The sequence below is a fragment of the Rosa chinensis genome, chromosome 5, assembly GCF_002994745.2.
Source record: "Rosa chinensis cultivar Old Blush chromosome 5, RchiOBHm-V2, whole genome shotgun sequence".
Lineage (NCBI taxonomy): Eukaryota > Viridiplantae > Streptophyta > Magnoliopsida > Rosales > Rosaceae > Rosa > Rosa chinensis.
Genome location: NC_037092.1, coordinates 24,804,711 through 24,876,604, shown reverse-complemented (window position 1 = coordinate 24,876,604; position 71,894 = coordinate 24,804,711). Strand labels below are relative to the sequence as shown.

Genomic DNA, 71,894 nt, shown 5'->3' with positions numbered 1-71,894 from the left:
GTGCCATTGCAGCTCTGAGACAATAAACCCAACTGTCATATTTTTCTAGGGTTTCTGCAAGTGTGAAACTGACAGCCCTTTTTGGCTCTCTGCACCGCCAGTTTCTTTTTACCACTTCGAAGCTAAGAGTTTGTTACAGAGTTGCCCGAAGTTAAAAACTTTCTGGGTGTGGACATCGGGTTTGTGACGATGTGAACAAAGAAACAAAATTTATAGCTTTAAAAGGAAGGTATGGGACTAAAAACAAACTTTGACTGAGCAGAACATCATAGTAATAGAGAGAGAGAGAGAGAGAGAGAGAGAGGACAAGAAATATATTTAAGACCAATTAAAGAGTGGAAATAGAATAAATTCAACAAATAATAAAGTTGCATTTAGATCATGTCATGTGAGGAACATGGTGGTTCTGACTCCCATGATTAAAGGGTCTGCAAAATTTAATCCCTAAAATTATTTGATGATGTATTCCGTACTCTTACACACACAGAGAGAACGAAGTCCTAGACATTCTAGGTTTGCAGCTCTCTTTCTCTATTCAACTTCATGGCTAATCACATGGATAATTGGCTATACTCGGGACTCTTGGAAATTGGACAAAATTGTGTCTCTCTCTCTCTCCCTCTCTCTCTCTCTCTCTCTCTCTCTATATATATATATATATATATATATATGAAACTCACATATATAGATCGATATGCAAATTGTGTAAATCTTTTTTATATATATAATAATTATGCTGGAGTTCTCTGAGCTATTAGTTTGGAAGATTAAAAAGGGCTGGTTAAGGAATAATCTCTTATGGGTACTTTGAAGAATTCCTCAAAATAAATTTATCTCTTTTTTGTATGTATATGGTTTGCTATATTGGGAACAAATCACTTGTCCTCAATTATTGTATGTGGGTATAATGATGGTAAAGAGCAACTTTTGGGGTTTTATATTAGGAACAGAGGCACTCTTAGTTTTCCAACTAGTTATCTCGACCCTCATGTATGAATATTATTGTGACAACTATAACTTAAATGATCAAGAGTACATATTTAGACATTCAAGATTAGTTAACAGAGTACATATTTAGACATTCAAGATTAGTTAACAGAAAAATAATGAAAGATAAATGAAATATACGTATTAGACACGTTATTGCACTAAGTCTCAAGTGAACTGATATTGTATTTTTTAAGAACTCTTTTTTCTTTTAACAATAACTCATGTTGTACCTAAATTATATATATCTACGTCGCATAGTTTAGCACATTCATTAACTTTCTAATTAATCTTTTTTTGTAGAAGTATTTCTATTGAACTACGACTTTTCAATTAGATCAATAAATTTTTCATAACACGGTTATTTCATTGCCTTGCGCATCCTCTAATTTGGCCAAAAAAGATTAGTGTACTTGGTAGAATATGTGAATCTGATACTAGTGAAGTTGTGATTCTAATTGTACCTTATTGAATTCATACAAGCCTCATTTCAAAAAAAGAATTAAAAAATAAAAAAATATTTTTACAAGCCTAAACATATTTGTTTAATGCGTGATAGGATAATTGAAAATTGATGCTAGCTAGCTGGCTTGGCTTAGCTACAGGGGGAGCCTTTTTGATTTGTGGCTTCTATGTTTGCAATGATATGTTCTGCTCCAAAATCCAGATGTCTTTCTTGTCCTTTCCCACCTTGTTGTGATTGTCACAGGACATGGACAATGCCATGTTGGCTTGGGAAAATGGTGGCAGTCGCAGCAACAGCAGCCCCATCCATCCCAGCTGTAGTCTTTGTAGGATTGTTGCTGACTCGAGCACTTCATCCATACTTCCCTATTATCTGCATATGTCACACCAAGTGACTCATTTCCATGTGCATTGCCGGCATTTCCATCTTCATTTTTTTAAGGAAAAGGAAAATATATAGCATTAGCAACAAAATCGAGAGTTGAAGTCATCATCTTTGATTTACTGGTATAATTCTGTCATTTGTAAGCGGAATATATATAGTTAATTGTTGTGAAATTTTTAATTTTATTTATTTAAAAAAAAATATAATCCCTTTCTTCAACATCAGTTATTTAAAAGCTCTTACAATAATCTAATGTCTGATTCACGTGAAAATGCATGCCTTCGACTATAATGTGTTTGACACGACTGAATTGATGACAGAGACTTTATCTGACACTCAAAAACTAAATACACACAATAAAAACTCTAAAAATCTCGTTGCAGTAAGGTTTGAGTAAAGTGAAAAGTAATCTAGTATGTATTTTCTTATTCATAATTTCTTACTACTCAATCTTGAAGATCCCAAACCTTGGGGAATAAGAGTTGAAAGTCCGTGCTATTAAAATTTTTATGTGTTATTGATATATCTGAAGTGGTTGTAAAGGTCCGCTTCACACCGGCTACCAACACGAGGAAAGGGAGCAAAACTTGCTTCCAACCAACCGTAAGGGAGACATGTAAATAATGTAATGGGTAAATTCCTCCTATGGTACCTGAGGTATTGCTACTTGGACAGTTTGATACCTGATGTATTAAAGGGGACAGTTTGGTACTTGAAGTTAGACTCTGTTTGACACTTTGGTACTTCTGTTAATTTTTCTGTTAAATGTAAGGATAAAATTGACATTTAGAATATATGTATAAAAACATAATAAAAAAACATGAGTTTGTGGGTTGATTTTCTTCATAATTTTATAGGTATGAATTAATGCTTATGGGTTATGTTGAAGGTGAAATATTCGAATTTTATGTTTAAGAAATATAGTAATCATATAGTGAACACTCATGAGAGTACTCCATTGTACAACTAAATTTTTTTAAACATAAAATTCAATTATGTCAACTTTAACATAACCCAAAAACATTAATTCATTTTCATTTTCTCCTAAATGACCAAAAAATGATGAAGACCTAAAATAATACCAAATAATATCATCGCATTGTGTTTATGAAGAGGAGGAAAAATCCAAGTTTTGGAGGAAAAATTAGTGGATTCATAGAGAATAGTACAAAAAAAAAATCTGATTATTATATTTCTTTAACATAAAATTCGAATATTTCACCTTCAACATAAATCATAAACATTAATTCATACCTATAAAATTATGAAGAACGACAATCAACCCACAAACTCATGTTTTTTTATTATGTTTTTATACATATATTCTAAATGTCAATTTTATCCTTATATTTAACAGAAAAATTAACTGAAGTACCAAAGTGTCAAACAGAGTCTAACTTCGATCAGGTACCAAACTGTCCCCTTTAATACATCGGGTATCAAACTGTCCAAGTAGTAATACCTCAGGTACCATAGGAGGAATTTACCCAAATAGATATCTTATTAAGATTCTAATTAGTTAATGTTGCACCCTTTATATTTTTACAAATATTTTCTTGCTTACTTGAATAAATAGAATCTTGGTTGTACTTTTATCCTAGCAATATCATCCTCATTAACAATGAAAGACAAGTAAATGAGTACTCATGATCATAAAATAGCTTTGTCAATTGGGCATCTAAGTTAAATTTTATTTCCCATACTGGAAATTTCAAATCATTACCAATGTATAATACTGGATTTGACATATATTAAAACCTGCAGTGACTTTGTAGCTGCCATACAGTTTAATTTCTAATGGTCAAGATTTAAATAGGACAAATGATTTATGAATGCATATTAACAGTGTATAGAGATGTCGAATACGGAGACGTATATTCAGAGCTAGAATCAGAATGAAGTTGTAACCTTGTAGGTACTGATTGCACATTCATTTGGTCACTAAGAAAAGAGCCTCTCTTTAGTATAAGCATTAAGGGCTGCATTCTGATTAATTTATCAAGTCAAATATAGTGCAAGTTTTGGGAAGATAAAAAAACACATTCAAAATAACTGATGAAATTTGAAGCCGTTAAAAAGACCATACCGGCAAAAGAAATTGGAGTCCCTTTAACGGTATGAGTGATTTTTTTTATTTTTATGGTATAGATAAAGGCCACTGTTACTTAAACTACGACTTCACGAGACTTGGAGCAATCAATCTTATCAACATCAAAGGACTCTTGTATTGCCCAGCCCAACATAAATTGGAAAGCTAATTAAGTAGCTAATGTTTTTCACTATACGTATATTTCAAGTAGTTACCATTCACACTTGTAAAAATAAGCATAAATTTAATCAGTTTTGGAAACTTTACCTTGTGCTCTACTTCTCTCTAGACTCTCTAGCCGCCGTTTCTACCCTAGCGGCATCTCTAGCTTTTCAAGAGCACTCATCCGGCGGTGGCCCAGCGTCACTGCGGGCCTTTGGTCTGGGTGATGTTGCAGTGCTGCCAGACGGGTAGTGGTCTAGTGGTAGTTTCTTGAGTTTCTAGACGGGGATGAAACTAACTTTGGCTCACCGGTGTTTCATCCCTTTTCGATCCTCTTTGGCGGTGTTGTAGTGTTAAGAATATATACATCCCACATGAGAAAAATGGGACCTTGCTAGTGGATTTATAAGGATTTGGGTCACTCCATCAATTGCCAATTGATTTTGGATGTGAACCCCAGATTACTTTATCATGCAGGTCGTGGCAGAGTTCCAGAGATGGTGGTTGGAGGCTGTGGAGGCGTTGTTGGTATCCAGTGAACGACGGGGTGGGGGTGTATTGGGTGTCCCATACCCAATTAGCTCGGGTCTGGTGGGCATCCAGATTCGTTTACTTGGGTGGCGGCGGCGATGGGAGGTGGCTTTCCTGGAAGGGCGGCAAGGGGGGTCGTGGCTGCTGCTCGGGCATACATGCCACAAGAGGTGGAGACGGGTTTGAGCTTCGACCTTGGGCTAGGTTCTCCTTTGGACCATGATTGAGCTACTAGTCCAGCAATCTTTATTTTCTAGTTTCTCAATCTAGTTTAGTTTTTTTTGCCTGTAATTGAATTTGGGTCTTTGTCGGCTTAATTCTTAATTTCTCTAGTTGTACATCAATTGAGGTCTCTAGGCGACTAGATTTACTATAAAAGAGAGTTAGGTTGTGAAGGTTTAGGTCCTTTTGTTTTAAGGCCCGAATAAGTTAGCTCATTTTTTTTGCATTGAGGGTTACCAGTCAATTTGTTTGGCGGTTTGTGTCATCTGTGATTTTGGTATAAGTAACATGTCTTCTAGCCATGAATAAGTATTGAAATTATCTATTCTTCAAAAAAAAAAAAAAAATAGTTACCATTCACACTTATGTATATTGACTGCAGTGGCAAGTATCTTGTGTATCAAAAAAAAAAAAAAGTGTTTTTCATAATTTGTGGTATTCATATTTCTTTTGTTGACTAAGTTTTCCTCTAAATACCTTTTTTTTTTTTTTTTTTTTTTTTACAGAAGTTGGTTCATAGGTAGTAATATTTTTGTCAAAATTTCATATAAATGTCATTTTTGTGTTTTAACAACCCTTATTTTGAGTGGAGTTATCTTTTAGAGATGACACAATGATTTTTATTTTATTAAGATCACAAGGTTCCTCAAAGACTTCCTAAGCCCAGAGACTAATCCGTGCCGGAGGATTATGTCAGAACGCTTCCTTCCTCTTGGCCACCAAGAATAAATTAGGATTTAACTCCAATCAGCGTCGGCAGAATTCGAACCAGGGTATAGGGGTTTCACACTTGAAGGCTCTTACCAACTCGACCACTTGTAGTGGTTGGGATGACACAATGATGATAACTGTAATTGCATAATAGAAGAGATATTTATCTCTCGCTAGCCTCTATGAAAATTAATTTATAAGAACTCAAAAGGTAAACATAATCCTTGACAAAATGCTGGAGACAAAGTATCCTTGTATTTTCTAAAAATAAAAATGACGAGGGCGGGAATTGGAGATTGCAAATAGAAGCGGAGGTGGGGAACGAAGATAAACCTACCCCATTGCCATCCCTATAATCACAAGCGACGGTCTAATTGCCCTAGTAGTAGGGACAGATTGCCCTCCATCTGTTTTCTAACTCTAATAATTAAGACCCCATGAGTCTCCACTATTACTAAATGTAGGAACATGGTCAAGTCGATGACTCTCACTAGCTGGCCGGTTATATAATACAAACCTCTTTGTGTGTACGGAGGGGGATATAGAAGACGACGTTTCTTTACATCCATTTATGTGTTTGGGGACACGCAGAGGAGACATCTACTTAACCACCATAAGCTTCCATGCATGGACCCCTAAAGAGCTCAAAGTCCTCCACTGCCGTATGGTGGGCTACGCTGCTAGCTCAACCCAACCCTTCTAGTCTTTTCTAGAGAGAGAGAGAGAGGAGAGGAGAGAGGAAGAGAGAGAGAGAGAGATCGAGGGAGGGAGAGGTAGGTCATGATCATTATTTTTATGAGTTACCCTTCTAAAATAAGCTCCATCAATCTTATCCGTATGCTATATATAAATAGAAGATGCTTACTTCCCAGCTTAATATATGGACCATTGGACCATATGATTATTGAATTGGGAGAAGCAAAGGGTTCTTAATAAACATATAAATTATGATAATACAATGCCCAATGAGGATGCATCTTTGGTCATTGTTCATGTACTATTTTTTTTTTTTGGTCTGAATTGTTCATGTACTATGAACCTTCCCTAGAAGATATAATGCATAAGAAATTTTTGATTCTGTACTTTGTTGGGAATCTAAGCATAAAGTTATATATAATTATATAACAGCTCCTTTATTCTATAATTGATTTGGAAACAAAAACTAGGTTGCTGGGAAAAATGAAATGTCTTACTTTTTCTTTCTTTTATTTTGACCTGTTCCTAAATTCTCCAACGGAATTTTTTTGTTTTTTGTTTTTGTTTATGACAACGGAATTTGTTGTCACCATGACCTTTTGTAGAAGTATTGAAGTATCAAAGATTCAAAGGTCTACACTCTACACACATTGAAATTAGGGGGGAACAACCATTTCTTTCACAAAAATAATTTGACACGGAGGGTAACCAATGTAATGCAGGCCGTTAGATTAGAGGGGAACTAAGTTACCTGCAGTCGGTGCCGTATTAATTATAACTTTATAATTATATTAGAGGAACTCTATCTTTAGGCCTTGTTTGATTCGCGGAAAGGAAATTAATTTCTTTGTCTTTTCTATGGGAAGAGAAATGAAATTTCTAAAAAACTTTTCATTCAGATGTGTTAACATAAGGAAAGTTATCCTGAAAGTTGTTAAAAAGTTTATAATTAACGCAATAAAATAATGTATTATGAGTAGTAAATGCAATGAAAGAAGGGAAAAAAGTGATTCATTTAGAGTATGGAATGAATCATATTCCCTCAAGTATTTCCTTTCATTTTGCATTCCAAATGCAAGAAATGAACAACTTTCTTTTCCCTATGTTTACTTCTTGTTCCCCGAATTAAACATCTTTAGTAGACTCTTTATTTTGGCTCCTTAGCTATTTTGGAGAGCATGTTTAAATTTTTATCTATTTTAACAGCTACACCAGACTCATAAGTAGCTCTCTATTATAACTTTTAGTTATCTCGCTCCTAAATATAGAGAGCGGGATGAGGCTCTCCATAATTTAAAACATTCATTTTAAGTTATTTTATGTAATTTATAAATACATTTAAACTATTTAATTTTCATTTAAAAAATAATATAAATTCAAAACTAGCTAAAATAGAGAGCATTGATGCAGACGTAATTCTAAAGTGGTTAGCTAAAATAACTTTTTAGATACTTTAGCTAAAATTTGACTCAAAAATAGCTACCATTACTAAAAATGCTCTAAACGATGCCTAATGCCTTAATGTTATTTCATTCTTTTATAATAGTATTGCGAAGATATGATGTTTAAAAATAAAATTCTAGCATGAAGGTTAAACCATCTCATAATAATATTAGATTTGTTTGTGTCATAATTTTTCATATTCATCGGAGTTTAAATCGTGGTGAAGCAACTGTCTAATTTCGAGATCTGGATCATAGCTTTGGGTTTTATGGTCCAAACGGCCAACCCTTGAGCTTTACACCTAACATGTCCCATATCTGACGACCCTTAAACAGCTAATCCTAAGCTTGAGTTTGAATCCTAGCTAGAGCTCATTTGCACGGCGCACAGCCATCGAGCTCTGGTTGAGAGCTCGAATTTCAAAACTAGGTTTGTACATTAACTTTTAACCGGACAATAGAATCAATTCTTTTATCAGTTTCATTCCTAACTTGTACCCAATTATCATTTAATTTCCATTTATCATCCAACCAACTCAAACTTTAGACCATAGCAAGCCATGTGTAACACCGGGCAGAATATTTCAAATTGAGCCTTTTTCTCTTTCTCTTGATGATGCATGCACTACATTTCAACTTTCCTTATTGTTAAGAACTTAAGATGAAGCAATAGCATAGACTACACATCCATTTAGAAATGGAGTGCAACATAAGTCTTTCGGGTCAACAAGGAATCATGACATTGGTCTCTCTATAACAAAACCCGTTGCAACTCTTAACATCCATAAAGAAATATGTTATAAAATCATAAGGATACCTAAGGTAAGCTACAAGTAACAAATATGAACCCCCAATAAATGAGCCTCATTTCCATTTATCTTTTGGCTGTTGACACGCAATGTAGGTTGGGAATTAAAAAGAATTGCTAGATAGTATGAAAATAGTAACCAAAATTTGAAACTAAGGGTCCTAGTTTGAAAAGCATATGAGTCCATGACAATTGCATCGGAAAATAATGCGGAGTTAGTAATTTGTGTACATAGGTTCTAAGGTTGTTGTGTACCTTTCTCAAGTCAAATCACCCTCGCTTAATTCCTTAAATGACTTGGTTGAAAAAAATAAGAAACAAGAAAAAAGAAGAAGAAAAGGGCCCTTCAGGAATAAACTCGAAGCAATTAGTGAGGCATGTGACATTGTGACTTCAAAGACAAAGAGCATTTACCCTCGTAGTTGACCAAGTCGAAAGTTCATACCCCGTGGATACATAAAAAAAAAATAAAAAATAAAAAAACTCAATTTACACAAGTACTACGCCGTGTTCAACTTAAAGTCATGTTTTTTTTTATATATATTTTTTTATAGTTAGTTAATTAAAAGAAATCAACACTGTCAATCGATTTAAGCCGATTAAATTGTCGTCCGGAAACCATATGCCGACCACATTTTCGTCAGCAAACTCTTTTTTTATTTAGATAACTCTGATTGAATAGAATAAGAAAAAACGGCGGAATGACTATCTCTAATAAAGCACTCAATAACAAAAATTTCATGAAGAGATTGAAGCAGGCATAAAATAGATCGATCGATCTCGTTCTCGTTCTTTTCCAGTGCAAAGGCTTTTAGCAACGTGACATTCCTAAAAAGATGACTATGAAAACTCTTCAACAAAAGTAACATTTAGGATGAACATGCATGCGTGTCGCGGAAAAAGATAACCACAAACATATCACTAGAAAAGTCCAAGTTTTATCATGTTAGTTCCTTGGCCGCTTCGTGTGTTGTCGAAGAATTGTTTACACCAGATTTCAGTGATGCATTTTCTGTCATCTCAAATATATCGGGACGACAATCAAGTAGTCAATGCTCTTGCAAGTTTTGGTACCTCATCTTCTAATATAACCTGCTGGGATACTTTTGCAAATTTCGTTCATTCTCTTTATAATAGAGATAGGTTAGGACTTCCTCATTTTTGATTTTGATAATGTTGGTTTTATTATTTTGTTTACTGTTTTGTATTAAAGGTTTTGGTGTTTGCCCTCCTCTCTTCTTTTACCTCTTCAATAAATTAACTCGTTTGAGTTCTGCAGATAACCTTCAATAATTTATTGATAACATTTAATACAAACCTTCAACAAAACGGCCCGAACACAAAATGACGTTTTTGTCACTAACTAAAAAAGTCAATCATATATGTCTGCCGAATATGAAAGATAAATATTCAATTCGTTTTTAGAACACTCAATTTCATTTTTAGAATAGTTTAAATAATAAACAGAAATTCATTTCAATTATTGATAACCTTAGGCTTCTAAAACGAATGGAGTCACAGCATTAATACTCAATTGGGGTGTATGTGTTAAAACCTATTCGAGTAGATATATCACGAGCGTGAGTTGAACTTAACACGACCTAACCCGCCTTACAAATGGAGAGTCCCATCTTCCCCAAATAAGATGAGCAAACATAATAAAAGATTACAGAATACAAACGACGCTACAATCAAACCCCTCACTTGCATTCCCATTTCACAGTGAATAATTTCCCCACATCCCTTAAGTTAGCTAGATGTCCTTTTTAAGCAGCTAACCCTATGACGATAAAAAACAAACCCAGCATTGAAGCTAGTCCCGGTCAAAATTAGGGTTTTGATTAGAAATTAATGCGAAGCTGGGAAAAGCGGTTTTGACCACCATAGGACCACCCCACATACAAATGAACCCTTTACTTCTATTCTGCATTAACTTCGACCACCACCCTTACGCTACATCCTATTAGGAGGCAGCAACTTTGACCGTCCAAAGTAAAACCCTAGTTGATTTGCTCATAAACATTTAGGCTAGGGGTTTTGTCTAGAAAATGATATGGAGCTCGCTCGACCAAAAGTGCGGTTTCGACGGTAACAGGAAGGGGGAGGATTCAGTGCATCGACGTGCACTGCACTTGTCCGACATAAATGAATGGTTAAATTATATTAAATATACTCTTAAGTTATTAATAAAAATATTAATTATAAATATCAAGGATTGAGATCATTTTATAAGTGTTTGATCATTTACACCGTCGGTGCATAGTTCACCCTCTAATGTTGCTCTATATCGATCAACTAGGTGGCAGCACCTTTCACCGTGCAAAGTAGACGGTTTCCTTCTCAAGTTATGCCCTAAACCCAGCTAGTAGGTTCCTTCTTCTTCATCACATTAGTGGATCACAACTCACGAACAGAACAGACGGAGCACGTTCCCTGTTTTTTCTATGATTTCTCACATGACAGCCACGCACCATGTCTGCCCCATTACCCCTCTTTCTTCTTACTTCATACATTCTGGAACGCAACCTCTTTCTTCCTACTCTTCTTACTTCATACATTCTGGAACGCAACCTCTTTCTTCTTACTTCATACATTCTGGAACGCAACCTATTCGATCTTCAACCACTCCCTTCATTATTGCAGTGCTTATAATCATGGTTTCACACCCCTCTCATTAATTCAATTATCGAGAAATAATTGTTTGTAGTTATAAATTTAAAAAGTTGTTATTTGATCATGACTTGAAATATCCTAACGGGTTTTAATTTTCATCTTGACCATTGACTTGATGTTGAGGTTATTACAATGTAATTGCAAAACCTAGAGATCTTCTGGTCAGCACAAGTTTTGACTGAAAACGATGCTATGGTGCATCTTCAATTTTGTTGACAAAGTGGATAAGTTATTACAGTGGAATGAAAACCAAGAGGTCTCCTAGTTAGCAATAATTTTGACTGAAAGTAATAAGTAACACTAAATTTGTTGCTACCATGCTTCTTCAATTTTGATGATTTTCACGCTTAAACACATTGAATTTCGAATTTGTCATTAATATAGGATTAATTCCATTTTTTTGACCAACTATTTTTGGATCATAGCTGGGTTGGAAAATACGCTCCTAATATACCAAAAAAAAAAAAAAAACCAAATAATGAAGATCCACATTTTCAGACCATTAAAAAAAAAAATCCATATTTGAAACCTATTGCAATCCACACGTTTATCTTTTTCACTCTCAAAATTTGATTCACGAAAAAGTTTCTCAAAAAATAGTTGTCCCATTTGGTCATTTTGATGTAATCTTCAAATGTAATGATCAATTCTTTTATAGTTTAATTGTCAAAATGCTCCTTAAATTTGGTTATAATTGTCAATTTACACCTCGAACTTGCAATTGCTAAATTAGCCTATTGAACTTGACGAAAATTGTCAATTTACACCTCTATGTTAATTCTAACGTTTTCCATCTAACTATGAGGCATGTGCCCTGCACATGAGGGGTAACATAGCCGTTTCATAATAATAACTTCTTTTTTTTATTTAATTTTTTCTAATTAAGAACAAATATACATAAAAATGAAAAATATTTCTTTAGAGTGGAGAATGAAAGCTTCCACATTTTCATTAATAAAATTACATTATTTGATCCCAATAAAAATAAGAGTTAAAAATTATCAAATTGATATTGTCATTCATCAAGAGACTACTAATTTAATTTAAAAAAAGGAGTTGAGATATTGTCCAACATTAATCCGACTAAGTGCTAATTTTTAATATAACTATTTTATTGGGATAATATAATGTAATTTAATTGCAAAGTGTGTTGGTTAATAGGTGGAAGTAGGGCTGTCAATAGGTCGTGTCGGGTTGGGTTCGTGTCGGATTAAGGTATTTGTTGTGTCGCAAGATATAAATCTAAACCCAACCCATTTAATAATCGTGTCAAAAATTTAAATCCAAACCCAACCTATTTATTAAACGGGTTACCCATTTAATAAATAGGTCGTGTCATGTTAGATAAAATGATCCATTTCAGGGCTAATAATGCGACCCATTTAACTAAAAAAATTACATAAATTGATTAAATTCACTAAAAACTCCACAAGACGAAGAATATAAATAATTTTATATATTCATAAATTATTAAATCCAATAATTATAAAGCAAAATATTTCAAATTACCTAATCCTATGATCAAATACTCCCAACGTCCAAAATTTCAAGAATAAGTATAGCATAATCGGGTTATACGGGTTCACTTCGTGTTGGCGGGTTGACTCGTGACCGACCCATTTATTAAATGGGTCATGGTGGGTTGACCCACGGCCGACCCGCTTTTTAATCGTGCGGGTTCAACCCGCTTTATTTCGTGCGGGTTTTGAGTCGTGTTATCGGGTCGTGTTGGAATTGACAGCCCTAGGTGGAAGGCCATAAATCGCCACATTAAAATTGTTTAATGTTTATTTGTTATTAGTTAAAATAAAAATATTACCCCTTATGTGTAGGGACACATCCCTCACATTTGAATGGAAAATGTTAGAATTAGATTAGAATTAACGGAGGCAGTGTAAATTGGCAATTTTTGCTAAGTTCATGAGGTTTAATTTTCGCAATTGTAAGTTCAGGGTGTAGATTTACAATTATAACCAACTTTAGGGGGTATTTTGGTAATTACACCTTTTATTTTTTAAAAGAGCGGTAGAACCAATTTTTTCTAGGGAAAATGATCATTTACCCAATTTTGGGGTTAATTAACTCCACTTACCCAAACACTCTAAGAGATTGTCCACTTACACAATATTTTATATATATTTTTCCCTAATACCCAATTAAGTAGGGCTGGATTCGGTACTAAACCGACCCAATTTTGCCCAAACTGTCTGCCGAACAGATGGGGGTCGGTATAGCAAATCTGATACCGTTACCGATCCGATATAATCGGTATACCGACTAGTCGGTAACCGAGAACTTGGTATAGCATCGGTCGGTAACCGCCAGCCAATCCCCCATGAAAGTTGGTGGTTCAAAGGTTGATCTCCAGATATAGTTGCAAATATGGAGGAGAATAAAGAAGATGAAAAACAAGGAAAAGAGAAGAAATCGTCGATGTCTGCAAAAATTAGGAGGAAGTCGCCGGATCTGGAGTATGAATATGATGATTGAGATGATGCAGATACAATGATTAATCACACCTACATGACTACATCTGATGGAGTGCAAATTTGATGACGGAGATTATCAGAACTAGAGAAAAATGAACGGAGATGAATGAAAAAGAAGAAAGAATAGGAGGATGAGAAAAACATGATGAAAGAGGAGGAGGATGAGGAAGGACTGGAAGTGGAAGGCTTCTGCTATTAGATAAAAGAGGTGGAGGAGAATCTCGAAATGATGATAGAGAAAAGTCAGAAAAGATTGAACTAAGACTTTTTTTACTTCTATTGTAATGAAGGTTTAAATTTAGCTTTTGTACATTATATAATAAGGAGAGCTTGTGGTCTAGTGGTTTGAGATCACACTTTCCATGTAAGAGGTGAGAGCTTCGAGTCTCACTTCTTGCAAAGTTTGAACCATTTTGCATAATGGTTTAATCAGATTATACGGTATACATGTACTTCGGTTGATATGGTATACTGACGATATACAAAATCATGTACCGTAGCTGAGCCGAAATACCAACTCGGGACAGCTCAGCCGAGCCGAAAGTCGGTAGGCCGATATTTACGGCCCAAAACGGTACGGGTTAGTTCAAAAATAGGTTGGTTCAGCCCATTTGGCCCAAAATGCCAGCCCTACAATTAAGTTTTTTTTTTATTGCTTTTTATTTATTTTTAGGACAATTTTGCCCTCTCCTTCTTTGTCACTTAGAGAGAGAAGTCATCAGAGACCTCGCCGGACTCCAGTGACGGGTGGCCGGCCGCGGACTCCAGTGACAGGAATCCGGCAACCGGTGACCGAAATTCCGAATCCGGCTACTAGACCGGTAACCAGATTCCGACGTCCGATTTCATTAACCCATAATAATACCTAGTAATCATATTATTGCCCCCCAATAGTCATATTGTTGACCCCCAATAATCATATTATTGCCCCTCAATAATCGTATTATTGCCCCTCAATAATCGTATTATTGCCCCCGAATAATAATATTATTGCCTCTCAATAATCGTATTATTGCCTCCAATAATCATTTGTGTCGCACTATTACCATCCAAAAACGATTCAAATTAAACAATAGAAACAAACTTGAAACAAAATCAAATCCCAAACTTGAAGCAGTACTAATTATTAAACATGATCACTAAGCAATTCACAAAGTAGAACCAATTGTTTCTTAGCAATTGGATCTCGGCGCCAAAATCGAGGCAGCCGGAAGAGTTGAAAAGAGAGAAATCGAGGGAAAGCTAAGTGAGTGAAGGAACGGCGAGGCTGTCACAGATTATCAGAAAAGCTTGAATGGAGAAGAAGAATTGGAACAAGTGGAGAAGAAAGACGGCGTAGTGAAGCCACGCCACTGGCCGCCGCAGCTCGACCTGGAGCTTCGAGTTATACACCTTCTTCAAGGACCTCCTCCCCTCCTCCTCCTTCATCGTCGTCCAGTCCCCAACGCCCAACTCCACTACCAACTCCAGCTATGAGATCACCATCCCCAATCGACTAGTCAATCGTTGTCCGGCTGAGATGGTAGTGAACTCGGGATCTGGAGTCCATGATTGGAATCCCTTGGCTGCGATCCAAAACCTCGATTGACTCCAAGGATTAGAGAATGGCTTTGTTCACTAAAGCCTCGTCCCAGAATTAGGACTTGATTGTTCGGAGACTGGATCAGAGATAGGAGGGGGGGAGGGGGGGCGACGATGGGAGAGTAAGAGAGAGTGACGATTATGGAGGCCTAGGGCTCGACGATGGAGTAGGCGGTGGTGATGGCTGAGAAATGCCCATTGGTAGCCGGTGGTGATAGAAGCTACGAGGCCTAGGGTTCGACGATGGTGGTCTGGGTGAGGAGGCAGATGTGTGTGTGTGTGTGTGTGAGAGAGAGAGAGAGAGAGAGAGATGAGTGTAATTTATTAATTAAAATAAGGTTAAAACTGTCAATAAATGTTAGATTAGGTAAATGAGACTAAAAAACTCTCAGTTGAGTAAATGAGCAATTTTTAGGCTCAAATTGGGTAAGTGGTCACTACCTTTTTTTTCTACTAGGTTTGTGAATAGAGCCCTCTGGCTTTTCTATCACATATCTTGTGCATGCTATTGTCGATGAAGAATCTTGTAGGTTGAGCCCAAGCTAGCTTCTCCTTCTCCTTGTCCACTACGGTGGTAGAGGAATTGTGGCGTTGGTGGTCGACAACGGCGACAAGGTTTGATCGAATGATTTTGGTGGTAAATTTGTTTTATGTAACTTAGATCCGCTAATTGGTTGTGTTCAATCACTAGAGTGTAGCAGCTAATATGGATGTTATTTTAGAGACATTGCTAGTTATAGAGATGATGACAAGATAGGTTGTGATCTAGTAAGACCCAATGGTGGTTGGTTTACGGACTATCGCGAGCGCGGATGCTTCAAGGGGACTACCAACGCTCTTTGGGGATGAAAACTGAAGGTAGGGGAGTTAAGGTCTCTCAAACTTAGGGGAAGTCTGGTGGTGACGAATCCAAAGCTTGGTGGAGCCACGGTGGTAGTAGTACTTGTGGGGGTGGTGAACGGTAGTAGGTACTTGCAACAGGGACTTTCTTTTATTGGTTGGGTGTAGGTTCACTTTGGCGCAAATTGGGCTTTAGCTATTGCTTTGGTGCCAATTTTTAACTTTTATTTTATGGAAGTGTATTTCATGCACCGTTAGTGCATGGGTATTTGCAATATGAATGGATGTAATTTTTTTTATATTAAAATATATAAAGGAGTAGATTAAATGAGTGACTGTTATTTTTTTAGAGATTAAAATAACCTATAGTGCACTTGCACTGTCGGTGCATACAATCCTCTCTATTATTTTATATTATGTAATAATGGATAAAGGGTTTGCGATCTCTTATTTTTTTAGAGGAGGTGTAGTAGATTTGCGCTTGATTTCTACGCTGCATGTATTAATTTCATGAGAATTGTAAGGAATTTTCTGGTCGGGCTTTATGGTTTAAAAAAGGTGGCGGGTGTTGCAGTCATTGCTGTAACAATGACTTTTTTGGTTGTCTTGTTGAGGCATGCCATTATGTATAATTTTTCGTTGATCTATGAATGAATTGACATTTAAGTTTGCCTGAAGCTAAAATTCCAAAACAAAAAATCCAAAATGAAACTAAAATTCAATTGAATTTGATTGGTAGGCAAACCAAACCTAGCAAATGACTTAATTTACCCGGCAACAAAAAAGTTGTCATTTATTTCTAGTTTTACCCTAACTACAGCCAACACCAACTTGTATCGTCCTTAACTCTGCTCTAAGTCTGCTTGAGGGTTCTTGGAGAACCATTGTTTGTAATCTTCATTCTCAGTGTAATTAACAGGTACCTATGCTACTGGGCTCTTTTACTTACTTTCAATTATTGAATTTTTAATTATATATCTTCTCGACATGGAGTTCTTTCATCTAGAGACAATTACAATAACCCAACAAAGAAGCATTAGCTCTTGGTTTGCTACTAGCTAGGTAAGCAACAAAAAATATCTCTGTCACTAAATAGAATTTCAACAGGCGGAGCGGAGTTGAGAGAGATTGCCTACGACAATCTGCCACAAAATCTAAAGCAGACTTTAGAGGTGGAGGGGAGATGTTGAGTGCTGTTAAAAAGGCATTTGACAGTTTTTGAGAAAAGGTATGGATAAAAATGAAAATATATTACAAATTTTTTTTTATGCTCAGTCTACTGAGACATTTACTGGGTTCATTTAGCAAAACCCTTTTATTAATAGGGAACATGTTTTTTTTTTTTTTTTTTTGAAAGAAGGGCTGGTGCAGCTGCCCTCAAGCCTTGATTAATGAAACTATTGAATACAAAGGGGGGGGGGATATTGAGCCTAAACCCCTGATTACAATAAGCAACTAGAGTATGTCCCGAAATCATATCAGGAATCTCTACACAATACTTGTATTCTAACAAGTACCAACTAGCAAAGAGCGCTCTATTGGCTGCTCTATTTGCTTTGAAATAGCAGTGACATAACAGAAAGATAACTCGATATGTAACACGATTACAATGTAGCATAATTGCCAGCTTTAGCGCAGCTTTCCTATTATGTTGCCGCCAGAAGATAAATCCGACGACACTTAGCTTCACTCTACCACTAGGCGGCAGCGACCATTTGACAAAGCAAGGAACTCGCCGCCTACCTAGAGCAGACAAGGCACATTGAGTGCATACACAAGCACAAGGCCCGACTAGCCCTACACAACTAGTGTAGGGACTTATTACACGCCAAAGACGCGACAAAACTAAATAACTGCAGTAAATAAAATTAACAACATAAATAAAATAGCTAGCCCAAGCCTGGCCCAAATGGGGACCCAAGCCCAAGCAACAGTCCAGGAAATAGGAAGACCACACACTGCCAGCCAGACCTGGCCCAACTCTGTCGGAACCAGCAGTGCGCCGCTCCTACACCCTCGCCAGAAACTAGTCAACAAACTCCCAACTCCGACGCGCATAGGGGAATAGACATCCCAGATCAGAAACAATCCATGAAGAAACGTCTGCGTCGCACCATGGAGGAGCTTTGTGGAGACACGCAAACCCGGATCGGGATCGTAAGACCCAACCCAGATCAAGTCGCTCCGATAAGTTCCCGGCCACGCCCCACTGAACGCTTCACCTCTTGGCTGCCTCGAACCCTGCGATCTCCTCTGCCGTCGAAGAGAGCAACAGCCCCAGCCACCAACCGCGATCTTCCCCTCCCTCACCTCACTGACACCCACCGTGATCTCCCCAACCAGAGCAAGCTTCGATCAAGAGATCCAGCCGCACACCAGACCCACGCGGAGCCGACAATTGCCCGTCCGACGACGGCGTAAGGGCACGCCCCCAGTCAGGAAGAAAACCCTATTTTCTTTCAAGAGCGTGTAGGCGCGTTCTACTTCTCTAACCAAAGGATGTATTATAGGGAACATGTTATTTGTTTGCTCCAATTGATGAAATATATTCAAATGATTCATGATTGTAATCTAAGTTTTGGTTTTCTGCTTCAATTGTAGTGAAATATATGGTACATTTGTTTTATTGAAAATGATCATGGTTCCTCCAATTGTACACATTTGACTGTTCATAACCAAGTGATTATTCTCTCACATTCACATCATCTTCTTGAACTTGAATATGAAACTCTTGCTCCTGATGCTCAATATGTACTTATTCATTTGAGGTTGATTCCACTTGATAAAGGTTAGGGATGAAAGTTTGTTGGAAAAAAGTTGGGTCATTTTCTAGTAGTCAGTCACTAATTTTTGGGGCTAATGGTGAACCGCGTTGTTAGGCCTTTCAGAATTTTAAATTTTCAAAAAAAAAAAAGAACCTCTAAATGATTTCAGAATGAATTAGAGCCTAAACGAACTTTACAAACAAGACATGGCAACCAAATTGCCACAAGAAAATTAAAACAAAGAAGCAACTATAAAGATAATAAAAATATCTAGTTATCAAGATATTTACCAAGAATGGGACGATTTCATACTTGAGAGTGATTGCTCACTGATGGTGGCTGCTTTGAATCAGAATTTGGAGGACCGATCTGAAGTTGGGCGCATTATCGATGATTGTAAGTCATATTTGACATCATTACATTCAATTAAGATTTCTCATGTCTTCCGGGAAGCAAATGGTGTAGCTAATAGATTAGCTCATCTTGCTAGTTCAAATTTTCTTAATGATGTATGGTTAGAGGAGGCTCCTGTTATTATTCAGGATGTCCTCTATGAGGATTTTTGTAATTGCACTCAAGGTCGATCAAGGCCCTATGTCCCCCTCGATGCATAATTTTAATTCAATAAGTCAGGCGTGGGGATGAGCCTCCCAGCTTGGCTGGGTTCCAAACCCCTTTCAAAATATATAAATATAAATATAAATACACACACACACACACACACACACATAAAGGCTTTCGCACCTAAAGGACAGTTTTTAAGGGACTGTGAGAGACAAGTGAATCTGATGGCTGAAAATAAATGCACAGTTTTAAGTTGTTATAATTTCTGCTTTTATATTTAATACATGTGGTTGAGATGTATTTGTCCCTTACAGTCCCTTAAAACTGTCTCTTAGGTGAGCAAATTATGTATATATATATATATATATATATTTACGATATCCTAGCTAGGGATTTGATTTACATCAATCCCCAACTACGGGACCAAAAAATTATTAGGATAATGACAACCTTAAGTATTTGGTGTGCAAGTTATAGTAAAGATTGTGTAACTCATGAGGATTGATTTTCTTCACTAATTGGAACAAATAAAAAAACAGTTAAATTTCTTTCTGTGTGTGAATTATGGTCCAACAAGCACTACCATAAACTCGCCAACCATATAGGAGCTCTAAAGCCTAAAGATGTGATGAGCGTCTAAATGTAGGAACAAACATGATGCAAGCAAAAGAAAATTGAAGAAGAATCTTGGGTAGGTCGCCGATTAGATCAGATCATCAGATTAGAGAACGTTGATCCAGGAGGAGAATGAAGGGTAATTAGTTAATTCAAATGTCAATTGTGCTTATTCTAATAGTTCAAGGAGGAAACCCTTGAATAAGTTTGAAATGGACTGATAGTGAAAAAATCATAAGGTGCCAGAGTTTGTTGCGAATGGGAAACAACTCTCATAGGAGGAAAAAAGAGGAAGCCCTAAGTGTGGCAAGAAGAAGGGGCGGAAGCTCTCTATGGTTTTGCTTTACTATTGATTACCACCAAGTTACACGTTTTTTTATTTGATTAATTTTTTATAAGATTGATATACGTTTATGTAACTAGAGAATGATTGGTTTAGATTATTAATCTACATGCTGAAAATATAAATATCTATAAATTTCAATTTTAAGGAGATCCTCTCTCTATAATTTCTCTTTATGGATAACAAATGTGTACATATAAGATTAGAATTACCCTTTTAGTATGGGGTCGTAAAATTTTGGAGGTATGGACTATGAAGGTAAATTTAAAAAGTCTTACGAGGAAAACGAATGTGTGGATGATAAAGTTGCTAGAATAAGTATTTTGGTATGAAGTACAATTTAGTTATAATTCTAAAAATCAATGAACTGTTAGAGTGCTAGTGCACCTTCTTACATTTCGGTTCTTACTGTTCATACAAAAATATGGCTTGACCTATTTAGAGTAAATGTGTTACCTCTCGGATCTCAAGTTATCAGTTTACTAGTCTTTTAGACGGTAAATGACATTTACTTTTACTTTTGACTTCGTTTCGACCTTCCTCCACGGTCCTAACCCACCAACTCCCTTGCTTCAATTCAGCCGAAGGAAGGAGAATCGAAGATTTCAGCAAATTTTGGGGGTTTCGGTTTAAAGTAAAATCGGCCCTATACACTTGAAATTGATCAATTTTGTAGTTATGAAAGATGTTGAGGATGATGAGATGATGCTGTGGATGAAAATTCGGTAGCCAGATTTAGGGTGGGGAACCAATGGCGCGTGGGGGCGAGTCCTGCCTTTTCTGGCATTCTAGTTTTGTCTGTTGGGTCGAGTATATTGTTATGAGCATGTAGATATGAACTTCGTCTCGATTGGAGCACATTTTGAAAATGTTAGGAATTTCTAAAGTTTTGGGAAGTTCGGATTTTGATTTGGGAAGATCCGGCCATTGGATCGATCCTATTTTCCGATATGTTGTTATAATTATTGAGTGGATATAATGTATGAAGTTTGGGCTTGTTCTGTATTGATTTTGAGCATCCAATGATTTATTGGTTTTAGGGTTTTGAAATTTTTATCGTAAATTAAGTTCCGGTTTTGAGAAACAATTATTTATTATATTGATTGTTCAGGATGATGGATATGCAAGTTTGAGGAAGGAATAGTTGGACGGCCATCGTAGTCGCAATCTGTGAGTGGACATTTGTTTTAAATTAATTGGGCATGCAGTAAATTATTATTTTTCGATTTGAATTTACTTTATGATTTAAATTATTGAGTTTTATAATTTTATGAGCTTTGATTTCTTGGTATTTACTTATGCTCTATGAATTATGAGATTATTAGTGAATTTCCTTCCCGAGGGCTTTTAGTAGATTTTCGAGCTATTTATTTATGAGTTATTGAATTTAGAAGTGATTTTTGGGAAGTGATTGATTAAGAAATTATTATGAGAATTATTAATTTCGAATATCGATTTATATGATGATATACGAGTACGAATGATTTATCAAGTATTTGAGCATGATTGTAATTATTGAGGTTTCTTTCCGAAAACATTTATCGATTTATCAAGTATTTGATTTATGCTTTCGAGGATTTATTGAGATATTGAGTTTTATGAGCTTTGAGTTATCGAGATGTTTTTTAGTTATGCTTTCGGTGATTTATTGAATTAATATCAGGTTCTTTCTGAAAACAATTATTTTAAAGAGATTGATTCCAGTTTATTGAGGAGGTAAATAAGTCAGCGTATGCATGCATTGCAATCGGCAGTCCCCTCCAGGTACCAGTTTGGTCGGCAGTCCCCTTCAGACAATATTCTGGTTGGCAGACCCCTCCAGAATATTCTGGTCGGCAGTCCCCTCCGATGCGTTATCTGGTCGACAGTCCCTTCCAGGTGTTATGAGATAGTTAGTCGGCAGTCCCCTCTGATACGTCCCTGGTCAGCAGTCCCCTCTAGGTGACATGAGATGACTAGCCAGCAGTTCCCTCTAGTCATCGCCTATTTTTAAGATATGGGGTTTTAAAGAGATTTTGAGACTGCTTTTGAAAGGTTTTACAGTACGTGTTTGAGATTTCAGTAACGAGAAGGATTAAGAATGTTTTTAAGATTTTACAGCATGCGAGGTTTTAAAGAGAATAAATTGGGAAAGCATTGAGTTTCACTTGTTCATTTGAAATTGCTTATTTTTCCGTCCACTCACTCTAACGTACGGTTTTTAAATGCTTTTCCTCTACACCCTTCGGTTTCAAATGTCCAGCTTGCAAGCTAGATTAGCTCGAGGTTGGGCGTATAGGGAGTTGAGGCATAGCTGTCATAACTTCCGCCTTGTAGAATGTATCGATTCTTTATCTCTCTATTCAATCTTCTAGTATACCTTATGCATTAGATTGCTCTGATAACCGTGCGATTAATATTCTTAAGTTGAGAATTGTTTGTGAAATGGGAGATGTTGTGATTTAGGGAGCAAGGTGGCTCCAGAAGAATAAGGGTGGATTGCTTTAGAAATGTATTGTCTTTCTACAGGTTTTTTGGGTAGTCCATTTTTAGGGAAAGTTCTGCCAAATTTTGGTAGAATTTCTTCTAAGATGGGCCCCACAGGGCCAGTTCGGATTTCAGGATGAAATCCGGGGCGGGTCCTGTCAAAATGGTCATTTAATCCTATTTCGATTCTTGCCTGAATTATTTGGACAAGTCTTTCCTGATATTGTTGATTACCTTCTTGCTCAAAACCTTCCAAATGTACCGGTGAGTGATTAGGCTGTCTGGAGTGAGGCTGCTTTAGGTAAATTGACTTCAAAATCTGCTTATAGTTCTTTAGTTTTTCTCTTTCCTCTAGTTGAATTGATTTTCCTCTGGTTGAATTGGGAAACCTTATATGGCATCCTGCCATCCAACCATGCAAGTGCCTTTGTTCTTGGAAGGTTCTGCATCAACGGATTTTGACAGATGAAATGCTTCAGTATAGAGGAGTTTCGTTGTGCTCAAAATGCACTCTCTGCGGGGCTAAAAGAGAAACTTGGCTTCATCTTTTTTGGGAGTGGGATATTACTTCTGAAATTTGGCATTGGTGCTTTTATATGTTCAAGGTTTTGCCTAGTCATCAGGTAACTCTTCATCTCCTTTCCTCTGGCGCTTTTCTGTCCACCTTTACATCATTTCTGAAGCTACTTTGGCAAATTGTTGCTTGTAATCCCCTATTCTGATTATGGGATGAAAGAAATCAAAGGTTACATGAGGGGGGCAGCTTCTCTTTGGTAACTTTTAAGCATTTCTTGTTCATCACTCTTAAGGACTCTAGTGGGTTAGCATTCTCCCCTTATTTTGGTTCTTCTATTACACCTATTTTGGAGTTGTTAAAACTGTCGTAGCTTAGGGCTTCTGCTCCCAGGTTTATTGTCATGCATTGGCTTTCACCTCCACACTCTTGGCTGAAGATTAATACTGATGGGTCTTTTAGAGATCCTGACACTAGGGTTATGGAGGTATTGTACTTGATTTTGAGGGCATATTTGTTTTTGTTTTTGCTTATAGAGCAAGGGTCTGTTCTACCCTTGATGCTGAAGTTCTGGCGTTCCATGAAGCCATTCACTTTGCTATGTTGAGGAGTTGACATAATGTCTGGATTGAGTTTTATTTTGTAATGGTAGTGTACTATTTTCAAAATCCAAAGCTCATTCCTTGGAGGCTACGCACAAAATGGCAGTGACAAGGGGCTTACAGGTTCAAGTCTCACACATCTATAGGGAGGGTAATATTCCAACTGATGTCCTTACTAACTTTGGTGCTTTCCATGTGGGCAGTCATGCTTGGTCCATCCTCCCCTCAGTTCTTAACTTATGGATTTGAATGTGACTTTAATGCGTGGCCGACATATAGGTTTATATAGCTTGATAGTATATCTACTGTCTCTTTTGTAATTTTTTTAGTTTTGATTTTTTATGTTAGGGCTAGATTTTCCTAGCAAGTACATTCAGTCTCTTGTATTAGGCTTTTTTTTTAGCCTAGTTTTGGTTTGGTTTGCCATCTCCTTTGTACTTTCACTTCCTTTTTTTAAAATTCGGTTTAGGATTCTAAGTTTAGTCCTACACCCGCTTCCTTAAAAAAAAAATCTAAAATTACAAGCACTCTTTCTTAATACCAAAAACCAGAAGAAAGAAAAAGTTTACAAACTCATACTCAATAATTAAATGTTTAAAAGACGTAACATGAAAAATTAAGTTTACTATTTGCACTGATAATAACGAGTTTATGTTTTTGTCAGTGAAACACTACAAAATAAGTTTTAAAAACATGATTTTTATTTTTTGGAAATGAAACATGAAATATGTTTAAATGAGACAAGATTTGAGCCAAAAATCTTAATATATTATTTCTTTATTTTCTTAAGCGGCCTCAAATTTGGATCAATTTAAAAGGACTGATAGAGTCCCCATATATAAGTGATGATGAATTTATGGGTAATTTTCGTTTTCATTTTTGTCTCATTTTAATTTGGCCAATGTGATATTGTGTTTATCTTTCCGTTATTTATAGGAATAAATTTTTTATGTAGTTTTGTCAATTAGGTGCTAAAGTGTTAAACTGTGCACGTCATATAACATGCATGAAATACACGTTTTGCCTTCAACCATACGATTAATTTCCGTAGAGTTAGATACCTTTACCGTTTTTCCTGTCAATGGGTATTAATCATTTACCGAATTCGTCTTTTGCTTTTTCTTTTGAAGTTATTTTTAACTTAAACCAATTTAAGTCTTTACACTTTATTTCCACGTGGATTGCATTACATGCTGAAAATCGTCAGAAATGCAGAATGAAAAGAAGGGATAAACACATGAATTAAATGAGTCAAATTTGAAACAACCCGACAAAATTAAATTGACAAAAGGAAGTAAATTGTGAGAATCCAAAGGTAATTACACTTCTATAATTACAATTCCACTCCCTTGTAACTTTTTGTTTATCATGCGTTGAGCAATTAATCGCATGATAATAGCCCATAATTAGCCTAAATCAATGTGGAGTCAATTTCTAGACAAGAGGGAGAGGCCTAGGTGTCACTAGTGTAAAGTGTGGAGAATAGTAGGGCAACATTTTCTTCTACTAGGATTAAAAAAAAAAAGAGAAATAAAAAAGAAATAAGGAGATTTATAGGACCCAAATGGAGAAAGAAAGTAATAAAAATCCAAAGAGTGGGGATGAGGAGGAGAACACAGGAGAGAGGAGGATAGTAGAGAGAAGAACTAGAAACCCTTGTCTCGTGAAGCAGCAGGTGAAGAGAGAAAGGGTGAAGAAGGAAAAAAACAAACCCCAAAAATATATAAAAAAAAGCTTCTCTCTTTCCTTTCCTTTCTTTCTTTCTTCTTCTCCTCCTCAGATTATCTCTCTCTCTCTCTCTCTTTCTTTCTCTAAACGAACAAGTTCACATTCATTCTTTGCTTCTTCCTTTTCTTACATATATCACGAGATCCCCATCTTGCCCTCCCTCAATCTCTCTTCTTTAATGTCTTCTTCTTCTTCTTCTTCTTTCTCACAGCCTCTTCTTTTGGGTTTGTGTTTGTCCGTCTCTGCTTGCACCCATTGTTGCTCTTGGAGTGGCCTCACTGGGTCACATTGCTGAGTCTCTGTCAAACTATCCAAATTTCTGATAGACTCTGTGAAAAAGATTCAAGCTTTTTTGTTTTCTCGCTCTCCGTTCTCGGAAATGTCGCACGCCGGGAAGCCCATTTCGGAGCCAGGCGTCGACTCCTCGCTCTCCGATCGCCTCCGTGACTCACTGAGTTGCGAGGCCAACAAGCCCGACTTCCGAGAACTCGATCTGGGCTCGCCCGTTTCGCCGCTGCGGACTCGCCAGAGCGGTGGGCTCGCCACTGCCACCAGCAGCAGCTCCAGTTCGTCCGGATCGGTGTCGGGTCGGAATGGAACCAACCCGGTTAATGCGATAAGGTCCGGTTCGGGGCCCAACAACAACCACTCCGGCGAGCTCTCCGGCTCCAGCGAGAGCAGTCCCACAAATACCCGGAATAGCTCCAAACCGGGTCACACGAGATCCAATTCCGGCTCCGCCCACCCGTTAATTTACTCGGGTCAGAGCTCCTCCGCCGTGAACTCGTCGCCGAGATCGAATGTTCTGCCCACCGGGAACATATGCCCATCCGGGAAAATCCTCAAGGCGGGTATGGTTCCGAATCGGACCTCCAGAACCGACGTTTTGGGCTCCGGGACGGGCTACTACGGCCACGGGAGCATAATGCGGGGCGGCGCGGCGGCCAAGAGTGTCGGCGCCGCCGAGGCGGTGAGCTCCAGAACAAGTGGCGGCGGCGGAGGAGAGTTGGGGAAGAGAGGAATGGGGAGTGTGGATCCGGAAGAGGTGAAGAGAGCTGGGAATGAGCACTACAGAAGAGGCAATTTTGCAGAGGCTTTGAGCTTTTATGATCGGGCAATTGCTTTGGCTCCGGCCAATGCAGCTTACCGGAGCAACCGGGCTGCGGCATTGACCGGTCTAGGGCGGCTGGGGGAGGCGGTGAGGGAGTGTGAGGAGGCTGTGAAGTTGGATCCCAATTATGGCAGAGCTCACCACCGTTTGGGTTCTTTGTTTCTTAGGTGAGTTGGGAACTAAAGCTCAAGTCTTTTTGAAGCAGCTGTGTTGGTTTTGGTGCTTGAGAATGTCTCTACTTCTTTGGTTGTTGGATTTGGTTCACCGGTGCAGTACTAGTTTGCGGTTTTTGATTTCCATTCTTGACTTTGATGTGTGTTCGTGATGGTGTGCTTGTTTTAGTCTAGTTTCCTGTATGCTCCTATATCTGCATTCATTACAGTATGCTGTGTTTGCTCCAAGTCTTTAGAGGGGTTTCAAAGCTTTGTTGGTTCATTTTGATTTGATTGCTTTGGATCCAAACTCTGTTGATATAGTTATAGGTGCATTATGAAATTTTCTTCACTTGATCTCATCTGTTTCACTGTTTTGACAGGTTAGGGCAGGTGGAGAATGCCAGGAGGCATCTTTGTCTTCCAGGGCTGCAGCCGGATGCGGCTGAATTACGGAAATTAGAGGTAGTAGAGAAGCATCTTAAAAAATGTACAGATGCACGTCGTGTAGGAGATTGGAAAAGTGTATTGAGGGAAAATGACTCTGCTATTGCTGCTGGAGCTGACTTTTCTCCCCAGGTAACTATTGGTTCGTAAAAGTCTTGACTACTGGAATTGTATTATTTTATTTATTTTTTTGCTATGAGAAGCATAACAAAATGCTGAACTTGTTCAAATTGAATTTACAGCTCTCTATGTGTAGAGCGGAAGCACATTTGAAGCTCCACCAAATTGATGATGCTGAATCAGTCCTATCAAATATACCCAAATTAGACACATATACCAACTCCTCACAATCTAAGTTCTTTGGGATGCTTTCTGAAGCATATACTTACTTTGTCTTGGCCCAAATTGAGATGGCATTTGGAAGGTAAGTTCAATTTTTTATATTTCAAGCTTCATCACAATTACAAAGGTTAAGAGCTTTGTGGTGAGTGAGAATGGATGATGGATGTATTGCAGGTTTGAGAATGCAGTTACTTCTGCTGAGAAAGCTGGAAAGATTGATCCCCGAAACCTAGAAGTTGCGTCGCTGCTTCAAAATGTGCGAATGGTGGTGAGAGCTCGTGCCCGTGGCAATGATCTCTTCAAGTCTGAAAGGTTCACCGAAGCGTGCTTAGCTTATGGTGATGGTCTGAGGCTTGATCCTTCAAACTCTGTTCTATATTGCAACAGAGCAGCTTGCTGGTTTAAGCTTGGGATGTGGGAGCATTCCATTGAAGACTGCAACCAGGCCCTATGTATTAAACCGAATTACACAAAAGCTCTTCTTCGAAGGGCTGCATCAAACAGCAAGGTAAATTGCATTTTTAAGAGGTTCATGCATTTTTCTTTTTCTGAAATAGATTCACAACTTATTCTCTTAGGCTTTTGTGTATTACAGCTAGAAAGATGGGTCGATGCTGTTAGAGACTATGAGATCTTGAGGAGGGAGCTTCCTGATGACAATGAAGTTGCTGAATCATTGTTTCATGCTCAAGTTGCATTGAAAAAGTCTCGTGGGGAAGAAGTGCATAATATGAAGTTTGGGGGTGAAGTAGAAGAAATATTGGGTCTTGAGCAGTTTAGAGCTGCAATATGTTTACCAGGTAGGCCTTCATATTTTTACAGCCTGTCACATGTTCATGTTTTCAGTTGCATCATTGTACAAGTGTCTAAAGATTTCATATTTCAGGTGTCTCCGTGGTCCATTTCAAAGCAGCATCCAATTTGCAATGCAAGCAAATATCACCTTTCGTGGACACGCTCTGTGGCCGCTACCCATCCATAAATTTCCTCAAGGTAAGTTACAGACACTTGCATCGTATCACTTTAAATCTTTAATTATACTTTGCATGCCTCATTATTTTCGCTGTTGTATACTGGAAAAAAAGTTATATACCTATCATGGTGATGCATTGCAGGTTGACATTGAAGAAAGCCCAGCAGTTGCGAACATTGAAAATGTGAAGATTGTACCAACATTCAAGATATACAAAAACGGTAGCCGAGTGAAGGAAATGGTGTGCCCCTGTCGCGAAATGTTAGAACACTCGGTCAGGCATTATAGCTTTTAGAACTTAGAAAACTGTACTGTAATTCTGCTTCATCTCTGCCGTATTTTTGCATCTTTCTTGCTGCTTCCCCACCCCCAGTTCGATAGGGAACTCCTCACAGCCCTTCCATTCAGCCTCCCCCCTCTATTTACCAGCTACCTGTGCCATAATCAAAACCGACAAATAATCTCAGTTACCAGCCAATGCCATTGGATTCCAGAGAAGTAGCTTAGTTCCGTTCTCAGTTTTTATTTATTCATTCATTCCTCATTGCTCTCTGGTTCCATTTTCTTCTTCGTTTTTCCTCTCGTCTTTTTATAAAATGTAGGCTGGCCTGGTTTCTGTATATCCAGTTCCAAAAAAAAAATCCATGTACAATTGTTTAGTTCGCCCTTGAGTGGGTTAGAGAGTGAGAGAGGTGAGAGAGAATGAGTGAAGGAGAGAGAGAGAGAGAGAGACGGCTGGCTGGTTGTAGAAGAGGATTTGTACATGTATATATGTGATGATACATGCAAAAAAAAAAAAAAATGGAAGTATGGGAGGGGATTAGATGGCTGGTGGGTACTTACTGGGTTAGTGAAAGAAGGATGTCTATGAATATGTTGCATTATTATCATGACTATGAATATGTTATTATCAGAATTATCATTCAACAATAAAAATTTCTATTTTTCTTTTTCTCACATTGAATCTGCTTCTCCAATCAAGTCTCCAGATGATGTTTCTTTTCCTATTCACCAGGATGTTATTGTCAGTGAGATCACATTTAGTTTGGTCAATTGGAAAACTGGTGAGATTGGCAGTGTCAGTTCTCTTAACGATCAAAACCCTCTTCCTCACGAACCAAACGGTTGTCAGCATTGTTGACAATGTAGGAAAGATTTCATATGGGGAGTGAAATCCACGCTCTATGTTTCATTTTTTGATAACTTAAATTTTGTGTTTAGCAACTTAAATTTTATATTTTATATAAATCTCTACTAAAAAAGGAAGAGATGAGTGAATCATAAAATAAGAAGTGCGGATTTTATTCCTTTTCTGCATCTATTCACAGTCTATGAAAAGTACTAAGGTGATTATGTCTTTGATCATAGTAGGGGACAGTATCATGTTGTAGGCGAAGTTCATTGATTACATCAGTTAGTACGGTCAATGAAATTGTTAATAAATACATCATCTGCTTATGAATGCGGTAATGCTGTCATTGAAGCATTATGCATAATGTATGACGTCTCCCAATGCAAAAGTTGTAAAAGATGTCATTTTCGTTAAACATCACTGCACTGCATTATGTGGTTTGACTATCATTTGGAATCACAAACTATACCACCAATAGTAACTTAGAAATCATATTTTCTAAAGGTTTCGCTATATGTTTTTATCAAATATGAAACATTCGGATTAGTAGAATTGTCTGACGAACACATTAGTCTAAATTAAACGTTGATATTACCGTTGCTTTGATAAACTAGTCATCTTTTTTCATACCCTGACCTGTAGAGAACCATGGTCGGTGTTGACCAAATTTCTGTTATTCTTTTTTCTGTACATGATAAGAAAACAATAGGGAGTGATTTGGGGAGATCAGAATTTAGGGTTTGTTTAATGGGAAATGGTTGACAAGGTCTATCTGGGTGGGAATTGGGGATTGGACGGGAGAAAAGCAAGTGTGTTTTTAAATGAAAAGGTTGGTTGGTTTTGTTATTAAGGAGTGCGGAGGAAGTCGGTGGTTGAGACTATTCAATGGAATCGATACTCTTCTTGCTTCAAAGCAAGTGTAGATTCCTGTAGCAAGAAAAAGAGAAGAGAGAGCCCCCTCGAGGCCACACTCTTAACTCTTGCCAACCACTTGTGACTAATTGGTTGTTGAATAGTGATATGAAAGAGAGAGAATGCTTTTGGGGGTGATCATATTACATGCAATGTGATATGTGTTCATCAAGAGTTTTGAGTCTTCACACAGTAACAAATAACATCTTGTATTTCTCTATTAATCGTCAATTGATTTTATTTTTGATATGGTATCAGTCGGTTTTAGGTTGTTCATACAATTATGTCACCACATGCCTTACATAATATGTATGCATGACCGGTATGACCTTACTGATTGCATATATGACTCGATGTGTGGTCACATGTGAAGGGCGTGTTGCAAATTAGAGTTTATAATGTATTGGTCATAGACATATATTATTAACTGATTTTATTTTGGACGTCTAGATTATTACTCTTAAAGGTGATGATGGTGGCTGCGACGAGGCAACCCTTCCAACCTAATTTAGCTATTTTCTGAGGACTGTTAGAGGTGGCATCTCGAGTGCTTACTTTTACTTTACTCTTTTGATGCATAAATTGAGTACCATAGTCAAAACTCTGCAGCTAGAATTAGTTCCGGTCTTTGTTTTTAAAAAGCTGATTAGTTTGTTCGGCTCTATTCGTTTTGACAAATGAATGGTTCTTAGTACGGTTACATATCGTCTTATTAGCAAATATTCTAGTCAGAGTCACATTATAAAATTAATAATCATTCGATGTATTTATTTCTCCGAAATAATTGATTTTACCATCTACTTGTCTTCAACATTGACATTCATTAATTCTGATCATAACACTATACTACAAGATGAAAATGTAATAGTAAATTTGAGTAATAAATCTTTTATACTGGTAATTCCAGAAATAGCCGCTGCCAGAGTGCCACTAATTAGGACATTTTTGGGAGTGGTTCGGGTGGGGTTTGCTCTTCAATCTTGGCATGTGGGCATTTAAGAAAGAAACAAGTACCCAACTCATTCAGTCATACTTACAGAGACACCAAATTCATCATCAACTCCAAAAGAGCATCCGGTAGAGCCATCCTGGCTGACGGCAACCGCCCCATCAGGCTGATGGCTATGTCTGTGATGGCTGCCGTCGCAATAAATGAATTGAATACCATCCTGTCCACTTCTTAGAACTTTCAGTTCAGTTTTTCCATGGACCATTTCCACATTCTAACAAAGCTTGATTGGCATGGTGACAAAATGAGCCCTTCTACTCCCCTTAATATCGTCAACAACCTAACAAAACGGAATGTGAGACTGGTGGTCCAAGATTTGAGAAGATAGATGTGGATGTCAGCCGTTAATCGATGAATTTCGTACGTTGAAGATCGGATTGCATATATGTTCATACTAGAGGCTGTAACGGCTCAGACGGGTATCAACATAATCATGTTGAACGATGCGACAAGAGAAAGCAAGAAGTTATGGTGGAAGGAGTGCTACAGAACAAGGGTGGCTATGAGAATTCCAGGGCTATATGCGAACAAAATTAAAGACGCTCGAGACTTGTCAAATACATTGAACTATTTTCTTTTGACTAACTCAATAAAAAAAATATATTAAATGAGCATAAAATAATGATAGTAGATAAATTTATTCCAATCAAAAGTTGGAGTTGTTTTCTAGGTGGGAGAATGAAATAGAGACGAAGCTAGACATTTTCACTTTTTTATTTATGAAGACTTGTCTCGAAATAAACGTAAGGTTTATGTTTGGTTAGTAAAACAAAATTCAAATTTTAGTTAATAATGGGTGCGTCTGTCTGGGCTACGCCGGGCGTACCATATGCCGAGTGGAGCCTGCCTTGCTGGCATCTTCCTCTCCACACAATGTGGATGATAATGGCACAGTAGAACACTGCTGTTATCAGTTCAAAACAAATCGTTAGGGTAAAAAGTGAAGGGCTTTCATGACAAATCTCATATGCCGAACTTGAATCATGCATATGAATGAATTCCATGAGCTCAGTTTATTATGAATTAGAACCAAAAAAAAAAAGTGAGGTGGCTCGATTCCGGGTTGCCACCCTTGGTAGTTGGTACCGTCTATCTTGGCCAATGCAACACTGTTGTTGATATGCTCTGTTTAACATTTAAACTGGGCACCATCATCATTCTCAAAAAAAAAAAAAAAAAAAAAAAATGGGCACCATCATCATCAAAATCTAACATTCTAGATGCGGACTCCATCGAAGAAATCAGGCGGGGTATAAAAGTGGTGATGCTCCCCAAAGCCCTCCTTTCCTTACCATCTTGGCTGGATTCCTTTTACTGGTATTCTGGATTCTTGGATCAATTCTAATGTGGTTAATTAGTTTCTTTGTTATGTCGCCTCCACCGAATCAGGGGACTATCTCTATTAACTTTTGTCTTTAAGTATGTACTCATCTAGAATTATCATCAATAAAGATGCTCTATTTTAATGCAAAAAAAAAAAAAAAACCATGAACTGTTTTCTATTGGTGGTGGATACGTACGACATTTGTGCCATGGAAGGGCTCTTCTGGGTGTTTTTGGTATTCTCAGTTTGAGGTTTTGGAGGCTCCGTCTTGGTTTCCTTGGATGGAGTAGGAGGACGTTGGTTCGGAATCTAAACCGGTTCTGTAATTTCTGGTGCGGGCTCTTCTTTGGGTTGAAAAATCAAATTTTCATTACCTCAGGAATTAGATTCGATTGAGTGAGAGGTAGCTGTGATACTTGATTGCTAAGATACTTGCAACCAAGCTCCCGATCCACACCGAAATTGAAGGTAAGTTGCAAGCGGCAATCAAGTTTTATCTCTGTATCTCAGTGTTCGACAACACGACTGATATGGTAGGTGAGAGGGATGGTGCCGAGCAGAAATGACATCTTCGCCCCTCGTTAAGAGGCAGTAAAGGTTTTTTTTACTGGCTTGTCGTTTGTGGAATCTTGAATGACCCTTTTATCCTTCTGTTAACGTCTGTTGAAGGCGTATGGTAGGCCTGGCGTAGCCAAGAATCGTGCGTTAATAATTGCACTTTTCTTTTTGTTTTGGTTTTTTTTTTTTTTTTTTTTTTTTTTTAAATTACATCAACAACTAATGTTTGATTAGTCGAACTCACAATCTCCACTTACAAGTAAAAGACTTATGTCAATAGACTAAATAGTACTGAAAACAATTACTCTAAACGCCATTTGATATAATTTAAGTTCTACACCTATCATAGTAACTTACACCTATCATGCACAAAATGTTCTACAATCAAATTATCAAATTTGGGAGATATTTTTTCCTTATCAAATCAAAGCTTTCTTTTCATATCCGAATATCAACTCAAAGTTTTGTTTCATATTGGGATCTGGTCAATCAGTGGCGGAGCCACAATGAGGCACATTGGGTCCTGTGACCCAGTCAACTTTTATATAAATAATAAGCTACTAGAATGAGTAGAATCACAAACAATTAGCATAGGGCAGTGGGTCTGGCATGTTTTTGCTTTATTGAGGTCCAGGGTTCGATTCTAGGTTGCTAACATCAGTACTTTTTGTTTAAAATTTTCCCAAGGTTTATTGCTAGCTTGCAACACTAAAAATTATTAATATTACTATTTGGCTTGATTTTATAAACTTGACATAATTTTAAGGACAAAATACTGTTTACTCCCTATACTTATAAGGTATCGACGTTTCAGTCCCTGACGTTTCAATTTCACCTAATTAGTCCCTAAACTCTCTAATTTCACAGAAAAAGTCCCTACCGTCAATTTTACGTCCAAAATTTCGTTTTCTTGCTGACGTGGCACTTTTTTCACACTGAAATTACTATTATATCCTCACCTTCTCTTTTTTTATTTATTTGTTCTCTCTTTTTTTTTTTTTGCTTTTCACCTCTTCTTTTTCAGCTCTCTTTCCTCATTCTCTCTCTCTCCCCTCTCCTTCTGCCTCCAAACTCCAAAGAAGAAGCAGCCGCAGCCCAAGAGGCGGAGCTGCAAACCCCAACCACTCAGGCTTTAGAAATAAGATCAAAACCTGCCACCGTCTCGCAAGCCAAAACCTCGCCGTCCCACCACCGCCGGCGTACCCGCCGCTCCGAGCAAATGCTAGCCATCCCACCATCCATCTATCCATCATCCCCATCACACCGGCGAGCACCACCACCCCTCCCAATCACCCTTCTCCATATGGCGGCTCCATACCAAATCGGAGCACACCCAAACCAAATCAATTCACCTTCCACCGCCTTTCCTTCCTCAAATCGGAGCACCCAAACTAAATCAATTCACCACCGCCCTTTCTTCCTCAAATCGGAGCACCCAAACCAAATCAATTCAACACCGCCTTGAGGGTCCTCTCTTCCAAACCCACCAACACCACTCCATCCCTAACCTTCCTTCTCCTCCGCCGCCGCTTCTATGCTGCCCAACCCCAACAATCTGATCCCACCCACATCCCATCCTCCTCAGAATCCGACGCCGAAAACAGCTTTGACAGTACCCTCTACGAGTTACCCACCGCTGCTTCGGATTCCAAACCCCAAAACTCGAGTTGGGACGAGAAGTACAGAAGCAAAGCTGACAGATTGGTACCTGGGGATGAGGCCCACAAAGCAAAGCTGAGGTTTTTGAAGGAGGAGGAGGACGAGAGGAAGCGGAGGGTGCTCACTAAGGCGCTGCTTGAGGCGGCGCTGGAGAGAGGAGATGAGGAGGAATCGGACGGTGAGGAGGAGGTGGTCAAGGAGGAGGACCAGAAGTTGTTGACGGTTGGGATTATTGGGGCTCCCAATGCCGGAAAGTCTGCGCTGACGAATTACAGGGTTGGTTTCTTTGAGTTTGAGTTTTCGGGTTAAAGGTGGTTAGGGTTTACAGCTCCGCCTCTTGGGTTGCGGCTGCGGCTGCTTCTTCTTTGCAATTTGGAGGCAGAAGGAGAGGGGAGAGAGAAAGAATGAGGAAAGAGAGCTGAAGAAGGAGAGGTGAAAAGAAAAAACAAAAACAAAAAGAGAGAACAAATAAATAAATAATAAAAAGAGAGATGGTGAGGGTATAATAGTAATTTCAGTGTGAAAAAAGTGCCACGTCAGCAAGAAAATGAAATTTTGGACGGAAAATTGACGGCAAAGACCTTTTGTGTGAAATTAGAGAGTTTAGGGACTATTCAGGTGAAATTGAAACGTCGGGGACTGAAACGTCGATACTCTATAAGTATAGGGAGTAAACAGTATTTTGTCCTAATTTTAACAATATTCTTATCTTATATTAATCTTATTTCTAGATTATAAATATTTGTATCAAATTTTGTTTATCGGAATTTTCATTAAAGTTTTGATATATAAAGTTCTAAGTTTTTTCTTTTCAATTTCTAAAAGTCCTCACCTAGGATGAAGTTTTAGCTCAGTCACTTGTTATTTTTTAGTGAATTGGAAAACTCTTGTAAAATAAAAAAACATATTTGTAACATGTATCGCCTCTCAACTTAATAACAAATTTCTTGTTATTTTCTAAGATTTTTATGTTTTGATATTATTATTTTGTTTTTGTGCCCCAGTAACCCCAAGTTTCTGGCTCCGCCACTGCAGCCAATTGATCACTTAACGACCATTCCTATTGAAAGGAGCAGACTATTTTCCTTGTTAGATCAGAATCTGATCTCCTAGAAACACCCCATTCATCACATTTTTAATCCACATGATGTAGATTTACTAATACTCGTTACGGTACGAGTTTGAACTCAACATCCGTCACATAATATGGTTCCAATGTGGTAAAAGAGCTAAGCAAAATCGAATTTGTAGAGGTGTGCGTGCATCATCGTCCATCGAATAACTATACTTCCGATCAAAGCAAAAGAATACGAAAATGTTCACGCTGAATCTGGTGTTTGGATCACTACTAATTCAATGGCTCTCAATATATTCAACGTAATGTTAAAATATTCCCATGATGATCGACCAAAGATATTGTGTTTGATTGACCATGCAGTTCATTAAAGAACAAAGAGCAGCACATTCACCTGGGTCTCTGGATACCCTAGTCCGTGCGTCACCAGCGGTCAAGCGGCCGGCAGGAGGAGGTGACTGCTCAGGTGGGCCACAGCATGAGGAGGTGTGAAGCGAACAGAGAATCTTATGTCATTGTTTGCTCAGAAACAGAAACAAAAACAAAAAAAAAGGAGAAGGGAGGATCGAGGTAATGAATGATGCAGAAGAGATTAGACTTGAAGGTGGCAAGCAGATAGATCCAAAACCACAGAGCATTGTTTCATGGCCTTTAATGGGGGAGGTTACTGCCCTACGTGGCTGCCAGGTTCTTAACCTGGCTTCTAGTACGGTAAGCAGAAACAGTGAAAGCTCATGAAGCAAGCTCCGTCAGATTGGATTCTCATCCATCACTCTATCAGGAACAAAGACACGTCGTTTTCTGCGGGTTTCAGACTTGGGTAATTGTGTCTTCTCATTTGTGGACAACACAGAAAAAAAAAATGTAGGTTTTACGTAAAACTCGATGCCAGTTCATTGCAGCTAATTCTGAGTTATGCCAGAGATTTGGATGTAACCTGAAAGCCGCAAGAGCAACTTGAAGTTTGACAATGTTACTTTCGCAACCAAATATTTCACCAAACTAAATGATGAGAATCGTGTGAGATTACAAGGATCACAGAGCTGCTGCTATTGTGAAGACTCCTTTGTGTAACATGGCTTAGGCTATAGCCCATGTATAAATTCTGTCCTCTGCAATTCCTAACCAGATGTAAGCTCAATGAACAGGCTTTTACTGTTTCATGCTGAATTCACATGCAACAGTACTCTTTATACATTCTCAAACAAACTAAGCTGCTTTGCACTCATGGTGTCTAACAGCTCCTAGTTCTCTTTCAAAGCCACGAGCTCCACCACTAATACAACTTAAACCATTGATTGGTAGGATTGCAAATGAAGCAACCCAAAATGGTAGTTGATATGGTGAAGCAATTGCATGGGAATTACAGACATTGATATGTTTCTTCAAATCAAATAATTACATTCAAGAGTCGAGGAAAGGAAATTAGTCAACAATTATTCACAATGTTTACTTGGTACCATATTTTGAATGACTACAATAGTCCCCAGAGTCATCATTTTGAGACGGGGAGATAAAAGTATCTTGGCTGATCTTACAGGTTCAGAGCCAACAGAACTATGAGATGAGAACACTTATCAGCCTGTAATTGCTTGAGAATTTTAAAATATTTGAAACATCAATTCTTCCAAATTTCATGTAACAATGACATTGAATAGCATACATTGCAATAAGGTTATTTCTGGTACTTCCACCATGTCATCACACACCACTTGCATATAAACGGGTCCATTCCTTGGCTGCAGGGATTAATGAAGAAAACATTAAGCAACCTTACACAACTACAGCTAATATTTTTGAAAACAAACACGTGTGTGTAAATATATATATTAAGAGGGGTAAAACAACAAAATAAAGAGAGTTATCAAGATTACCTGTTTCAACAGCTTCCGCCTCATTTGATTTCCAATGCTTAGCGATGTTCTCAGAGAGCGGATCATCGGGATTTGGAGCACTCAAAAGTGCTTGAATACTAGCAGAAAATGATGCCAACATTGTCAATGATTCAGTTTCAATTTTTTACTTCAAACAAATGTATAGACACTGTTATAAAAGCACATTATACAGATAGTAAACAAACAGTGTGTCGGGATAATTTGAGCCTGTGATTCACATATGTGTTTCTTATGGAGATTATGATCTGAAAACAGGTAATAGCCTTTCTATAATTCAAAAACCGAAGCACATTAAATCATGATTACCTGAGAAGAACAGTTCGTATCTGTAGAGCAGGACTCCACTTGTCTTTCAAAATGTCAAGGCATATCCTTCCCAGCTGTATAAAGAAAAGTATGCATGGAACACAAGAAATTATTTTGCAATCATTTAAAACTTAAAAGTAAGGGTAAGAAAAACAAGATGAGAAAGGATTGCCTACCTTGTCAATGTTAGGATGATAAATTTTAGTGAGAAACCGAACCTGTTACAAGTGAGAAAAATTATTGTATGATACAGAGACAACGTGAAGAATATTAAGATGCTGAACATCATGATTAAAGCTAAGCAAATGGGCTGGAAAATTTATTACTAGTGTAATAAGGTAGATATTGGCCACAACTCGTAGTGCAATTAAATGTTCACATGATTTGCAGTTACAAGGACTTTCTTTCTTTATTTTTCAATAAGATAATAACAAAGAACCTATTTCAAATGACAGATGATTTAAAACTGCAAGGCCAAAGCCACATCCTATTGCATTTGTAAAATCAGCGCACAAGATCACAATGCCAACTCAGTTGGCTTCCTTTAACAGGTTACCATGTTGGTATCCTGCAAAAAGGCTAGTAAACTCTGAAGAGGCTTCCCCAATGCAAGCAAGCAAGACTAAGCAAGAGTTGCTAGCACCGTAAATTGCTACCATTAGTTTCATCAACAAAAGAACATATCCAAATACAGCTTTATTAACTTATTATTATTTCTATCAACATCTGCAATCCATATATTCAACTAAACTTGAAAACATTCCAATCCATAAATCATGAACAATCAGAATCACAGTTGTAAAGAAAGTGTTAGATGATAAATCATATTTCTTCCAGAATAACTACAACATAGGCCATGAATTCAGCTATTGTAATTCTTCATGTTGGGTGACTTAAATAATTTCCTTTTAAGATCCTGATAATTCCCCCTGCATGCAATCACTATGCAAATCCCAGATACTAATTTCTCTAAACCCTAAACGACATCATCTTTACAAACTGCTCACTACTACTACTCTCAAAATCTACCACTTGATTTGTTCTGACAACAAATTGCCCCTTAAAGTATATAATATAGAGGGAGAAAACAAAACTGCCTTTTAACAAAATACCCGAATAACCATTCACATGTGACGCAAAATTAAAAGTTCTACCCACTGCAATGTTCTATTTCATACTCACCCTGAATCTTTGAAATCATTGAACTTACATTGTACTTATCTTAAATCAAACAATTAAAAATATATGTGCAGAACTAACAACATCAATACAAAAAGAAAGAAAGCCTTGGCACAGATCAAAGTGACTCCTAATCAAACTACCTTTGGTGCAGCCATAGGATATTCTTCAGGCAAAAATAGTTCCAACTTGAAAACTCCTCCTGAACAAATATTTCAAAAGTAGTGATTACACAAGATAAAAATAAAGTGTGCAACTATATTTCAGACAGAAAATGAAAACAAGGGGGGAGTAACGAAAAAATCATAGAGTTGTGAAACTGACATCTTCAGGAACAACTCCAACTAAGAATATAAAATGGAATAATCAATCTTGCTATATCAATCCGATAAAACATCAATAAGCTGCCAATGCTCAACCATTTCATCTCACAGGCTTAATCCAAAAGAAAAGTGCATATCTGCTTTAGTGTAAAAAGCAACTCGCTCTACTGTAAAAAGTGTATGTCTGCTGGCATATTTACTTAGATTTGGCGACTAAATAGAAAGAATATCATCATTGTTCTAGGACCTAGTTTACTCCCTGGAATTAACACTAGTAAGTCAATGTCATACTGACAGCCAACAAACTCATAGTAGGAGATCAGTGGTACATAAACCAACAATTCTCACAGTATGAACGAGATACAATTTTCACACGGTGAGATATAAATCTCCCCAAGCACACAGATAATCGCTAGAACCTCTCCAATTAGCCTGCCTATCTGAGTAGCACGAATGCTATAACTAACCATCGTTCCTGACTTACATCCAAAAGATTTTCTATTGGTTGACAGGAAACTCTTGGCCTTGTGGTTCCTTAAATTCTCTAAAACGGCATGCAAAAAAGAAAAATCTGTCGAGAAAACATAGTTGTTACTCGGTCCAAAGACATGATAGAAGTAGATTGAGCCTAAAGAGTTTATTATGCCCGGACAAGACATCAAACAAACTACACTGCTGCATTGTATATATGAACAGGATACTTCTTTCATACAAGAGTAAAGGGAAAACCTCATAGAAAGACAACCCTCAGTGATGACCAACCACTACAGACCTCAATGAAATGCTTCCATTTTCTAATACATTCTCCTTAAATCCAACTTTATAAAAAAATAAATATCAAGCCCGCTTTCACAGAAACAAAATTTCACAATGCAAGCACCCAATAATGCAGATCATCGATTTCCAGCATCCTATATCGTCATTCCAGTACGTGCATTTTCTTAATAAGAAAATAAATGCACTTACTGATTAAATGAATACGAAAAGGATTCCCGGATCAGAGTTACCATCAAGCTTTTACACCAAAACTAGAACTCAATCTTCCAAATTCATGAACAGAACTAATACCCAACTAATCACAATATGAACATAGGATAAAATAAACCCCAAAATCTCCTTGTAAAGGCACAACATTTCCACAAGGGAATGAAGTTCAGTAATTTATACCTTCATACGGAGATTGAGTCGGGCCAAGGATCATCACATTGAAATACCGCATATTGTCTTCCGATGGCGAAGCACTAATTCCCGGAGCTGTAAAATCACAACACATTAAAACAAAATCACGTAAACCCACAAATCCCCATAAAACCAAAAGCTCAATTCTTTACATTACATCTAAACAAAAACCCAACCAAACAATATCAAGCTCACACTTATACGTAAATCACTTTAGCAAAACAAACTAAACCCCAAATCAAACTAATCAAAAGCTCAATTCAACATTCCAGCTCCAGAAAACAAGTGACAAAGAGTGAAGCACTAACCAGGTTCACTGAGGAGACGCTGAGTTTCCTGCGAGAATTCCAAAAAAAAAAAAAAAAAAATTAAACAAAATTGAAAATTTAAACCAGCCAAGGAAACACGAACAAGATCGAAAATTTTCGAGCATAGATTCCAGTCTGACCATACAGAATGAAATTAAAACAAGAAAAAGTGGGACTTTGAAATTCTGGGCTGGAGAGACGTGAATAGAGTGATCAGAGGGAAATTAAAAGAGGGATCGCGGAGAAGATTGAGCGACGAACCTTGATGATCCTCCGGGGAAGGTTACTGTTCGCCATTCCAAGGTCGATTGCAGACTACGCAATGAGGGTTTTTCAGAGAGAGAGAGTGCGTTTCTTTTCTTTCCTTTGTTGTTTACTTTCTCTCATTATGACTCAAAAGAATAGCATATATGCACTCGATGTTTTGGTCGACAAAAGCACCTTTGAGTCTTCGACTTGGAGAATAATTTTTCTTTTTTCTTTCCTAAAAAATTGAAACTACAAAAAAAAAGAAAAAAGAAAATTGATTTTGACTTCTATGAGATTATATGAATTTATTTTTCTTAAACTACTTGATGATTTTCTTTCGTTTTAGTTATTGGTCTAGTTGCATTAGCTTTTAGTTTGTAAATGGGATGTTTTTTGAAAAAGAGAAAAAGAAGGGAATTTTATGTTGGCGCCTCTTGCATTTCCCGCGTTTCTACAGGTGCATTTAATGTTAGCCGTTTTCATTAACCGTCTCAAAAAACGATAGAGTGTCTAGCCGTCTCTTATATATCGACCCAAAGAGGTTTATTTCCTCTTTTGGAGTTTCAATTAGCTAATGTGAAACAAAAAGGTGACTTTTTTTTCATCAACGGGCTGAGTGGGGGGGGGGGGGGGGGGGGAGTTGAGGATTTAACTAACAATTATTACTTTTATGAGAGGCAAATACACTACTCTCTCTTTTGTAAGTAGGAGGTCTTGGTTCAATTTCAACGACAACCCGTTGGTGTCACACACACAGGTCGGATCAGAGGCAGACGTTTGCAAAGATGAAAAAGTGCGAATGCCACTCACGGAGGCGCGAATGGCGGCTCTGGTCTCGCCTGTGCCTAACCAAGCCTCCATCTTGAGATTCTTCTTGCCGTTGGACTCCTCAGTGACGAGTTCGAAGTCGAAATTAGTTTGCTCAGAGTTTCTGTTGAACTTCCAGCGCAGACCTCCGACTTCGATCATGTTGGCCCTCAACTTGATGGTGACGCCGTCCGGGGTGTCCTTGATCTCCGAGGACATAACCAGAGCCACCATTTGTGCCTCCTCGAGCATCTGTGAGCGGCATCAGTTGCGGACGTCCGCCTCTGATCCTCTCCGTGTGTGTGTGTGTGTATTTAAATATTTCTTCAAGAAGTAATTAACCAAAAAGGTAAAAATCATATAAATGAAATGTACGTGTTGAACTTAAATTGTGGTTTGCACGAATACATTGATTTTCAGCTTAAGAAAAAAAAGGTTTTTAATTTTTTATTATGGTTAAAATCAATTTATCTCCCCAAACTTTGTACTTAATCATTTGCTTTGTTAGACCTCTACTTTGATCAAGCATGCCCTTGACCTATTCCAATTTGATCATTCATAGCTAATCCTTGTCTAATGCGTCAATTTATTCATGAATTGTTAAAGTGGAAAACCAAATCCAACTAGTTTAGATATCATTTAGATGATTAAGGTTAAAAATAAGTGACTCACCACGTCAGTAATTTCTAGAGAAAGCGACGAAGTTGGCTCACGGTTATAATAGATCAAATTGGAAAATATAAGAGCATATGAAGTATGAGTCCAAACAATTTTAGGTTTAAATTTCTTCTATTGTTATTAGCATTAATTTTTTTTATCCTCACCCAACATCATATGCTGCCCAGTACCATTTGGTCTAGTGGCATATGCTCTCCTTCATAAGTGAGTGGTTGTGAGTTCTACTTACAAAAAACTAGTTGTAACATTTGGATTGTTTATCTGATTTAAAAAAAAAACATCATATATGCTAGTGAGATTTGAACTTATGACATTCATGGTTTATAAAGGATAAACCACAACAACAAACATGAATAAACTGTTATTTTCGTTTCGTCTATTTTCTTTGACATTTGAGATACAATCCTCTATAAGTATTACTCTTTAGCCATAAAAACTTGTAAAAGAAAGAAACAAAAATCCTTCTTGGCTTGTGAAACCCTAAAATTCTCTCTCTCAAGAAACCTAATGTTGCGGCAGCGTGGCATCTCCAACTTTCTTCTGGTGGCGTTCTGACGTCACCTCGGCGCCTTTGGGATGCTGCCAGACGGGAGATAAATGGTCTAGACCTCCCGGATTTCTTTGCTTGAGGTATGAGAGTATTGGTTGGGCCTATTCAGATCAAGATAGCTCTATGGGTGGAGGTTTCGTGCGTGTTGGTTTCAGGAAGTTGAGGTGGCAGCAAACGGGATTTAATTCTAGACGACAACGACTATGCGATCACCATTACTGGGGTTTTGGCGACCTCGATATAGCGGTCCCTATCTATTTTAAATTCGGGTTAGCCTGTGTTGCATAGTGTTCTTTTTTCCTTCAGATGGTAGCGCGATGGTGGTCTTTCTTGAAATAGGGACGACAGTTTGCGGCGAGTCGGTACAGTGGCGTTGGTAAGTTATGGCAGCTTCGGATGTGCTTGGAACGTGAAAACGCAGGCTGTAGAGAGTGGATATGGCTGGGCCTAGGCTGGTTGTCCTATGGGCTTTGGGCCTATACTAGTTGGATTATTTTCTTTCTAGTAATTCTCTTTTTTTAGGGAACTCTATGTTAGTAGCTTTGTCTATTTTCAATAATTCTCCATGTTTTAGGGAGCTCTGCACTTTATGTGCTTTTAGCAAATCTTCTAGAGTAGTATCAAAGGAAGAGATATATTGTTCGATGGTTTCAATGTCTAATGAGTGGACCTAGTTCTATGTACCATTGTGGGTACAAACACAACTTCTTGTTTGGCTCTAAATGACAGTAGAAGGGTATGTAATGACCATTTTGGCTTTAGATGAATGATATTTCCGCCTTTTGGGTTGGTTTTGATTTAAAAAAAAAAAAATCTTCTATAAGTATTAGGGCTGTAAATTCTGACACATGCAACTCAAAACCCGCACGAAATAAAACTGGTTGAACCGGCACAATTAAAAAGCAGGTCATTTGCATGTCAACCTGCTAACATGAAATCAACTCGTGCAACCCATTTACTAAAAGGATCGAGTCTGGTTGTATGAAATTCATATACAAGATCCATTAAAAATAAGTATTATTTTAAATATTTAGGGGTTTAACATTTTAAATGGTGAACTTATGTATTATTTCATGTATTTTATCAACCAAAAATGTATTAAATAGGTTCAGTGGTGACCCATTTATATGGTTTAAATCAATCATCGAATTCAACCTAACGCAACCTGTTTATTAAATGGGTTAGGCGGGTCATCGCAGGTCACTTGTTGAATAAATAGATTGGGTTTCAGTTTTCATTTTTGACACGATTATTAAATGAATTTGGTTTAGGCTTGTCTATTGTGACGTACGTTTAATATCTTGACATGATACAAATCCGACATGACCCCACCCATTGATCGTCCTATTGTCTGAAATTGTGATTTTTAATTATGATGACTAAAACTAAATTTAAGAACTGAAAATAGAAAATTACTAAAAATGAAAATATAATGCTAAAGTAGTTTACAAAAATTCATGACAGAGAATGTTAGGTGTTAGGGAGGTTTCTTCACCCAAATTCTATGTGTCGGAATCTAATTTAAGGTAGATGCAAAATTCTTTATTAGGCAGTAGTTGTATCAAAAGGCGATTCAAGACTCGATGACCATATTCGCAATCACAGTATTAATGTGCCGTTTCAAAATTAAGTATTCCAAACTTTTTTTGATCAAATAAATAACTCAAATGCTACAACTAGTCTTTCGTGAGTCGAACTCACAATCTCCCACTTACTAAGAGGAGACTATGCCACTAGACTAAATAATACTAGACAAGTATTCCAAACTTAAGCACCTAATTGACAATGTTAATGACATCTTTACATGTCTAGAATGAATATGAGAACAGAGGAAAAATGTTACACCCCACATCTGATATACCCTTTTTACTGAGTTACATGAAATTCTTTATGGCTACCGTTCGCGGTTATAATTTTAACGTTTAGGGGGGTGGTTAAAAATTGACTTTTTATGAGTTAATAATTTGAGAAAATTTCCTTCATGAAAGTTGTAGAGGACGTTAACCGAGCGCGTGCATATGTGGTACATAAAATCGAAGTTCGTATGTGAAAGTTATAGCTTAAAATGTGAAAGTTACTGTTCATGGTAACAAAAATATAAATATGGAAAGTTACCACTGTAGGTTTCCATTTTCGGAAACCCGGTAACTCTCCCTCTCTCTTCTCCCTCGACCCCTTCCCCTTTCGGCCCGAACTGGTTTACCTCCGATTTCTCCCTCCTCCGGCCGACCCACGACGGAATCCTGCTACCCCCAGGCTCGTCTCCTCCCCCTTGACACATTGGCGATGGTGTTTTGTGAAGATTTGGCCGGAGAAGCTTGATTTCGCGCCGGGAAGGTAATGGTTTCAGTTTGCGATTTTTGCCGATTTCCGGCGATTCCGGCCTTCTCCGGTCACTAGACCGGCGACGAAGGTCGGGTTTTTGCTGGAGATGATTTCCCCTAAGGTCTTGCTTCTCAATTTGTAGTGTGGAGGTCGAATCGATCGAACCCGATCCTCGGGTTCTTGAATTTTTCTGGAAAATTTTCACCGGCTTAATTGGAGCTCTTCCAGGTAAAATTGGCACTTGTTGTAGTTGAGAAAGAGATTAGGCATGTTGAGTAGGAGGTGCTGCTAAAATTTGGTGGCCATTGGTGGTGGTTGGCCGGTGGCGCGTGGGCCCCACGAGCGGCCACTGTGGGTGGTGCGTGGAGTTGCAATTTATTTTCTATTTTGGCTCCATAAATCCCTTAACGATTGTAGAAGTTTATACATGAAGTTTGGTGGAAATCGGAGGAATTACAAATTGAGTTTAATTGATTAATTAACGATTTATGTGAATTCGATCGCCGGAATTCTTTCGAATTCACTCTAGAATTTATTTATCGATGAATGAATATTGATGGAATATTGTGGATGGATTTATTGTGAATTAAGGAGTTGGATTTTGAAGGGGGGGACGTTATGAATTTCAATTTCTAATTATCGTAAAGTTAATTGTCGTCCTATAAATGTATTTTTACGAGTGCTATTCGTACAGGACGAGAGGAGTCTTCGTACGAGGAAAATACCGAGCGACGTCAGGATTGAGCATATATTATGAGTGGACTTTTATTTTTCAAAGAATGATGCATGCATTTATTTAATTGATTCCGAACTTATAATTTGTTTATAGTATTAATTTCCCGAGTATATGGTTAATTTCAGGAAGGGTTTGGTTATTTGAATATTTGAAGGTTTTATGGCGTGCGGGGTCACGTCATTGGATTATGCTTATTTTCCTTTATTTATTTATCTCCGATGGGATTTCCGGATTTATACTATTTATATTTTATTTATACTCGGTAATTTGTGATTTTTAATGAGATTTCGATGGAGTAAATCTTTATACTTATTTATCTCCTATTTATTTCGAACTTTAGATTATCTTGGCGTGTGGGACACGTCATGGGAAATTCTTTTACGGGATATGGGGAAGCTTTATGTATTTGTGGTTTTACTTCGTTTTCGGGTTTCTTATGCCATACTTAGGGTGACTACTATCATTGCTAGCATTGATCTTCCGCCTTTGTGGCAAGGTGATGGGATCACCGAAGCCCTCCGCTTTTGTGGCGCTGGTTACTGTCTTTGTGACAGTAATTCTAAAGCCCAGTATCCTATCGCTACACATAGTGGCGTAAGGGTATATTACAGGAGTAATGGGAGTACTTTAGCCTGGGAGGCTATCACCCAAGCCTGGGTGGCTCACTCGTATGGCTATCATCTTCCCCTACTCTTTATACTATTTTCGACTAGCGGGGCTAGTCCAATTTATTTTAGCCAGCGGGGCTGGTTCTATTTCTTTGAGTATCGGAGTTTCAACCTTTTCTTTTATTCATTTGTGACTAGCAGGGCTAGTCGGCTTTCATGAGTGGGACTCCTTTTGTTTTATTTTCGTTAATCATTGCATGCATCGGGAATTTTTAAGAAATAAATATGGGAAAGTATAAAATCCATTTGGTTTAAAAATCTTTTATTTTTGTCCACTCACGCTAACGTTTTTATGTACTTCCCCCTGGGCCCTTCGGTTTCAAATGCCCAGTTTTCAGTGTTGCTGCTCGGCGTTCTGAAGTGAGCCATAGTGACCGCATCCGCTTCCGTCATCATATTTTGTAGGTTATTTATTTAGCCTACTGTACTCTATGTTAAACTTATATTCCTAGAATGCTCTGATTACTAAGGGATGTGTGACCCAAACTTGTATGAATTATATTTGAGGTCTATGACCTAACTTTGGTGATTGTAGTAACTTGTACCTTTTGGAGATTATGTTTGATGTTGTTAGCTTTGAGATGGGATTGGTGGAATTTGGGAGCAGGGTGGCTCCAGGAGTTGTGGTTGGATTATTAGAAGTGAATTTTGTTTTCTGCAGGATTTTGGGTTATCCATGTTTAAGGGAGGTTATGCCGAAATTTTTGGTAAATCTCCTTTAAAGGTGGGTCTCGCAGGGCCACTTCGGATTCCAGGGTGGAATTCGGGGTGGGTCCTGTCAAAAAAGTTATAATACATTACTTATTTGAGATTACTAACACATCCAAAACTAACTTCCTCATTTCTCAGATAAGAAAGATTAATAGACACTACTCATCATTATTGCAAAAAATCTTATATGCTTCATTTTCATTTAAATTTCATCGATTTCAATCTCTAAAATGACCTAGCTCTCTGCGAGGGTTTTGAGAGAGTCTCTCCTTTGGGTTGCTTTCTCTTGTACCTTCCCCGTTGATTTGTCAATGGTGGCCATAGCAGGCTTAGGCTTGTTCATCTTGTGTGTTTACGGAGTGATCAGTGGTGGAGGCGAACTGGGTCATTCGGGCTTGAATGATGGCATGGCCTCTCTAGTGGCTATAGGTGCGGGGAGTGCTATTGGAACTCCTTACGGAATGCGTGGGTTAGGGTGGTGGATTCTGGATCCGCTTCTACAGGATTAAAAGCTTGAATCCCTACCGGATCAGAAGCCTGAATCCCCGACCGGCGTAGGCTATTGGAGGACTTGGGGTGCAGTTAGAGCCCTTGGTGGTGCTAAGGACGAGTCACGACGGCGATCAAAGGATTTCCACTGGGGTTCTTATCTTGCTGCTGCTGGTGGGGCTGTCTGATGGGGCCGACGTTGCTTGTGGTGGTGGGGATGCGTACTGTGGTGGTGGCTGAAAACTGTTGATGCAAGAGGATCGAGGGATTCTTAGCCGGGGTGTCTTTAGTTCCATATGGTGCCAGATCTCATTGGAGGAGGCGGGTGTCGGTGGTTCCGGCAAGCTGCAGTCTTTGGGTTGCAGTGGGGTCCCTTAGGAATTGATGGGGTGCCCATAGTAATGGCCATGTGGGCTGGAGCTCTGTGGGGCTGGTATTCACTGGTGGGATGGCTGGGCTTGTCTGAAATGAAAGAGTCACGTCGCTTCTTCTAGTGAAATTGGAATTCCAAGCATGTCTAAAGATGCTGAGATTGCTGAGGTGGAAGACATGGAGAAGGAAGTAGGAATGGAAGGGGAGTCTACTGCTCCTCTTCCGAAAAGTAATTAAATTTTATAGGTCGCAAAGATCATAATCTCTGAAGGTTTTTTTATTCTTGCTTAAGAGGTTACTGATTTTTGTTTGGAATAATGGTGCGTAATTTGTCCAAAAGGTGGGTGTACTGGGGGTATATTGGGTTATTGTTCTTGTTTTAGAATAGGAGTCTCAGGGTATTCTAAGAAGCGATTCTTTCTGTCAACCCCATAGAGGTGTTTCATTTTTGCACTGCTTGTTGAATCTATATAATGGACTGACCTCTTTAGATTAAAAAAAAAAAAAAAAAAAAACTTCCTCATTTCTCTAAGGATGCGATTACATGGCATTCTATTAGAGATAAAGATAAACAAAACTTACGGTTTCGTGGTATATATCCAGATATGGATTGTTAGGGCTATAAAACCCAGAGGCTTTTGCCACTTGTTTTTTAGTTAAACTTCACAGTTTTAATGTTTTCCAAGTTATAGGGTTACATATTTTTTTTATTATTGACGCTAATTGCTAATTAGAGAACCTGAGAATCTATGAAATTGATTAAATTGGCACTACTGTGGTCCAATTGATAATTTTGACGTTTCTGGTGAAAAGAGAAAAAGAAGTCAGAATTGTAGCACCAAATTTTTTTGTAACATAAGCCGCTGCAAGTGTTGAACACCTTGTATATAAAAAATATACGCAAAAATGCGTTTTAGATATTGAGCCCCTCCTACTTCGCATTCTCATATAACCGAAAAGTTGTTGCACGCTAGAGAGAATATAAGAAAAACGTCAATCACATTAATTGGATCTTTGTGTAATGGGTATTAAGGTTCGCAAAACCAGAGGGAATTCAACTAGTTGATGTCTGAATTTACATAGTTCAGCCCATAATCGTCCTAGTGACTAAACTACACTAGCGCGAGGAGGGCTAACCCTACTGGAGCTAATGAAAATCGAACTTCGGTAATTAAAATTGGAGCCAAACAAAGTTATCAAACCAGTAACCCCAGAGAGATCAATGTGCGTGGATGCAGTTGTTAATTGCATATACTACATCTAATTATTATAGAAACTTTCAGCAGAAGGTTTCTGTATGATCAAAACTGGAAACATGATATGGTGGAGAGGGACTGTAAGCTTCCCTCAGATTATATGTAAATATTTCACATTATGATACTTTTGATATAATCATTTGGATTCCCCGATCTTTTTCTTAAATTCTTCTGGCATGTCGTCCTCGTCCGGGAACAACTCCTTAAGAACTTCCTTGCACTCGTCACTAGTTTCTTTCTTCATGAACCCAAGGGGGTTGGCATAACGAGTCTTGGATTCGATGCCATTCTTTTTTGTGATCAAAATTCTAGCTCTTTCAATATCGTCAAATTTTTCATTGCAATCATCTTTCGGGCTTTCCACTGTTGTCACCTCACAAATCTGCTCCTGAAAGTCTTTATGCACAGGAAGGCTATAGGTGCCTTTATCATTGGTCTCTCCTTCAAGCGTGTACACGACAGTTTCATTTTCACGACTCCTGCACTCCAATTTTACTTTGGCGCCTACGTGCATGAATCAAAATGTCATATATGCAATCAGTTTCATGTGTTTTATCAACATTTTGTCCTAACACAGTACATGCAATATGATCTGCTATGTTGTCAGAATAATGTTCTGAGTCATTAATATGATTGATTCAATGTTTTAACGTGTACATGAAGCCAAAAAAATTCATATCTGTTAACTAACAATTCCCATGCGAGATTCAAAATAGTTGAGACTAATAAATAGAATAGGGTGTTTAAACATGTTACCTTCTATCGGTTTACTGACTCTGGTTGGGAACTGAACACGGCATGGGTCGCAGTACACTTGTCCCTCAACATTGATGCCGTCACTGTCGCCGTCGTCGCAATAGGCCAAAGATAACAAGCAAGACACGGTGAGAACAACTGCAACGATTGCCAAGTTCTTTTCCATTTTTCTTCTCTGGCTAATTCTGTGTGTTTCTCTCGTCTATATATATTGGTCCTTTATTGATGTTTCTTCCTTTCCTTAATTGGTGTGGTGAGTTTATTTCGGAGCGTTTAGGAGCAGTGCAATAAATAATGGAATTGGTTAACATCGTGTGGTGATAATTGGTTGTCGTTGCATGGTCAGAATTTCAGGGTGAGTTGTTTGTTCTAGGCTTCTAATAGCATATGCTATTGTGGTGCTTGGTTTGCCTTGCCGTCTCCAGCCTGGAGGCTAAATAGACCCTAAGCTGAATTTTAGCACTAACAATTACTATTTATGTAAATAATAAGGGCTATTATTTTGACAATCTCCAACCCTTAAGGGCTATAAGTTTAATAGCAAACTATAGAAACCCTTGACAAATGATCATTTTTGCTAAGTAAAAAAGCCATCAAATTTCAAATCATGATCATAAGGACATACTTTTGCACATAAGGATAAGTCATTATGTTATTACCATGTGTCATCAACCATTTACAATTGTAACATTCAGACATGGATAACTAAATATTAACATTTTTTTCTTTAATTTGTATCAAAAAGAATTTTTTTTCTTTAAGGGAGCTTCTATTCATACCTTCTAAATTGGTATTTGAACCTCCCATTCTAAAATTTACACAAAACTTTCAATCTTGCCCTTTTTTGTATCCACATAATTTTTTCCAATACAAATCTACTAGTAATATCTGTTTTTCATCACTTAAAACTCAGTTCATAGCCATGACTTAACACCATTCACCTTGTAAGCTTGGATACTCTTATGAACCTCCTTTTATTTCTTAATAAATCGTGCAATTTACAATACCACAAGAGAACTATTATCAAAATCAATTTCCCTAAACCCAAATCAGGCTAACAACATAGTCTACTCTAGCAAAAAAAAAAAAAAAATCATAAAAAAAGACCAAGATAACAATTCACGATCAACTCCATTAAGTGAAGCAATTAAGCCAAACTAGAAAGAAACAAAAAGAATAGGAAATAGAAATTGCTATTCGATCATTATTTTCTCGATTGTTCTTCTCTATATTTTTTTGTCCTTTATTCCATTTTGCAATCTTTAACATTCTACCTTAATCAAAGTTGCCCTATAATCCTCATGTATGGCTATAAGAGAATGAGGGAGGCGGAAGGGGTGGGGAGAGAAGAGAAGGTGCATATTTTATTTAATTTAATTTTTTATCTTTCATTTTGTTTATTTTTTAGAAGGGCAAAATTTGATTTAAAAACTTTCAAAAATTGTTGGAGGTCTAAATACCATTTTAGGAGGTATGAATAGAACTTCCCTTCAAACTATTTTTGTTCAAATGAAAAACTTTTGCTACTACACTACAAAAAAGAATTCAATTCGCTACACAAGGTTAGCGTCGGCACTCAATTGCCGTCGCCAAAGCTCATATATTTGCTTCGGCAAAACGTGCAGTCGCAAAACCATAATAAGTTTGCGTCAGCAATAAGATGCCGTTGCTAAAATCACTTGGGTTTGCGACTGCAACCGTCTTCCGTCGCATGATTCTTTCTTCTTTTACTGCTAAGCGACGTCGTCTCCTCCTCTTGTGCATCAAAACATCGACATCTCTCCATTAGCTTCACTTCTGCATCTCTCTCTCTCTAGTAACTCGCTCTCTCCTCCGTTTTTGCGCTAAATTTTCATTTTGGGGCAAATCGACCGAAACCACAGCAATTCATCTCCCTCGACGCGACTTCGCAATCAGATTTTCTCGGATTTTGATTTTCGATTCCTCTTCTCTGGAACTCTCTTCTTCGATGAGGTTAGACATTCTTCTATCGATGCTCAAATTATTCAAATTGCCAGATTCTGATGTAATTTTTCTGGTAATTTATTCTCAGATGACAAATTAGGGTTCTTGTAATCAATGGTGATTGAATCGGGATGTTGGACTGCGTAGGTTCATTTTTTTGTTCCTTTCTCTGACATATTGAATCGATGCTCAAAATCATATCTAGGGAAAGATCTGCGGTCGATAGTGTTTTGAGGCAAAGGTATGGCCGAGGTTGCTGGATCTAGTTCTTTACGCCGGCTGCTGTGAAGGTTGGCGGCGGAACGATGAAGGTTGGCCTAGTGAAAAGAAAGACGCCTTCAGAACTGAGAGTAAGTTTTTCAATTCATGGATGTTTTGTATAGAAATGGGCACTGGGTCATAGATAACTGGAGGCGGAGGAGTTGGACTGATTGTTAAAGGTACTCTCTTTGTTGCTTTGAAGCTTTGAATTTGATAATGTAATTGAAATTGTTTTGAATTTTTCTGGTTATTTTCTTGTTAAAGTGATTGGATGGTTATGTTGCTTCATTGTTTCAATTCCGTTGCCAGTTTTGTTGTGAAGCAATGCTAGAGGTTTTGATTTGGTTAAGCTTAGAATGGTGTGGTTACATTCAAGTTTAGTTCTTTTCAGGCAATGATAATCTGTAAACTATGAACATGGATAAGTAATCACGTACAGAACACTCTTATAAAATACACTGATAAAGAAACAGAAGGGACCGTCGATTCCACCAATGTCTGAAAGTGATATTTGTTTTCTTTTCTCAATTCAATGCTAATTAATTGTGTAGGTATGATCATTAGCACTTGGATAATCCAGACAGGCTTCCTGCTGGACTGAATACGATCAGTTTAACTTAAGAGGATAATTTACTGAATGGTGAAACCAATTGAGATAACTTTTTGCGACTTATATTTACTTCCAGTCAGAAAATTACACGATTATACTGGAGCTTAATGACAAGGGGTCCCTAGAATTTTGGAGGTTTACTACTTCTTTGCCATTATTGTGGGACTTTTATATACTGTTATATTAGTTGAAATACATATCATGAATAAACCTGTGTACCTAGTTGGAGTGAGCAGTAACTGCTTTTCTCTTCCCTCTTGAATTCATAAGATATGGGAATGCTTCTGATTCAGATTTTGATTGATATGCTATTGATGTATTTATATGTATTTTCTATATGATTTTTCAGTAGTGGTATCATGGGAGCAATATGATTTTAAGGACTACTTCTAGTCTCCTCGACATATTTCTTGCTTTTACCTTTACCCCCTTTCTTTCTAATGGTATCATGTTTCAGGTTGAACTATATGGAGAGGTCTTGGGAAACAGGATGAGGCTAGGATGCAGGTAATTTATCTCTTCTTCTCTTTCTTTATCTCTTCTGTGGGTGTTAATACTAATCCAAATGATGGCACTTCTCAGGTTTTATAAATCCCATATAATTCTCATCAAGAAACTTAAAGATTGTAATTGTCACAAAGCAACTTCAAAGTCATTTCAGACACTGAATGATTTTAACCTGTATATGTATGTTACAATTATCATTTCTTGATAAAGAATTGTCAGAAGTGTATTATCCTATTACTACATGGGCTTGGTTTGGGATTTCTGGATTGCTGACTAATGCTCAATTCCTTTTTGCAGAACTTTGATGCAGCTGTTGGGGATGTTACAATAACTACGAATAGGACAAGAATGGTTGATTTTACACAGCCTTACATGGAATCAGGACTAGTTGTAGTTGTTCCTGTCAAACAGGTAAAATCAAACCCTTGGGCTTTCCTGAAGCCATTTACTATTGAGATGTGGTTAGTCACCGGTGCATTCTTCCTTTTTGTGGGAGTCATTGTTTGGATTCTAGAGCACATGATTAATCACGAGTTCCGTGGTCCACCAAGGGAACAGCTCATGACTATTTTTTGGTTAGTATGTTCTACATCATTAAGGCCTCTGATTTGTTTGAGACTTTCTGATTCATATAGTCATAAGGTGTCTTTCTGGAAAGAAAAATGCCCAAATTCCCTAATTGATGGACCTAGATGTTGCCTGGGTGTGGGGTGCCTATTAAATCACTTGGTGATGTAATTGAAAAACAAAAAAAGTCCTGAAAGTCATGATTGTGGTTTGACATGTGCAGCAATTGGCATGGTTATGAAATTGGTGAATAACTTGAGATTTCTGTAGTTTATGGAGTAAGAATATGACTACAGCTGCTTGCAGATTTTTGATTTTAGCTGTGTAATTTTACTGAAACTGCTTTTTCCTTGCAGGTTTAGTTTTTCGACGATGTTCTTCTCACATAGTATGTATTTCATGCTTAATCTTCATTGATCTTAGGAATGCAATTCCTGTTAGGAACTTCTAACATCCTCTGTTACTGAACTTGGCTCAGGAGAGAACACTGTGAGCACTCTAGGACGGCTGGTGCTGATTATATGGTTGTTTGTGGTGTTGATTATCAATTCGAGCTATACAGCTAGTTTGACATCGATTCTCACTGTACAACAGCTGACATCACAGATTGAGGGGATAGACAGCTTGATATCAAGTAATGATCCAATCGGAGTTCAAGATGGGTCATTTGCATGGAATTATTTGGTTAATGAGCTCAACATAGCGGAAGTTGTCAAAACAATGGTTGCCAAGGGATATGTTCTGGGACAAGATGCATTAATCAAGGGGATTTGTCAAAACAATGAGTCCTATCAAGTATCGGCTGCTACAACGTCCAAGGTTTATGAGTTAGCAATTGAATATGGGCTCATCAAGGCAAAGAAGCTTTTCAATCACCTCAATAGCTCAGAGTATGTAGGTCATGATACTTAGCCTACTGGGCGTCAGCATTATGTATTTCAATTTTTGAATGTTTTTGTATTTTTCAACATTGGTGAGAAATAATGTGAAAAAACATGAAATTTATGATTTATATATATGGCTTCTTTTGCTCAAAAAAGAAAATCTGGTATGCAAAATTGCATGTTAGGTTTTTTTTTTTTAATCAATAAATGCACTTTTGCGACGGCAATGTTGCTGTCACCAATGACCTTTGGCGATGGCAAAATCGCTGATGGCGTCGTCATTATGCCGTCGCCAAAAATCATGCGACAGCGTAAATACCGTGGTCAAAATTCATGCGACGGCGTAATTGCCGTCGCAAATAGCAATGGCGACGCCACCAACGACATCGGCAATTTTGCCGTCGCCGTTGGTCTTTTGCGACGGCAATTTGGCTTTTGGCGACGGCCTTGCGCCGTGGCCAATTGAATTATTTTTGTAGTGACTACTTGAATATCAAGACAACATTGAAGGTTAGCTGCTACTGCTTCGAGATGGAGATGAAATGAAGGTTAGTTCTACTATTATTTTTAGGATGGAGAAGAAATGATAAACTTTTACTACTACTACTTGAAGGTCAAGACAATATTGAATTTTAACTGCTACTACTTCAAGATGGGATGTGATGAAAGCCAGTTAGCTCTATTAGTACTGCTACTGCTGCTGCTGCTTTTAGAGATGGAGAAGAAATGTCAATGCCTAGTCCAATCCTAACCAACCAGTATCCAATTACACCAAGCATATCCAATACCTATATAGTTTAATTCCCTTTTCGAATGCTGGTACTAACTTAATTCACTGCAAGACTAACCTCAGAATCCAAAGCCAATGCCCCTAACTTTTTGCAACCCCTAATTGCAAAATGTATTGGACAAAGACTCGTATGCTGAGCTTTTGTATTTCAACTTTGCATTCCTTTAGTCCAAATAAAAAAGTTTAAGATTCTTTTTTAGATTGTTGGTTTATTGTGTGAGAGAAAGTATTCGGTTCTCTATAATTCTTTAATTAAACTACTTAAAAAACAGAAATTTTCAATATTTTCAAAACCCACACACATTTCTTTTTAAATAAATAAGCATAACAACTAATACACACTCCAATCTCCAAACCCAACTGTTCCCCTCCGGCTAGAGCGCTTTGCACACGACTTACAGTCCAAAGCGTTGTGTACATACTATGGTAGCTAGCTAAGACAGACCCCTATTTTGGTGATCGGCTCTTTAGGGACATCCGAGAAATCGTGTGAGAAGACGATGGCGCCTCTCCCTTAGTTCCGATTTCGACTCTGCTCCTCTCTGATGCTCTAAACGATGGCTATAGCTGGACAAAAGTCGTTCTCATTTGAACGAAAAGTCTAGGGTTTCTTTGATTTTTTTTTTCAGATTTTGGTTTTACAATAGTGGCATCACAGTAATTTTGATAAAAAAAGGTTCTAGTTTGTAATGTAACATGAAAGATTACGGATATATTAGGCCTGCTCCATTTACTTTAGATTTGGACTCCGTGTCCTTATTTGTATGAAACTGTCAAAAGTTAGGTTTTCTATTTTTCCAACTTTTGTTTGGTGGTACTATACATATTTCTATAAGTTTAAAAACTAAGTACTTTATTATTTTTATTATGCTTTTCAGATATACAGTATTATTTCATAGACTAAATTCAATTTACCCCTGAGGTTTGGGTCTAACATCATGTTAGCCCATATGGTTTTAATTTCTTAACAACACCCCTGTACTCTCAAATTTCATTAACCGTGTCCAATTTTAGTTGCACAGTCCAAATTGGACGTAAACCACTAACGTGGACCTTGAAAGCTGGCAACTCTCCCACACTTAGGCTCATTTGAGGGGATAAATTTGTCAATTCAGTCATATTGTTCACAAGCTTGAGATCATGAGCTCCATTGTTCAGATTCTCATAATCGAATCCCCATAATACCCGTAAACCAAGCCCTACCCTTCTCCCAGGGCTCCGGCCTCGACCAGCAAGCTTCGACTCTTTGGTGAAGGCTCTCGTCGCTCTCTCTCAAACTCCAGCGTATCTCCGCTTCGGCCACCACCTGGGCATGTGTCTCTTCAAAATGACAATCTACCAAATCTTTCAATCCGAATGAAACTCTCCTTAATCCCAAAATCCATTCCAAAACCGCACTCTTCACTATGAAATTCATATCCTCCCTTGTCGCTATTAGAAACCCATCACATTTTACCATCGAAAATTACAAAATTCCCTCTCTTTTGACCCCTTACAGTTCTTCAATAATTACACAAAATCAAGTTAGTGCACTATTAAAAACACTAGAATCTTACATGCCCACTTTCTCATAATCGATATACTACCATACAAATAATGTCTCCATTGGACTAGCATGATGTTGGACCCAAATCTCAAGGGGTAAACTGAATTTAGTCCATATTTAATTATACTACTATTTCTACTTTTATATAATTATTTTTCTGATCGAATCTTACTACTTTTTCAGATATGATTTTATAGTGCCGTGTGCTACTTTTTCAGATGGGAAGTTCTATTCATACCTCCTAAAATGTTATTTGGACCTCCAACAATTTTTGCAAGTTTTTAAATCTAACTTTGCCCTTCTAAAAAAATGAACAAGATGAAAAATAAAAAAAAATTAAATAAAATATGCACCTCCTCTTCTCCCTCATTCTCTTGCAGCCATACCTAAGGATTCTTGGGTAACTTTGATTAAGTAGAATGTTAAAGATTACAAAATGGAATACAGGACAAGAAATATAAAAAAGAAGAATCGAGAAAATAGTCATCGGAAAACAATTTCTATTGCCTATTCTTTTTGTTTCCGGTTTGGCTTAATTGCTTCACTTCATATGTAACGTCAATTGTTATCTTAGTTTCTTTTCATGCTTGTTTTTTTTTTTTTTTTAAATTTTCTTTTGCTAGAGTAGACTATGCTGCTAGCCTGATTTGGGTTTACGGAAGTTGATTTTGACAATAGTTCTCTTGTGGTATTTTAAATTGCATGATATATTAAGAAATAGAAGGAGGTTCATAAGAATATCTAGGCCTACAAGTTAACACCATTAGCTATGACTTGGGTTTTAAGTGACGAGAAAAAAGAAATTACTAGTTGATGTGCACTGGATAAAAATTTTGTGCTTGAAAAAAAAAGGATAAGATTGGAAGTTTTGTACGAATTTTAGAAGGGGAAGTCTAAATGCCAATTAAGGAGGTATGAATAGAAGCTCCCTTTTCAGATTCTTAATTACATTTTACAGGAATTATTTTTTTATTTATTTATTTATTTTTTAGCAGTAGTACGGTACTGAAATGGATTCTTGAAAAAAAAAAAAAAGTTGATATCAACTTGATGATGTCAGCAAGCATCCTTGACTGTGGGATATTAGCAACTGATTAATCTTAGCCCACCATGTTTTTTGTTAAATCTAATCTGTTTTATGTGGCCTATAAGTTAGTGGGCTCCACTCTATCAGTTAGGCCTTCTCTAACCCAAAGGGCTAAAAATCCCTGATTTCTTTATTATTCATCGATGTGACATTAACCGTCTCCAACCCGTCAATGCTAAAAGACTAAATTATAGCCCTAAAATATATTTTAAAATTTTGAATATGTTATATATATATATATAGTAATTGAAATCATTTTTATGATAAAAAAATATTTTTCCGGTTATAATTTTTAAATTCCATGTGTTACTTCACAAGCAATGTTGTAGATTTGTTATACGATTTTATATATGTGGCATAAGTTATCTTGATGGAATATTTTTAAATTCTCGGATATGACTTCGAGGCCACGTGTTTCGTCGTGATTCATTTGTAAAATTTCAAAATGGATATAAAGAAATTTTTGGCTTGATCGCATCTTATCAAACTTTCAGATATGATTTCGAGGCCACGTGTTTTTTCCTGATTTGTTTGTGAAATTTTGAAATGGATATAAAGCTGATTTTGGCTTGATCGAATCTTATCAAATTTTTGGATAAGATTCTTGAATGACACGTGTTCCGTCTTCATTGGATTATCAAATTTTAGAGTGGATATGATGTCTACGTGGCACTCGTTATTTTCAGTAAAAAAAATATCTTTATAAATTGAGTGCTTGAACTAGCATAACTCACAAAATCATCTACTTTTCTCTACGCACCTTGATCAACTTCATACTTCTTCTTTTTTAAAACACTTATGCAATGAGTTCTAACTGGTTCGATAAGTGGCAGAAAAGATTACATGCAGAAGAGGAAGAGGATGAAGAAGATGAAGAGATGGAAATGCATGCAACACAAGTTATGATGGCGGCAAATAGTTGGTTGGCTAATGAACAACTCTGTCCACAACCACAATGGGGTGGGTCGGTTCCAGGGCGCAAATACATCCCTCGATTTTGTTTGCGTGCGAACGACGATCTTCTGCAAAAATATTTTGTCAAAAATCCTGTCTACCTACCAGAAATATTTAGACGCCTCTACCGAATGAGGCGTGAAGTTTTTCTTTGCCTGCTAGACGATGTTCAATCAGCTAACCCCTACTTCAGGCAAAAACGTGATAATAAAGGACTCGACTTTTTGCTTTATGTGAAATTGATTTGCGCACTCTGAATGATGGCTTACAGACAAGTGGCAGACTCTCTTGATGTAAACTTCATGATGGCTGAATCTACTGCTATAGAAAACTTCGGTGAATTTTGTCGTACGATCGTCACCATGTACCAGCAACGATATCTTTGAGCACCAAATAGAGAGGCTCTGGAAAGGCTCTTATAGAGAGCCCAAAGACGAGGTTTTCCCGAAATGATACGATTGCTCGACTGCATGCATTGGCTGTGGAAGAACTGTCCAACTAGATGACAAGGAAGCTTTAGTGGCAAATCAAGAAAGCCAACCATCGTTCTCAAAGCCGTGGCGGATTTTGATACATGGATCTATGATAGGAGCATAAAGCGACAAATATAATGTGCAATCCTTTACACTTTTCTTAGCTATTTCCTTTAAAAAGTCAGTTTTAACTCTATTTTCTTTTTAGGTAGTTCGTGAAGCAGTTCAAGAGAAATAAGAGCCTAAAGAGAGCAACGAAGCCATGGATCATGAAGTACTGATGTAAAGGACCAAGATTGATCAACCTTTTAGCCATAAATTACAAGGGAAGTCCACGTAAATCATTGTGCAAAACAGTTGCTGCACAGCAGAAAACTACAGTTTCAGAATCAGCTTTCTGGGAACGGTTTTGAGGAGAAATTCTTGCATCCTTACAGCTGAACCTTTGCAGAAAGGGACAGCGATCCTTGAATACATGATGTTATACTTAAACTACAGCTAAATAACTGGTCAGAAGCGTCAACGAGGCAGCAAGAAATCAAGCTCGAAGTAGGCTTCCCGATAAGGCAGGAACTATCAGCTTTTGACGAAGCTTTTTGGGAGATCTTTTCCGGCTATTTACTTGGAGTTTTTCCAGAAGTTTGTTGATAAATCTAGAAGATATGATATCATAGAACATGTGGGAGTTAAGAACCATCCAGAAATTTGTCAAGAAAAAGTCGTTCCTTGTCCAAGAAGGAAGCTTCAGAGACAGAAATTGAATCCTAGTCAAAACAGGGCATTTTAGCCGAGACTCTTCTTTGGACAGATTTCTTGGGCATTTTTGGAAGGTTATTGATGCTGCAAGTATCAAGGAGAGTCCTAGAATGATTCCTCAAGATTTTGGGAAGATTACTAAGGCTTGAAAATCATTTAATTGTTCACCAAGTAAAGGAATCCTCAAGCAACTAGGGGAGGCTTTCAAAGCAGAGTTGGAGAAGGAAACTTGGGCTGTGCTCCTCATAAATATAAAGCTTCTGAAAACATTAAAAGGAGGACGACCACGCCTTTCACCATCTCTTCTATCTCTCTTTCTTATTCATCCGCCATCATCTTTTTCATCTTTGTCTCTATTTGTTTTATTTTGGTTTTCAAAACAATGTGTAATTAACATTCTTTTTGTTAGGGGCAAGGTTTGAAGCCCCAATTATGTAGAACATATGTTTGTTTAAATCTAGTTTCTTGATCTTTGGTGTGGGTTGGTTGTTTATTTCTGCTTGATTGAAAACTTTTATGTGTTTATGTTCTTTGGGTCGACACTTAGGATATATGCATGTAATTGGAGCTAGGTTTAGAAAATAATTCACCTAATTGTCTTCTTTTCTAATCTACAAGTATGCAAGGCTTTGGACAAAAGCTGATGTTTTAAACAACTAGAAGAGCATGCTAGGTAGGCGTTCCACACTAGACTGCAACTCTATAATCGATCGTTTCCATGAGATCTTAATGCTTCAAATATGTTGACACTATATGTGTTTTTGATAGGATAGTGTTCTATACCTTGATTGCATGTTGATAGGCTTAGTTATTGTGCGTTCACGTAGACTAAGTAATTAGGGAAACATTAATAAGGGACATGATCTGCTCCGACTTGTTTCTTGGTTGGTTTCTGTTCACATCTTAGTAATTGAAACTAGGTTAACTTAACATTGTTCGAAAGTAATTGGTGGTGGATTTCCAAGTCTCTAACATATTCTCCATCTTATTTTCTCAAAACCAAAAATCAAATTTGTTTTCCTTTTATTTTCGTCAAAAACCAAAAAAACCCCAAAATATTTGTTCTTGCTCAGGATTGCAGAGCCCCTTTCTATCCCCTTCTGTTTCCTGCTATTTTTTCTCTCTTTTCTAGTATTTGACGTGTTTTGTTTAGTTTCAGATTTTGTTTCTTTGATTTGTGTTTTAGTTAGTTTAAATTAGTTTAATTTTATTTTGTGTGATTAATTTGTTACCCTCAATCCCCGGCTTGAACGATCCTTGCTTACTCTATATTGCTAACGACTACATTTTTGCATGGTTAAATTGAGCGTCTATTTTAGCGTATCAATCTAGCATGTCTTTTTTGGAATTCCTGTTACACAAAATGACTTTACAGTCCTCGGGCATTCACTACTGTTTGATGCGCTCACTGAAGGTCAGTCACCACAATTAGACTACCACATCAATAATCATTGTTGTAACATGAGTTACTATCTCGCTGATGGCATCTAACCTAAGTGGGCAACGCTTGTCCAATCAATCAAGCGCCCTCAAAATGAAGTTGAAGAATATTTCACCACCAAACAAGAGGCTTACCGCAAAGACGTTGAAAGGCATTTGGTGTTCTTCAGGCTAGATGGACAATCATTAGACAACCTGCAAGAGGATGGAGTTTGGAAAATTTGTCCAATATCATGATGGCATGCATTATCCTTCATAATATGATTGTTAAGGATGAACGTGCAGATTACTACAATGGCGAGTCTAATGATGACGAACCGGATCCAAATAGGTCTAGAAGAGCTTGAGCTCGCATCTTAGACGAAGCGAGAGAAAATTTGGAAAGAGATCCAAGATCCGGAAGAATTACAATGTCGGAGTATATGTCTCGATACAAAATGATACGTTCTCCTGTTGGCAACCGACATTTACAAGATGATCTTGTCCACACCTTTGGAGTATTCGAGGTCAAGCACCATGAATTTGATCTTTGTTATGTGATTGAGTTTTCTAAGCTTTAAATTTGTGATTTTAATAATTGGCATGGTTGTCACTGACAAGTGTTTGCATTTTCTTACTTTTTTTTGTTTCTTTTTAAATGCTTTTATCATAAATAAAACATATATTGGAAATATGACGCATGGTTTACTACTTTTATTAAACATTTATTTCATAATAATTAACTTAAAGTTACAAGGAAAATTTATTTAAAAAAAAAACCAACGGCTAGATGACGTCAGCAACGGCCATTGCTGAAGTCATGATGACCCCAACGTGGGCCTCCCCACTTTCTAATCCATTCTTTTAATGGACTATAAGGTTATTTGAAGGGTTATGTTTAGCCCCTTGGGTTGCACTTTAGCCCTCATTTTTTGCCCTTTAACCCTTAACCTAATGGGTTGGACATGAATAGAGTTAAATTTGACCCCTTTAGCCCTTTAGACATTTGGGTTGGAGAAGGTCTAAAGTAAGGGTTATATGTAGCCGAGTTCTTGGCCTTTTAACCCCTCAAAATCAAAGTTATACGTGAGGTTATAATTGGTTAAGTGTTTCTTATCAAAGCTTGGATTTAATGGATGTTCTCTCTTACGTGCTTATTGGTAATTAAGTCAGATGTCTGGTTTCTGACTCCTTCTTTTGCCATGTGAGTCTTTAATTTGCTAGCTTGTCCAGAAATCCAAATGCCTACATATATACCCGGCACCGTATGCACAACCCTCTTCCCATGCCAGAACTGCTGACAATGAACCCCGTTTCATTACAAAGGTCATCACGCGTTTAAACATTTCTGTTGAGCTAGCGCTTCGAGACTCAGGTTACGTACGATGCCCCCCTCCGGCGGAAGATTTGTTGGCTCACTTCACCAGATTCTGCCTTTGAGAAGCGGGTGTCTCCTCACATTGTGGAGGAGAAATGCGTAGAGAATTGACAAGGTCTTCAAGGAAGGGTTACCATAAACGGTTTGGCTAACGGTTGATTTTGAATGGAGTTCGAGCATGAGGGTGACCTAGAAACATCTTATATATAGTTGTTCAAGTGTGTAACTACAAATGTGAAAATTATACTGGGTAAAGCATATTCATCCGGTAGTGTGAATTATGCTGAGTAAGCATATTCATATTGCTTGTATAATGTTTGGATTGAGTTGCATACAAGTTTGCAGACAAGATCACTATCACTAAATGATTTGTTGGTCCAAGAGCTTATATATGGAATTTTTATTGGGAGGTAATTATAAAATTCGAGCTTGTATACATTAGTTTCTCTATGCATTAATAAGTTCACTTGCATTCAACCCGTGCATGGCCTTACCCTTGGTCAACATTTAATCTATCAAAAGTTTAAAAGATGAGATGCTTTTTTTTTTTTTTGTTGATCGCATTTGAATTCCATAGAACAACTAATTAATTCCGAATTGATATTCAAATTTTACCACCTCAAGTATTCTCTTTTACCTTTAAACTTCTTTAGCATTTTTATAAGTGAGTAAAGTAATCAAACATGAAGATATGTAAAGAGGTAGATATTAGAATGGGGATTTCTTCCCACAAATTAGATATTATTCATAGAAGTGATGGTACATATGGAGCTTCTATATGTTTTCACTCATCGGTCTGCTCCTCGGGAAACAGTTCCTTGAGTACTTTCTCGCACTCAGGAACTGCTTCCTTCTTCATGAACCCAAGGGGATTGGCATAACGAGTTGTGGAGGCAACACCATTGTTGTATGTGATCAAAACTCTAGCCTTCTCAAACTTATCGAAACGGTCGTTGCAATCCGCCCTAGGGCTGCTCACTGTCTTCACCTCGCAGATCTCCTCTGCGTAGTCCTCATCTACGGGAATAGTGTAAAGGCCATCCTTACCAGTCTTGCGTTCAACTGTGTATAAGACGGTTGAATTTATGCGGCTCCTGCATTGCAAGGCTACTGTGGCACCTGCATGCATCAAATGGTCGCTAAAATTAATTAGATCATTCATGCAAACAATATTGATTGTGGTGTCGAACTAGATAATAGAACAATGTCATCCAGCATTAGTAGATATGATGCTACCTTCGATGGGTTCGCTGATTCTGGTTTGGAATTGGACACGGCAGGGATCACAGTACACCTTGCCTTCGACAAAGATTTCACTAATTCTGCCGCCGTCGGCATTCGCCAAAGAGCACAAGCAAAATACGGTGAGAACAACAGCTGTGACTCCCAAAGTCTGGGCCATTTTTCTCTTTATTTTTTGTGCTTTTTATTGATTAATTAATGGTGTTTCTCCTCTGGATGCCAATTCCCCTCGGTTGATTTTCTTTGGATGCATGGAAGAGCTTTTATAAGGGAAAGAAATGATGGTTTGTTAGCATTGTGCGGTGAACAAACCAGCTATTAATCTATTTTGAGGTGTGTAGAGGGAGTCAGATTGGTTAATTTTTCTCAACCAATGCGAAGAGCTAGAACGTACAAAGTTAACTGTATAACTAATCGTCCAGGTAAAACAGAGCGCAAAAATAAGGATGGTTAGTAAATGGGTTGTGTTTAGTTACCCCAAGTCTGTAACAACCTCAATTTCAACAAAACTTTGTTTGATCCTTAAAGAGTAGGAATTAAGGAGTCTACACTCTTAATCTTACCATAAAGGAAGACGTAGAGTTATGTTAATTAGTTTCCTAATTGCTGGAAGTTAAAAATGAAATGATATTGTTTTTTTTTTTAATCGAGATCATATGGTATTCTTAAAGACTTCTTAAGCCTATAAACTAATCCGTGTGCAAAAGATCATGTCAAAACGCTTCCTTGTGGCCACCAAAAATAGATTGGGATTTAAGCGTCGGTAGGATTCGAACCCGAATGTGGGGGTTCTACACCTAAAAGCTCTTATCAACTCGACTATCTGTAGTGGTTGAAATGATCAAGTACCTTTTTTTTTTCTTTCTTTCTTTTATTAAAAAGAGGATCAAAATGTTTCACTCCTGCCCCCATGGTGACTCGAACCCACTACTTCGTACATAGGTAGTGGGTGCTCTAACCATTGAGCTAACACCACTTTGTCAAGTACTTGTTCATAAGAACACTAATTGAATATTATTACTCAATTGTGAGCTATTCGTGCATAAGTAAAATTATTGTGACTCTTGTAAGGTGCTTAGGCTATGTTTGGTATGCCTGTTCTTTGAGAAAAAACTGACTTCTGCTTATTTTTGAGAATAAGTAGCTGAAAAACAAAACAGCTTAGTGTTTGATAAACTGGCTTTTTATAAGTACTGTCAGTGGCAAAAGCAGTGACAAAGTGTTTGGTAAACTCAAACTGACTTGTGCTTTTTGTTTGTGGAATGACCAAATTGAACATGAGATATTATTTTGCCTTGATTATTTGGTAATACAATGTTGTTCAAATGCTTTTGTTATTATTTTTTAATCTTTATTATGTCCTTATTAATGTCAACTTTCAATTTTTATTAATCATGATGACCATATGATTAATATTGGACAATTTTAAAAATAACTTATACAAATATATTAGTAATATTAATAACAATTGATTTCTGATTTGCATCAACTAACCACAAAAAATATCATAATGACTAATTTGGACATGAATGCATATTTTACCTTAAAACAAAACCAAGAATGTGGTTGAATATTTCTGAGACCAAACACTAGTTGTCGTTGTCTCATTATCTAATTGCTTTCAAGAGTTGTGTAATATTTGGTTATGTCATATGCTTTCAGTAATGGCAAAGTAATCATTAACTTTCTAAATTCTGATTGTTCCCCTAAGATGCTACTTGAACCAGTCTTCGACTCATCTTTGTATGCAGTACCAATTATCAGTAACGACATACTTACCATAGCCAATTCTTAACAACCAAATACAAAGTTAACTCGCAATTGCAACCAAAGAAGATTCCAGGTCAATCTTCCCTGACCCAATCTCATAGAAATCAGTGTGCTCAATGCTCAATAGTTCCTTAACTCACTGAAGCATTCATTCAAGGTCATGAAGCTGGAATGATTATGCAGGTCGAAAATGACCAAAATGACTTATTATTCAAATCCAAAACCTTTCCAAAGGATTCAGCATAAAAAATATCCAAAATACCTTAGATCACAATAAGAAAACCCTTGTTCTCTTATTATATTCTGTACATAAATGACACCAAGTTTTCCATCAGGTGAGTTCTTATAGAAGAATAAATATAAGGCACTGTATGTTGCATCTCTGAATAACTTAGCTTCCTTACACGCAGCATCAAAACTCTGGCCTGACATATCTGATCTACGGAAAATCTACCAGGGCTGGACCTATTGACAACAGACCCTTTTATCCAATTTCTATGCCTAGCACATTCATAGAGAAACATATTAAACCTCAAAGCAATTCAATTTTTTTTTTTTTTGCCAAGTCAAAGCTATTCATATAACAACTACAATTGAAGGCTAATATGCAATGAAAAAATTATCCGCTAAAAATAAATCTCAAAATAAGGAAGGCAAAATAACCACCAAAAATATCATAACAGACATGGCGGTTGGCTCCAGCCTCGCTTTTGAGTCGAGTGCAATACCCCACTTCTCAAAGAGACGCTTCCTCTCTTGTTCTGAAAACCTTCTCTGCATCAGCTTGCTTAACATCTACCTCTCACAAGCAATAGCTCTCTTATTGTGTATCATAAGAAACATGTCAGATTATCTAAGGGTACGGGTATCAATTGCTGCATGAAATATATGTCCATGGAAACACAAGTCCAATTTTTACATGGACTCTTCACATTCCCTCAACCATATCAAATTGCAGTAGCATAACACCAACCATGTCACAACTAATTGAAAATAAGCTGTCAAGACAATTAGAAAGACTTTCAATGGAATAAACAATGGATCAACGACCAGACACACTAAAAAGAACTTAAACCACATTTAATACTTATATAGTTCTCCCCTTTAGAAGTGATACAAGATCAAGCTATAACTGTAATGGGATCAATTCAATGAAAATCACACTTTTCACATTTTTGTTCCCTCTCAATTCTCTGTTTTTCATCACAATGAACCACACAAACAGTTCATCAAAGCATTGAAATGATTGAATAGTGGGGTTCCTTCCTAGAATAAAAGTCTGGCAAAAGTTCATCAAAGCATTGAAGTAGTCCATAGATTGTTTTTTTTTTTTTTGGTCTGAAGTCCATAGATTGTTAAACATCACAATATCTTCCTTTTCAAGACCATTGTTTATGAAGCGACAATTCTTAGTCTACTAGAACCGTATTTCTTACTGGTTAAGAGATGATTTGGGAAAAAGACATACTACAGATTACAGATGGCATACTGTAGCTCTTACAACTACACCTAGCTTCTTTTGTTTCAGGTTTAATATGATTGAGCTAGAACCAGAAAGTCCAAAACCTGAAGCAATGAGAAACCTTGCTAGAGGGGGAACTTGCTGCCTTGTCTTCTTACATGTTATTTCCGAAGACACCCAGGGCTCAATTGTTTAGTACTGCTTTGAGTCACTTTGATTCCTTTACCAGAAAATAGAAGCAAAGTTCTATCAATTTCACCAAAAGAAAAATCAATTAAATAACATCAAGAAATATTCATGTAATTTAGATTAATCACAGATTCAAACTCTCTTCTAGCGTGGGTGATATACAACATAAACTTCTATACATCAAACCCAACCCTAGATTTCTAATGATAAACTAGAAATGTTCAAAACATCGGTTTCATATCTCTTCTTAGTTTTCACTTTCATAAAAGAAAGCAAAGTTTTGATTATATATTGATAGCAATATAAACATGAACTCACTTCTAAAGCAAACCCAACATTACACTCACACAACTCAAGTATTCATCTTTTTCATTCTCAATTGGAATATGCAAGCCATTTTCTAAACCAAATCAGTATCCAACTTCTAGAACAAAGTTCCAAGGCAACTAAGCTAATCAGCTACCTTGAATTTAAGCTGAGAACTCAAATTCACACTAGTAAAAGCCCAAACCAGAGCCATTTCATGAGCAAAAACATAGACCCAGAAAGCTATTTCCTTGAGCCAAAATCTGGAAGAAAAAAAAATGCTGAAGAATTAAACCCCAATTCCCAAACTTTCCATAAATATATTCAATTAATTGCATAACTCCAATACCCGGAATCGTGATGTTGATTGACGAGGACAAAGAAAGAGAGGCCAGAGGGTTAAAGAGAGAGGTGATACCAGTCAGAGAGAGATAGAGAGATTTGAGTGAGCAGCGTCTGCGTGAAGACTGAAGAGGAGTATCCATGTCGTATGCGTACTTGCCTCAACCAAGGGACCATAGAGACCGCTATTTTCAAAGATTCATTAATCTACAGTCACTACCGCTACAGTGAGATCCTGGCTTCTGGCTTCTAAAAGCAGGGGTCAGGCAGCTTCTACTTTTCGACTTTCGAGAGAAGCCGCAGCAGCTTTTGGAAGAAGCTGATCAGAATTCAGAAGTCGGGTTACCAAACGCTTCTGGGTCTTCTGCTTAAAACCGGGGGCGCAGCCTTATACGCATGCATGAAGACTAGCTATTAGCATTTTACTCAATTGATATAGTTGATAACAAAAAGACAAACAATCATGTTCTACAACATAAATGAACCGTTACGTTGAGCATACAACATATATATAATTAAAAACTTTGAAAGAGTGTGTGTGTATATATATCCCTTTTAGCGAGGAATTTTTTTTTTTTTGGTCATTTTAAGGGATAGCTTATTAGACCCATTTTTCGATCACATATTCACATTTCCACCGTTCAATTTTTAGGTCTATATAAGTAGATCACCTCTGCAAGGTTTCAGCCAAATTGATAATCATTAAGGCATTCAAAACTACGATTTATAATTATGAACAAGAATGGTTCACGTTGGACTGATTCAGTTTGTCTATTGATTTAAACTAGTTTGATATCTTAACGGTCATCAATTTGGCTGAAAATTTACAGATTTGATCTATACATTAGGAAAAAGAAAAAGAAAAAAACAGTCGAGATGTCGAAATGCGATCGAAAAGTGGGTCTCAGAAGGAATCCCGTAGTGGAAGGGTATAAATATATATATTCTAGAAAAATTCAATATTAAGAAGATATCACCATAACCACTTAGTGTGACAAGGTTGGTGAAGGGTGGGCCTGGGCGTGGTCCCAGCCCGACATGGATTTTGCAGGGACCAGAATGATCGGGTCGGGCCAAAATCACAATTCCAATAATTAGGGACCGAGAAGGCCCGGACTGAAAGTATACGAGCTGGTCCTTCGGGCCTTTCGGGTTCCAAGTCTTAGAACTGAAATACAGGTGGTAGAACTGGAAAATTTCCAGAAACAACTTCTTTCACTTGCTTTGCTTTCTCTTCGCTAAAGGAAGAGATATATTGCCTCACCTCCCTCAGAATGGACGGAAGCTGGCACCATCTAAGTCCCTAAGTGGGAGTTTTTGTTTCCATGAGCTTTTTCTATTTGGAATTGGGAGGTTGGATTTGCATTGAGAATATGGGATGGAGGAGATTTGGAGGGCTGGGGTTCTATCTAAATGAAGGCAATTGGTCGCTGAGATAGGATGGGTATGAGATTTGATGAGGGATGGATTTGATGAACTAGGTATGGGGTTTAGGGTTCATTGGGTTTAGGCTGAGAAAGGGGTGCATATTGAAGGAAGGTGGGATCTTTATTTTTTTTTTTTGTGATGTTTGATTTTGAAATGAGGCTTGGGGCTTAGGATAGGATTGAGAAATTAGATTTTCGACGAAGACATGAAGGGGATTGAAGGCTGGGTTCGACAAAGGAGATTGAAATCTGAAATTTTAGGAATTAGGGTTCTAACTTCTAAGGTTTTTCGAAACTAGAGTAGAAGGGATTGAGGGAAAAAGTGGGAAAAAATGAAAGGTATAGGGATAAAACTAAAAGAGCATATAGGTATAAAATTGAACGGGCTTTTCGGGCTTTTGAGGTTTACGGATTCTAGGGCCCAGGACCGGCCCATTAAAACTCAAACGGTCTGGGCCTTATTTTGTTGTTTTTTTTTTCCTCAAAGCCCGGCCCGGACCCAACGGTCCGGATCAGTCCAATCCGGGCTTTTGGACTAAAATGCCCAGGCCTAGTTAAGGGCCTAGCATGGAACTCTCATGTTTAGCATTTGAGTTCCATCTCCCACCAGTTTGTGGCCAGCATGTTTGAGGGATTTTCTGGTTTGTATACTTACGACGGGAGATTAGTCTGGTTTTGTTGGGATACCATCGTGCACCTCAATCTAAAGATTATTTTCATAGAAAGTTAATTAAGAAACCAACAATTCATCATAGAGAGCTTCTATTCATATCTTCAAAATTGACATTTTGACCTCTTTC

General features: G+C 37.6%; 5 protein-coding genes across 5 annotated transcripts; 2 read left to right on the top strand and 3 right to left on the bottom strand.

The window, feature by feature from the left end:
• The first annotated feature begins 25,528 nt into the window (after positions 1-25,528).
• On the top strand, positions 25,529-29,660 carry LOC112166088 (TPR repeat-containing thioredoxin TTL1). Its single transcript, XM_024302853.2, has 7 exons — positions 25,529-26,956; positions 27,325-27,520; positions 27,631-27,812; positions 27,905-28,238; positions 28,326-28,530; positions 28,617-28,723; positions 28,846-29,660. The coding sequence occupies exons 1-7, from the start codon at positions 26,058-26,060 to the stop codon at positions 28,996-28,998; spliced, it is 2,076 nt and encodes a 691-aa protein (XP_024158621.1). The 5' UTR covers positions 25,529-26,057; the 3' UTR covers positions 28,999-29,660.
• An 8,090-nt stretch (positions 29,661-37,750) lies between these two features.
• On the bottom strand, positions 37,751-41,956 carry LOC112166510 (ubiquitin-conjugating enzyme E2 35). The gene is made up of 8 exons (XM_024303377.1): positions 41,824-41,956; positions 41,563-41,590; positions 41,243-41,329; positions 39,896-39,954; positions 38,750-38,791; positions 38,574-38,647; positions 38,247-38,344; positions 37,751-38,111 (listed from the first exon to the last, which is right to left on the bottom strand). The coding sequence occupies exons 1-8, from the start codon at positions 41,857-41,859 to the stop codon at positions 38,074-38,076; spliced, it is 462 nt and encodes a 153-aa protein (XP_024159145.1). The 5' UTR covers positions 41,860-41,956; the 3' UTR covers positions 37,751-38,073.
• An 8,223-nt stretch (positions 41,957-50,179) lies between these two features.
• LOC112203508 (anther-specific protein LAT52) lies at positions 50,180-51,399 on the bottom strand. The gene is made up of 2 exons (XM_024344471.2): positions 51,160-51,399; positions 50,180-50,907 (listed from the first exon to the last, which is right to left on the bottom strand). Exons 1-2 carry the CDS (start codon positions 51,323-51,325, stop codon positions 50,540-50,542), a joined length of 534 nt encoding a protein of 177 aa, XP_024200239.1. The 5' UTR covers positions 51,326-51,399; the 3' UTR covers positions 50,180-50,539.
• A 3,097-nt stretch (positions 51,400-54,496) lies between these two features.
• LOC112203507 (glutamate receptor 3.4-like) lies at positions 54,497-55,981 on the top strand. Its single transcript, XM_024344470.1, has 4 exons — positions 54,497-54,502; positions 54,800-55,077; positions 55,426-55,457; positions 55,548-55,981. Exons 1-4 carry the CDS (start codon positions 54,497-54,499, stop codon positions 55,979-55,981), a joined length of 750 nt encoding a protein of 249 aa, XP_024200238.1.
• Positions 55,982-65,060: 9,079 nt separating this feature from the next.
• Positions 65,061-65,836, bottom strand: LOC112202164 (anther-specific protein LAT52). The gene is made up of 2 exons (XM_024343088.2): positions 65,593-65,836; positions 65,061-65,475 (listed from the first exon to the last, which is right to left on the bottom strand). The coding sequence occupies exons 1-2, from the start codon at positions 65,756-65,758 to the stop codon at positions 65,141-65,143; spliced, it is 501 nt and encodes a 166-aa protein (XP_024198856.1). The 5' UTR covers positions 65,759-65,836; the 3' UTR covers positions 65,061-65,140.
• Positions 65,837-71,894: the final 6,058 nt, after the last annotated feature.

Coding starts and splice junctions, on each gene's coding strand:
- LOC112166088 (XM_024302853.2), top strand. CDS start 26,058: ATGTCGCACGCCGGGAAGCCCATTTCGGAGCCAGGCGTCGACTCCTCG. Junction 28,239..28,325: donor GGGCTGCATCAAACAGCAAG/GTAAATTGCATT, acceptor TGTGTATTACAG/CTAGAAAGATGGGTCGATGC. Junction 28,724..28,845: donor CATCCATAAATTTCCTCAAG/GTAAGTTACAGA, acceptor GATGCATTGCAG/GTTGACATTGAAGAAAGCCC.
- LOC112166510 (XM_024303377.1), bottom strand. CDS start 41,859: ATGGCGAACAGTAACCTTCCCCGGAGGATCATCAAG. Junction 41,330..41,562: donor GCGTCTCCTCAGTGAACCTG/GTTAGTGCTTCA, acceptor GTGATTTTACAG/CTCCGGGAATTAGTGCTTCG. Junction 38,648..38,749: donor ATCATCCTAACATTGACAAG/GTAGGCAATCCT, acceptor TTCTTTATACAG/CTGGGAAGGATATGCCTTGA.
- LOC112203508 (XM_024344471.2), bottom strand. CDS start 51,325: ATGGAAAAGAACTTGGCAATCGTTGCAGTTGTTCTCACCGTGTCTTGC. Junction 50,908..51,159: donor AGTCAGTAAACCGATAGAAG/GTAACATGTTTA, acceptor TCATGCACGTAG/GCGCCAAAGTAAAATTGGAG.
- LOC112203507 (XM_024344470.1), top strand. Junction 55,078..55,425: donor CAGCTCATGACTATTTTTTG/GTTAGTATGTTC, acceptor TTTTCCTTGCAG/GTTTAGTTTTTCGACGATGT. Junction 55,458..55,547: donor GACGATGTTCTTCTCACATA/GTATGTATTTCA, acceptor AACTTGGCTCAG/GAGAGAACACTGTGAGCACT.
- LOC112202164 (XM_024343088.2), bottom strand. CDS start 65,758: ATGGCCCAGACTTTGGGAGTCACAGCTGTTGTTCTCACCGTATTTTGC. Junction 65,476..65,592: donor AATCAGCGAACCCATCGAAG/GTAGCATCATAT, acceptor TGATGCATGCAG/GTGCCACAGTAGCCTTGCAA.